This window comes from Mytilus californianus, unplaced genomic scaffold (assembly GCF_021869535.1).
Source record: "Mytilus californianus isolate M0D057914Y unplaced genomic scaffold, xbMytCali1.0.p SCAF_8, whole genome shotgun sequence".
Taxonomy (NCBI): Eukaryota; Metazoa; Mollusca; class Bivalvia; order Mytilida; family Mytilidae; genus Mytilus; species Mytilus californianus.
Genome location: NW_026262734.1, coordinates 47,564,196 through 47,636,284, shown reverse-complemented (window position 1 = coordinate 47,636,284; position 72,089 = coordinate 47,564,196). Strand labels below are relative to the sequence as shown.

Genomic DNA, 72,089 nt, shown 5'->3' with positions numbered 1-72,089 from the left:
ACGCAATCATAGGTTTGAACGTTGTTTTCAATTTAAACTTGTATAAATAAATATATATATATATAAACAAGTCTAAATTGAAAACAACGTTCAAACCTATGATTGTGTTGGATAAAAACCGCAATTTTTATACGTGTGCTTGCAAAACTGATTTCTTGTTAGAGGGGTCTAAATACAGCACAAACAACATTTTCAAAAAGACCAAAAAAGTGAAAAGGTATATTTTAACAAAACGCATTCGACTAACAGGTCGAACAACAAATGTTCTTAAACCCTGCTGACTGCCATTGGCGATTGCCAAATAAACGAATCACCGATGTAATAAATGGATCTTAATTATAAATTTAATACTAAACAGAAAACAATAAACTTGCGGAACAGATGATATACCGCAAGCAAAAGGTGCAAAGGTTTTTGTACACCATATCCGGATTTCGACAATTAATGTCTCTTCAGTGATGTTAGGAATCGAAACGGTATTTGGAAAGCCATACAATTTACCTCTACTTAGGATAGACTCTTGAATTTAAGGGGTCAAAATAGGATGCACGGATCATATGAACCCGAAGGCAAATATAATACAAGCCCAAACGAAAAATATAAACAAGTCTAAATTGAAAACAACGTTCAAACCTATGATTGCGTTGGTTGAAAACCGAAATTTTTATACGTGTGCATGCAAAACTAATTTCTTAATAGAGGGGTCTAAAAACAGCACAAACAACATTTTCCAAAAGACCAAAAAAGTGAAAAAGTATATTTTAACAAAACACATTTGACTAACAGGTCGAACAACAAATGTTCTTAAACCCTGCTGACTGCAGGGTTTAAGAACATTATATTTTAACAAAACGAATTTGACTAACAGGTCGAACAACAAATGTTCTTAAACCCTGCTGACTGCAGGGTTTAAGAACATTATATTTTAACAAAACGAATTTGACTTACAGGTCGAACAACAAATGTTCTTAAACCATGCTGACTGCCATTGGCGATTGCAAAATAAACGGATCACCGATGTAATATAAATGGATCTTAATTATAAATTTTAAATTAATCCTAAACAGAAAACAATAAACTTGCGGAAAAGATGATATACCGCAAACAAAGGATGCAAAGGTTTTTGTACACCATATCCGGATTTCGACAACTAATGTCTCTTCAGTAATGTTAGGAATCGAAACGGTATTTGGAAAGTCATAAAGCGTAGCGGGTTATTTTAAAGTGTGCACAACGTTTTTTATTTATTTCGAATAGACAGAAAAAATATTACAGTCATTTCTTATAATTTAATTTTAAATTCCATTTTAAACCGTAGTAAACCATGAAAAAACGTCGATGACGTCACGGTCACATGACAAAATTATGTCTATGAACTGATAAACAAATCAACGTCAGCCAATCAGAAGACGCGTTAAATCCAAAATTAAATTATTAAAAGATAATAACGGTTTCAATTCATCACTTTTACTTGCGATTTCACTGCTTTCACAGATCTCCAGGTAATGTGAATTGTATACACAAGTGTTATAAAACAATTGATTGACGTTAACAATAGTATGACGTTAACAAATACAAGGGAGACTATTAATGTCATTTTAAAATTGGATTAAAGTCTTTAAAATGTTTCGTAAAAATTAAAATATTATTTATCATTTAATCCCGGGTTGAGAATGTTTATGAATAATTCTTCTTTCTTCTTCCGGAGAAAATCATTTTGACGATTGACCATATACAACGGAAATATTTTAAATCGTCCATTAGAACAACGATGGAAATGGTCGTTAGCCCCGATGATTGTTAAATCTTCATGGTTGGTTTGCTTTTTAAGTACAGTCATTTTAGTCCGCAGTTCCTTTTTGTCTCTCCAATATAAAATACCTTACAATTTGAACATATGAGAGAATAAATGACGTTTGAACTTTTACAAGACATATTTTGTTTAACTGTGAAATGCTTTCCATTTTTGAAATAAATTGAACTTTCTTCAATTAAATCATACATCGTTTATCGGTACATTTTCTAACAATAGGCAAAGTTTCATTAAAGTCGAATTTTGAAGATGTTGAACATGTTAAATATCGTTTTAGACTGTTTGACTGTCTTTTACTGTTGATAATCTTCTTTTTTTTTGTAATACTTTGTCCATTTTTTCACTTTTGTGTAAATTATTCTCAATTTTCAATACATTGACAACTGTTGAAACAGCTATGTCTGCACTATTATTGCAACTTATCGAAAATTAATATTAAAGTTCATGTTCATATAGTATATGCTATTCCAATCTTTTTTTTTTCGTGTAACTTTTGCTAAACAAAATTACCAGATTATTTGAGGAAATACTTTAGGCGCTAGAATTTAAATATAAATTGGTAAAAAAATAGTAATTAATGATATCATATTCCAAATTAATTTCTGTTAAAAATTTATCTGTCTGCTATCATTTGTGTTAAAGGCTACCAAAATACATATAAAATAATCATCAGCTCTGGTTTCTACGAATCTTGATATTTACGTAGACCTCATCATGAATTATTTCATTGTGTCAAAATTTACCATAAATGCCGATTGTTTTGTTTGCGTTCAAATTCGTTACATATTTATGCCTCAAACAAAATTGTACATCCTGACACTCTTTATAGCTTGCTGTTCGGTGTGATCCAATGCTCCGTTTTGAAGGCCGTACTTTGACCTATAATGGTTTACTTTTATAAATTGTAACTTGGATGGAGAGTTGTCTCATTGGCACTCATACCACATCTTCCTATATCTATGTCAGTTTTTCTAGTTATTATTATTATATTATTAATAATATAAAGTTTCCTTTTGTATTCTTGCATACTTAATTTAGATTTGTGCTATCCATATTACATTACTTAAGTTTTCTTTGATAAAAATATTGACAGTGTCATGTTTTTTTTAAAACAGGGAACTAGTGGTTATTGTGTGTTCTTTCAACTAATTCGTATAATAAAGATTGAAATCATGATCTTCTACATACACATAGGTTCCAAGGCGTAAGTAACATTTATCAGAAGAACACATACGACTTTGTTACCATCAAAATAAAAAGAGCATTATATAAAAAAACGTCTAATTGAATATTTTATATTGGCTATTTTCTTCTTCGTTTATAGCTAAAATATGTTTTTGAGTCCTAGAAGATCAAAACATTCATGTCTTACATTTTTCCGATGCATTTCTACCTGGTGCTTTGTTTTACTACTTATCCGATAGGAATTAGGAATCGTTATTTTTTTTTTACTAAAGTTAACATACAATATCGTTTGATATGTTTATATTATGCTCTTTTTATTTTGATGGTAACAAAGTCGTATGTGTTCTTCTGATAGATGTTACTTACGCCTTGGAACCTATGTGTATTCTCAAAAAACCACATTGCTAAATAGCATTCGCAATCTCTCCAGAATGAATTGTCAATTTCGAGATAATGAGATATGTGGTAAATCAAAACAAATTCTTTGCAAAATCATAAATTAAAACATAGATAAAAAGTAAAATAACAAAAATATCGAACTTCAAGGAAATATTAAATCGGACAGTCCCTTATCAAATGGCATAAATCACAAGCTAAAACATATCAAACGACTGGAAAACAACTGTCATGTTCTTGCATAGGTACAGGAATTTCCTTATGTAGAAAATGGTGGATTAAACCGGGTTTATAGCTAGCTAAACCTCTCACTTGTATGACATTATGTAGATGACTGCGCCTGTTTTCTAGATACATCTGTTCCATATTGGAATTGTTTTAAATCATGTTTGACTTTTAATGCACTTTTGACTTTTTCTTATACTTACGTTTTTATGAGAATATAGGCCACACTGGTTTTATACAAATGTTATGATCAATGTTGATTAGCAACAAAATAACTATATGTCAGCAGAATTATTTCATTTAAAATTTGAGTTAATTTTCGTAATTTGTTGCATGTTGTAAGAAAGTAAATTTGAAGATTTTATTGAGAAGATTTACAAGTGTGATGCATTGTCATTTTTCTGTTATCTTTATATATGTCGGCTTTCGTGTTCAATTCTTAAAAACATATACTATTTACAAAAAACATTGGTAATATAATATCCCTTTGGACGTTTATTACAGGGGCGTGTTTTATTGGTCTCTTCTGTACATCTTCAGCATGTCTTCTTCTGAAGTGTCGAAAAAAATTAACCGTGACCTCTTCTGGAGATATTCTGCAGAAGAAGCAATAAAACATAAATTCAATTTGCCGTCGAACAAAGCAGATTTTTTCATGTTTGATTACATAAATGAATTTACGATGATTTATTAGAAAATTTAGTTACGTCAGTTTATTTGGTAGACATGACTACAATAGTGTTCTCTGTTTTGGCATTGATGTAATTATATGATAAGTGTACAAACAAAGAAAGTTGGTTGGAAAAATCATTGTGTTTGTGACATTTTTTCTTTGAGCTTTCCTTCCTTAATCTAGCTAAACAAAACCGGGTTTAAGCTCCGACCATTTGATCTTCAGGAATAATTTTAAACTGTACAAGAATTTGTCAACGTTTGTCTGGTATATGATCGAAAAGGACATCTTGTCTATCAACTTTTTTCAAAGTAACCAAACTGGATTGTTTTTGTATATATATTCGTTTGAATTGTTTCACATTTTTCATGTCGGCGCCTTTTATAGCCGACTTTACAGTATGGATTTTTGTCATTGTTGAAGACCGTAAAGTTGCCTATAACTGCTTAAATCCACTTCATTTGAACTCCAGTGGATAATTGCCTTGTTGGCAATCATACCACATCTCCTTAATTTTATATCAAAAAAATCTTCCTGCCCCTTCCACCCTCCCCAATAAATAAATTGGTCGTCCCCTTACTATTATTGTCCGTGTATGTAAAAAAAGAAGTGGTATGATTGCCAATGAGACAACTCTCCACAAGAGACCAAATGACACAGAAATTAACCACTATAGGTCACCGTACGGCCTTCAACAATGAGCTAAGCCAATACCGTATAGTCAGCTATAAACGGCCCGAAATGACAAATGTAAAACATTTCAAACGTGTAATTTTGATAGTTATCAAGCTTATCGTCCATACAGGGATGTCCTACTAAGGCCGCCATACAAAAAAAAGTTTATCACACAGCTGACATTCTATTAAATCTGCATTAATAAATTTATTACAGTCATTTAGACTAAATTATGTCAAGTTTGTTAAGGAGCTCTGTCGTCTAATCTACCGATTTAAAAGGAAGAGGAAGTACAGAGACACAAGATCTTCCCAATGAAAAAAAAAAAAACAGAAATGAAACTCTTCTAGCTCACTACTGAAGAACAACAAAAGACGCCCCAGGTAAATACTACAGCAACCATATCATTTTATCCGATAATTAGTTGATACACACATGAATGCTGAAAAAATTCAAAGCATAGAACTTTCAGGATATGTGTTAGAGCATAACTATCAGAATCTTTCCAGAACAAAACTGTCTGAATACGTTCTAGGGTGCAACTGTCCAATACTGCAGTAGGGTAGAACTTAGGGTGCTAAAAATGTAGAACTGTCCATAAATGTATATGTAAGAGCTGTCTAAAACCTTTTCAGGGTAGAACGACTTCTATTAAGAACTGTTCTACTGACTACTCCTGTCAGATTATCAGAGAGGTTAGAACTGATCCTAACTGTACAGTTACCCCTTTCTATGCATTGTTAAACACGCGGTGTTTTTTAAATGATCAGATTAATTTTTTGTAACAACGAACAAATATCTGTTAGCGATTGCCAAAGTAACAACATTCGATCAGAGACCACGCAACGTAAATTTGTTTGTCTGTTTTAAAAACAGATCAATAAAAACGGCATCCTCACAAAACATGTGTGGTTATGTCAAAATCGTGCTTTTGTATCACTCTTTGTGTTTTAAAGGACTAACGCAATCCATGACTGCAGAAACTATATTTAGAGTATGTTCTTCCCTTAACTTGTTTTGACGAAAATTGTGTTCCACTACTGTAAAATTTTTATCTGTCGATGAAATTAGATTTTCAATATTTTGCTGATTTTTGTAATAACGTTTTCTTGAAGTGATAAAGGAGTCTGAATAACTAAAACAAACATTTCAATTAATAAAGGCAATTAACAGTTAATCAAATTCAAATGAATTACAAAGTTGGCACGTTTAGTAAATTTAATATGTTTGAAGGTTATCAATAACACCTTAGAGGCGAGAGTAAATGTCAATTTAATATTATGTAGAACGACCACAACAAATGACAAATTATTTTGATATAATTCTTATATGATTTGCATATCAAGGAATACGTTTATATGATTGGTCGAGAGGACTTCCGGTTGTGGCTCTTGACCTTGAAAGACGACGTTGACCTAACTACTTTTTGTAGCCAATGTAAACAAAATAGCGGCAATAATAACACAATCCTCGACGTTAAAAAATTTTTTTTTTACTTCGCGTTAATCGTTAAATTAAATAATGAACACAGAACATTCATGATGATAAGATAAAATATATTTTATTTTTTATCAGATAACAAAGTTCATGGAATACATATTTTTGCGTTAACCGACAAATATTTTCATGTGCCAGGCCAATTCGATGACACAAATATACAATTTACGTGTGATAGAGGTAGATGGTGTGAAAAAAAATAATAAATTCCGGGTAAAATTTTAACGGTGTTCATGCTAAATGACCAGAAAAGGCTAAAATACCTTATAGAAGCAATTTGAGGACTGTAATTTGACACTAACATAATTGTTATATAAAAAAAAAAATAATGTTACATGATTTTTGACATCAAATGTGACCCATTTTCACTGTAAAGGGTATGATTTCAAAAAATAGAATTTCACATGCCTGTCAGTAATAGGTATAAAACCACTAATTCATAGCCCATTGCTTTCTATGTTAAATTCTGCAACTTCAAGCATAAATGGCTACTTTGTCTTAAGTTAAAAAAAAAAGTGGCAGTTATTTCATGTCAAAACTGTACCTTATGCTGACTTGTGTTGAAAAAATCAACATACCTTTAATTGCATATTAGAGCGTACTGGTTCCTGGAAGTTTGATAGTACAAAAACAGGAACGTCTGATCTGAACAACAGGCCAAATGGGCCCTCTTATTAAAATTTCATATACTTCTTTATTCGACAATGGTTCTACAGTGATCCCAAGTCTCCAAACTTTCATTTAATACTAAAACTACTCAAATATTTCCACTATTGACAAAGATTCATCTATGCGTAGGAACTATTTTGTTTAAAATATGTACTACTTTCTTGTATGTTCTTTCCGACCGGGCCTGAATTAGTGGTTCTATACCTTAAAGGAATTTATTGTTGTATAAACTGTACCAAGTCACTCACAAACATATTAAAGATGTCCTTCGGACTTTTATTTGTTTGTGAGAGAATTGGTCGAGTTTATACACCAATAAATTCCTTTAAGAAGGGGTTTAATTCTATAATACATAAACACACAAAATAAATAAATCGTTTCTCAAACGTTGCAACTTGTGAGTTGACACTGCGATAAATCAAGTTAAATTAGACATATCTGTACATAATATACGATCTATTGTTTACTTGTGATTTTTTTTATTTGCAAATGCTTTTGTGAGTTATAAACTTTAATTCCACAGCATCACCATCAATTGTTCTACTTGGCACTGGCTTGCTATACATTCATATTATTGTATGTTCGCCGACATATTTGATTTACATTCATGGTGTGTTTGAGAACAAACAGTTCGATAAGTTCCTGGTGTTAAAAAACATAACCGATGTAAGTGATACTTGTAAACTATTACACCTCTTTCATAAACTTACAATATGTATTGTAGTATATTCATTTAAAACGACGTATGTTGTATTATCCTTTTAATATTTAAACCACACGAAGGGACACTTCCTTGTCTACATAGATAAATACACATGGACTGTAATGGGAACACGTGTGTCCTCACATTAATATTCGACATCAAACAGTACTAGCTGAAGGTAAGACTGTTCGACATAATAAGTCAGAATGCTGTACAAATTATATAGTCTATTGAAGTAGTGTCAGCCTTTGAAAAGAAAGTAAATAAAATTTATTTAAAAAATCACATGGACACTGAACATTTGTACTTTTTATATGAATAGATGGAAATATGTGTTTTACATCAATGCATAAAGACGACATATGTCTATGTTCAATTTTCGTAACTCGACAAATAGCAGACACTTCGATCGAATGAGCCAAAACAAAGGGAATGAGACAGAAAAATAAAGGATATTGTAAGGTTTTAATTTACAGATATATAATGTTAAGAGCATGATGTTTTAAGAGCTATATTTAAAGCTGTAAATAGGTATCAACATCTTCAAGTGTTCATGAATTGATAAAGACTTAAAAACATCCGTCATTCACATTAAAATCCAAAATGGACAAACCGTCAAATACAAAAAGAAAACATCCGGTGGTATTCTCCATTTCTCCAAGCTAGCCTTGTGTGGCACAACTTTTAAGAATTTTGGGTCCCCAATGCTCTTCAACTTTAAGTTTTGTTAATTTATCGCTGCAATGCAGAGACATTATCATATATGCGAGATGATTTTTAATGTAAAACGTCCAGTGGCAAATATTTCATGCATGTTCAGGACAATATACACGGAATGGGAAATCACACTATGACCTGCATGTATTGATATTCGTTTTCGTGTAACATTTACATGTATCACGATGTCGTGCAGTATCAGTCCTTAACCTTTTTACATTTATGTATATCTTTTACTCTATCAAATGATTAACTAATAAACTATTCTTATATTCTATTGAATAACATTTACGTACCTCACAATGAGGTCGGGTGGAGGAGGGTATATAATTATATCCTGATTATCTGTTAAAAAAATGTATTGCTATTCAAAAGAAAATCATTCTGAATATTTCATTCGATTCAATTAAAATTGTTGAAAAAATAGTCACTTTTCCGCCGTAAAATGTCATTACAAATATAAAAAAAAAAAAAAAAAAAAAAAAAAAGAACATAGCACCTCCCTTTTTTCCATAAACTAAGTTGGTACAATAAATTACTTACAAAGTGTCTTGTATTTTTCATACACCGTTATTTTATGGTAACAATTCATTTGTGTCTTATTGTGTATGTATAATAATTTCTAAGGTTTATATCTAGATTAATTAGTGAGTTTTAATTCGCATTCTAAATGAGCCGTAGGACGTATTAAAACCTGAACGCATTAGAAAGGAATATTTCACTTTATTGTGGTCGGTAAAATAGGATGCTAAATTTTGCAAATCTTTATAACAAACAATATCTTTTGACGGTATATAAGTCAGATAATGCATATTTTAAGGGTTTTCTTGTCGTAGAACACACCTCGGAGTGTCAGAATTGCCCAAAGAAAGACCTCCCTACGGTCGGTCTTTCATTTGATCAATCCTGACACCCCTCGGTGTGTTCTACGACAAGAAAAACCTTAAAATATGCATTATCTATAACTTAACTGATTGCAAAAGTATGAATTATTGGAAATACTAAGGATTTTCTTATCCCATCCCGCATTTGGCACAACTGTTTGGAGTTTTAAGTCCTCAATGCTCTTCAACTTAATACTTGTTTGGCTTTCTAACTAATTTGATCAGAGCGTCACTGATGACTCTAATGTAGACGAAACGTGCGTCCGTCGTTTTTAAATTATAAGCCTTGTACCTTTGATCACTATTAACACTAAACGTTCACAGTTTTATCTCAACTAGTGTCTCTAACATGTAATATAACAACAAAGTTCAAAAAAGCTCTTGATGTTATTAAATGTTGAATAATGGACAAAAAAAGCGACAATATTAAAAAAAATACTACATAAAGTTCTGATGAGTACTGTTATGTGCTAATGCTATCATAAGATACTGCTAGTCCGCCAGCTAAAATATCGTCACCCATAAATGGAATGTTAACAAGGGTATCTTAAGAGTTTCGATTAATATAAACACCCAACTTTAAAAAAAAAACCGTCATGCACATTGCAGAACGTTACACTATCTTGGTTTCACTCTTTTTGGAAGCCAAAGACAAACTTCTTTGGTTGATTTAGTTGCACATGTGGGCTATTATGCTGTCCAATAACACTACAAAACGATGTATCCCCTTAAGATATGCGATAATAATAAAACACACAAACAAAGAGTAACACAAACTATATATTGTATTGCAATAATGTTACTTAAATCATGTAAATGGTTTGATTGTTTATGACATATTTCTTGATCATCTTCCTAGAAGTGTAGCCTCATGAAATTGTTTGCCATTCAACATGTTCACGGCTAACTTTATACGTTTTAGATGTATCAACGACCCTCATTTCATACACTCATTTATACATTCAAATAGAGATTGTAACTTTCATGTGGTCAAAACCTAGATTTGTAAGATCTCTTGTTTAGTTTGAATTCAGTTGATAAGTTGTATTCCTGTAATTGTTTTGCTGTCTAGTAATTTCTATTGGTAGCAGATATCGAAGTGTCTTTTACAAAAAGGCATGAGTAAAAAAATATCAAATTCCAAGGTAAAAAAAAACGAGAAAACTTAACGTAAATTGCTTTACTTTGTCTCGAATTACAATCAAATTAGAGCCAATAGAAGTTTACCGATGTGTATTCTCGTAAAACATGTAAAAAACCCACAAATTTAAATAAACAGAAACATAAAACTTCAGAAACTCCAAATGCAGGTTGACTGAGTAACAAGTCAGGATTATCACAACTCAGTCAAAACAAAATCAGGATATAGAAGCAATTGGTATTTGAACAGGTCAGATGACGTTTCGTTATATATCTAGAACCACGATAACATGTCTCTTTTAAGATGACATACAATGTGTAATATACATGTATATATTGCGATGGTGACAGGAAATACGTTTACAGTGTTGAATTCACACGTTTTTTCCTCATTTTCAAAGCATGAGAAATTTCTTGGGTTAGGACCACGTATCTGTTGATGAAAGCAGTATATTGTTGACATGTATGTGAGCCGTGATGAAATAAATGTAATCTCGTTTGAAAATTAAAAGTTTCAAAAATTAGTTTAACATTTATTTTCCGTTTCTTTTTATCAATGGGTTGTTTTGTTGTCCTCTTTATTTGATGAACAATCAGTATCTATTCTGTGTGTTTTGATGAAAAATGAAGATTGTTTTATTGATATCATTTTTAAATCGTTCTTTATATATAGATTTATTCATTCGAACAACTTGGTATTTTACATACACGTTACACAAAATAAACGTGAGCATCACCTTGTTTTAATTATCAAAGTAGATCGCTTGTTTTGGGAATATATTTGTTTTGAATTGGCTTAATGGGTATATAAGTATATGATTACCTTACACCGCATTGTTTCTGTTGTCATAACCTTGAACTATTTGCAATCCTCATTGCAAATATAGTATACAATTATCCTTTGACACATTCTTATTACAAAAGACATTTAAACATTGACAAAAACATATGGCTTATGCCCCAATTCTTTTTAAAAAACATAAAAATGGTCGAATTATTTGCTTCTCTCACATTTTAAATGTGTAACTAGACCAAAACTATTTAGGACATGTCAATCCTATTATTAAATTTCGCACGAATGTTTTTTTCAAACAATAGGCCGATATCACTTCCGAATAATATACGTTTTTCAGTAGAACTATTGAACAATGAAAAGCATATGGAAAAAAAAAACAATTTATAAATGTTGTACTCTGAGCTCTTTTCGGGAGCTACCTTCTTTCGGTCAAAATTAAATAATTTGAAAGCCAGGAATGTGAAATACGGTAACATTTGTTTTATGCCGGAGTTGTATGACAAACAGAGATTCATGTTCTGCTGACCATTATGCATTTGGTTTGAATTCGTGAACAAATTGGCTTAAGTGTTTCTTGTTTCACATTTTTTTTAATATTGATTAGACCGTTGGTTCTGTGTTGAAGGCCTTACTTTGACCTATAATTGTTTACTTTTAACACTTTATGACTTGGATGGATAGTTGTCTCATTGGCACTCATGCCACATCTTATTATATTCATTAAAGATCAAACAAACCTGTTAGAAAACGTATTACGTGAAAAGAAGGTTGGAGATATGTTAGAAGAGTGAATTTGCAAAGATAGTAAGTGAATTGCTGGATTTACGACAAAAGAGATGATTTCAGCTTCCCTTTTATGAACTTTTCATTACTATGTAGCAACATTCCAGCAGCGCCTTCATACGGAGTATATATCTCCCAATTGATACGATATATTCCCGGGCTTGTATTTCCTATCATGATTTCCTTGATAGAGGGTTGCTGCTCACAAGGAAGTTATTAAACCAAGAGTTCCAAATGGTGAAGTTGAAATCATCCCTTCGTAAATTTTACGGACGCCATCACGAGTTGGTTGACCGTTATGGAATAACCGTTTCACAGATGATATCGGATATGTTCCTTATGTCGTAACTACAATCCCCTTCCCTTTTCACGAATGTGACCTACCTAAATAGACTATTTAACGGGTTTGTAATAACATGAGCAACACAACGGGTGCAACCTGTGGAGCAGGATTTGCTTATCCTTCCGGATCACCTGAGATCACCCCCAGTTTTTGGTTGTGTTCGTGTTGCTTTGTCTTAAGTTTTCTATGTTGTGCCTTGTGAACTATTATTTGTCTGTTTGTCTTTTTCTTTGTTAGCCTTGGCGTTGTCAGTTTATTTTCGATCTATGAGTTTGACTGTCCCTCTTGTATCTGTCGACCCTCTTTTACCTAAAATATCCTGTCAGATGCATAGAATATTCTAGAATTGATTTTGGTTTGATATCATGCATCTGGAAAAGTACTAAAATATTCTATTCAATAATATTTTTTACAAGTTTTTAAAGAAATGAAAACAACAACTACCGTTATTAGTTTTTCAAGGTAATGCCAAATGTTTTTAAACTATGCATTTTAAAAGATAATCAACTGACATTGATCTTTCTTTTAAAAAGGAGCATACGGTCTAGATTTGATCCAATGGTGATTTATATTTTTATTGTATAAATACGCCTAATGTATACATAATTCTTTAAAACAATTCATATTATTGATTGTTCATGAGTTTAGAAAACAACATCTGTTGTTGTATACTTTGTGTCATTAAAACTCAAAACCAATTCATTGATAATTCTACATGAAAACATCGTTATGAATAATTGTTAACAAACTAAACCAAAAGCCATTCTATAAAAAAAGGTCCTTGTTTTGTTTCCATGCAAAAGAAATCAGTGGATTAATACATATTAAGCCTATATGGTACATTGGGACGGTCGCACAATAATAATTGCATTACTATTTTCTCCACAACTCAGGCAGTTTAGAATAATAATTTTAATCTCTGTATCTTTCTTTCTTGTCTTTTATCCATAACAAAAAGCATTTAAAATATTAAGTCATCTGATGCTTGTTCTTGTCATAGGATTTCAGAATATTTTTATTCAACACACATTGTAAACTAATTTATAGATAAAGTGACATTTGCCTTTAAATGATGGACATCTGAACCGAAATTAAAAGATATCTTCCTCTTTATATATCAGCAAATATATGTAAGTGTTTATCAATTTGATATAATGTTCTTAGGTTTTCTGTTCAAATCAAAGTTTAGTTTAGTGTCTGTACATGTAACATAAACCTTTAAAGCTGTATCTTAACATCAATGTTGATGCGTCTAGCATCCATCTTAACCATCCATCAGATTGCATCTTCAAAGAGTAATATTTTCAAAGAGTTCACTTTCTTTTGCCTTGACCATGTTGACTGTAATCTTGGACTTAAAATGATGTTGCTAATTTCTCTAATTAGTCTTTGATTCCATGCTGTGATTTTGAAAAATAAAACACAAATTACAAATGCGTCCATCTGTTTTAGATTGTATATAGCCTAAGAATATTTTTTTTCGTGAATTAATCACCACATCTTTAGTATTCATTAAGTAGTTGGTTAATATATTGTTTTATAAATTCATACTAATATAGAATAGCAATGAACACGATGAATGAGTTAATTATTAAAAGTAATCATTTAACCTTGCATACATGTTAAAAATAAATTGTCAATTTGATAGTATGCATACGCATCTGTTAAAAATGCTAAAGGTGAAAATGTTATATTTTTTTTATTATATGGGCTATTGTTAGTGGAACTAGCATATCATAATTTGACTTAATATATGCGGATTTAAAACATAATGTAGTGACAACCAACATTATTGCATGTATGTATTTCATTGAAATTTTATCGATTGCATAGTATAAATCATGTTATGTTTCTTAGCTTGCTAGTTAAAATTATCTTCTTAATTTAAAGACTGATTATCGTTTTTCAAAGATAGACACCTGAGTTCATATAGCCAACCTCCAAATCGCCTCTTACACAAATAGTTCTGCCAGAATGGAAAAGATCCTTTTTAACTTGTTCCTAACCAAACTTGTGAATAAAACATAATATGGAAAAGGTTTCTTCTCAGTTCAACATTTATCGAGTTATCCTTTTTTAGACATATCCTAGGCTCCCAGTACTTCAGAAATAAACGACTTATGTTTTGTTTAACAGAACCTGGTGACTACTGGTCAGCAAAATTAAATCTATAAGCTGGGGTTCTCGAGCCACACAAGCAATTAAACAGGGGTATGGTGACAGAAGCTTATCATTGGGGCTGTATTAAATGAACACACAAACACAACGACAAGGACGTAAACAGTGGTCATCAATGACACACCTTTGAATCTGTCCTCTACCTTCGTTGATCGAGTGTAGGTTTTTATTCGTTTAAGAGAACAGAAGGATCTATCAGCAGTAGCAAGTGTTACCGTCAAACTCTGTAGTACCTTAGGAGCTCATAAAATGTTGGGGGTACAATTCATGGTTTGCATGCTTTAGCGTGTCTATCAGTGTATGTACTTGGCCTGTCAGCAACATTTTGCTATTTGCATTTCCACCTGACATTTTCTGCCGAATACGCAAACTATGTTTTTGTAGATTGACTGCGAATGTCATCATAACCTAAAGTTCTGATCTTGAAGTGAGAGAGTCAAGTTTTGATTTGCAATATAGTCAAGCAATTGGTAATATACTATATCGTCGCCAATACTCTTGGCGCGTATAAGCTGGCATATTAACCAAATGCTGTTTTCTTCTTTCTATTTTTTGTTTGATCGTTATCACATAACCACCCAATTATTCTAAGCAGATAAAAAAACATAATTTTGATAAATACAATTGTACACAATAACTGACTAAGGTCGTTGGTTTAACAAAAGCGTTTGCGTAACGATAGATAACATTAAGCCCCTCCAAGTACCTATTCATGTTATCTTAGAATAAGAACAATAAGGCACACAAAAGAATTAACAAACATCAGATCGGAAAAATTACTTACAATCTAACTATAAAATATAGGCGATATATAAGTAAATGAAACATCGATACAACAGACGTTGTATGCATGTACCGTGACGGTCTTCGAGAGGTCATTGAAAGCAGATCCTAATACTCTATAATCTACTGATATAAACACATTTATATATAAATGTGTTTCTTCTTATATAGACCACTATATTTCCTTTCAAATTGCATTTGAATACTTAAAAAATATAGCAGAGCTTAGAAAACATATTCTCCTAATTAGGTATTTATAATTTCGAAACCAAAAAAAAAAAAGATACAATTGATGATGTTTGGCGAGTTATCCGCTCTAGAAGAAAAACGTCTTGTCAATAAAATAAGTTTGTTTAAGTAGGAATAAACATTTGTTTTAGATTACGTATTTTTTTTATATTCAGTCTTGCATTACGTCTAAAGAAAATTCATTGATGACGAAAAATGGACTTCAAAAGCTTGGTTTGTGTCCTTGCATTATTATTCAACACCAATCTAGTTTTAGCAGAAGGTAAGCTTTCTTAAATTACTAAGCTGCCATAGGAATATTATTTACAATTAACATACCTTTTTACACTCAATTTTTGAAATATTAAAACATTAGTTCTCTCGTTACAGACTTCAAATACGCAAGGAATCTAATCTAAAATATATGCCGAAACAAATTCAGTATTTGACTTAGTATTATAACCTTAGACTTTTCTACACTTTACACATTCAATTATTCCCCATTTCAAACTTAATGACAAATTGAAAAAAAATGCCGAAAAAGCTACATGTACAAATATCTTGTCTTAAGGAGGGATAAATCGTACTTTGTAAAAAAAATTCTGTCTGATTCAAACAAAAAGTTATCTGAAATTTATGTCAATACAATGTATTAAGAAGAACGATTTCTTGATTTCCTACATATTTGTACAGTTTTGAGAGCATGTTTTCAAACAAAAAATCAGTATTCCATGGAAACAAACTGAGCTCCGTTTGCAGCCGACTTGTTTCTTTATTCATGAGGCTACATCCATACAGGAGCTTGGAAGAGTAAACAGAAGCTAGTCTGAACAGCACGATGGCTGCCAGATGTTGATCAGATCTTCTTACCCTGCCGATGGACATGATAGCACCTCCAGTGTTTTAATGGGGGGGGGGGGGGGGGGAGGGGGTCGTCTGCTTTAGTCTTTAATTTTCTATCTCTTTTTTTGTTTTGTATACTGTTGTCTGTCTTTCTGTCGTCTGATTTTTTTGCAATGGCGTTGACAGTTTTTTTGTTGTTTTTTTTTACTTGTGAGTTTGAATATTTTTATAAATAATTGCTAACATTTTTAATGTTGATATTTTAAAACTTTGATCACAGATAAAAACATAAATTTGAAAACATTTTAAAGTTTAAATTTGTAAAGTGTTACACGGAATTTACTATATATTACATGACTTAGGAATGCAGCCATTACTATCAGTATATTATGCCATTTAATGGATATTTACAATCACAAAATGGAAGAAAAATTAAAATTTAATAGATTTTCAAAGGAGCAGTTATATATTAATTGCGTATTCGTTATAACTTCGAACCGTTTTTTTTTGTAAATGAGTCAATAGTCAAACATATGCATACGTTTGGACCGAAGAATATACAAACTATATAAGCATGATAAGTAAACACTAATACGATTCAATGTTTTAATGTGCAGTCATTGTTGATTATACCCCTCTTACGAAAGGACCTTTACACTTTCCTTATTAACTTTCCCGTGAACGAACCACACATCAAAAAAACCTCGGATGAATTTGAAGGGCAACAAGTTCCTTCTACTCTAGTTGATACGCTAATGTTGCTTTTGGACGAAAAAAAAAAAACAAATGATATTGTTGCTTAACACTTAAACAATTAAAGTGAAATCTTAAATTTTACCGCTTATATAAAAAAAGACGTGGTATAATTGCCAAATGAGACAACTCTCCACAAGAGACAAAATGACACAGAAATTAACAATTTATGCCAAAACTTATTTCAGAAGTATCAACATAAGCACCGACACAAATTATACAAGTCCTATATATAGGTAAACATTGTAAGTAATGAACGTCCTATATGCTGCTGTGACTTAAGTTTGCTTAGGAAAAGAGATAATTAAATTGCATGGTAAATATATGAAGCAGATGTAGTTGTATTTGTTGTATCTTTTTTTAAATGATTTTAATAATATATAATTAATCAAATGATTAATAATATAAATAATACATTTTGAATTTATTAGGTCATTTTAGTCTAAAAGCATTGTATACACGTTACAATTTAGATTTGACTAATTGTATAAACCCTAAGTTGTTTATTTTTTTAAACTCTCGTTTAACGATTAGGCACATTGTTTTGTTAAATGTGGGTCCATTCTGTGTATAGCCGAAAACTACATTCTTAATTTTGTATTTTAATTATTGAAATGTATAGAAACTCATCATCAAAATTTTGGTAAGCCAGACGCATGTATTGCCATAAAAAGAAATATCAGTGGCGCTCGAATAAAAAAAGTTTAAATGAAAAAGTATAGTATGACGGTTAAGAGTGTAATTTATGCATTACATATATACATCTGTTATGTTCAAAATCTAATATTGTGCACACTGTGATTTAAACCGAATGTGTTACCAACAATTTAGTAACTACTTTTATATATATATCAACGAAACAAAGACATTTTCTTCCATTTTTCTTATTTCTGGTAGATTTAAGGACTTTATGCAACATTTTTATGATAGTGTGTCAATACAACTCATAATATGAGATTTCATCAGATAAACAATCATGCAAAATAGACCAAATCCCAATTCGAGACTATATCTTATAAGTAAATAAATATCTATGATATAAAGCTGATAAATAGTTGAAAATAAAATGTGTTCCAACAAGTGAAAAAAAAACGGAGGTCTACAAATGATTTAAAAAATAACAACTTGTACATAAAGTATTTTGATTGGATAAATATGTCATTTGAGGTAAAATACTCAACCCATTTTTGTTTTGTAATCAAACAGACCTATGGTGAACATTTGAGATAATTGCTATTTGTATTTCTAAAATTTATTCATTACTAACCCTTTATCCTTTTTTATTTAATTTCCTCATATTTGTATTTTTTAAATATTCACAAGTGATGCAGTAACAAAACTCATAGACTTTTCTTATGTGCAGATCGCAAACTGCTAGCAGCAAGTTCGAAGGAGCTGATATTCATGAATATAGATGGAACAAATCCTGAAGTGATTGTTCAAAGCGATTTGTACAATATTAGAAGTATTGCCTATCACGAGACAAAGAAATACATATATTTCACAGAATATCAATCTGGCAACATTACACGGTCAGTGGAGACATGAATTTATATCTTAAACAGATATCTTAATATTTGGTAATTCAGTTTGATCAATGTTAAAAAACATAATGATGTATGTACTATTTTAAAGCAAACAAAATGTAAACAAAACAAACAAAACAAACTAACTGTGCTCTATCATAATAAAATCAAGAATGGAAATGGGGAATATGAGACAACAACCCGACCAAAGAGCAGAAAACAGCCGAAGGCTAACAATGGGTCTTTAACACAACGAGAAAATCCCGCATCTGGAGGTGGTTTTTAGCTGGCCCCTAAACTAAATTGTGCACTAGTTCAGTGAAAAGGGACTTTTTTCTGTATGGGTCAAGGAAACAGTGTGATATCGGAGAAAATAAACCGTTAACGCATTCTTAATCAAACAGTTGATGAAAGCTTGTTCTGAATCAGTAAATTATGGTTACATAGAATAAATAAATTCTAAGTTGTCAATTATAATATCTTTTTTAATTTTATAAAATAATGCAACATACTAGTGGTCATACGTAGTTTTTATTATCGACCTTTCCAAATTGAACGAAAAAATCAACTTCATCAACAAAATAGGTCTTTGCATCAAAGTTTAAAATCATCTAGTTGAATCCTTTAGTCGTTATCTTTCCCAAAGTACCGTATATGGAAAGTTTTGCAAATTTACAATGCACAGTACCCGAACATAAAACACGATTTATTAACACCATATTGATTTATCTGCCACACAAAAAAGACACACCAAAACGAAACGCACAGAATGTTGCTCCATGCTGCAAGTTTTTATATTTGTTGTGTGTACAATAAAAATGCGGTCAATAATAACAATTTTTAGCAGTAAAGGACATAAAAAGGAACCTTACCAACTGCGTACTGCATCAACCGATATATTTAGAAGTATTATTGAACAGTTGCCACCATTTGGTATGAAATTGATTAAGTATTATCCTCAAATAAATATGTTTTCAATAATAAAAAATAGTATACGATATTTTCTTTTGCATGTAGGTTCCATTTTCCATCTGATGATTATATTATGGAAGTAATTGTTCAACAAAATTCAGGACATGTAGTGTCCAGTATCACAGTTGATTATCTCAACGATTATTTATACTGGTCAAACTCAAGCGATGGCAAAATAATAAGATCAAATCTTGACGGATCAGACATAACGCCTATACTTGATTTCAGTAGTTATGGTTCTCTAGGAATTTTAGAAGTAGATTTAATAAATGGGTAAATTTAACATTTATACTCACATACTCTATATCTAAAATTCTGATACTGATCACTTATTGACTATTTGTATTTGTTATGTATGTCCATCTTACGATATTCTATTCATTTATATTGTAAATTTATAAATTTTTACAATGTTTTTATTGTTTTGAAAATTCAGACATGTAAAAAAAGAACCAACACCTACGTTAGAATTATTAAGTCGTATTTGTCTGCAACTTTTATTAAAATGAAAATAAATCATCGCTCATTTTTGTCAATTATTCAATAATCTCATAAATAGATAAACACATAAAATATATATAGTTACTGTATATATCATAAGCATTTCCTGGATTGAAAATATACATTATTGTTTAAACAAAAGTTTAATTCTTTTTACGTTCTATATTGTTGGTCCCAAGCGTACTTATGAGTACTATACGGTGTCTTTTTGGCTAATATTTGAACGTCGCAGGATTACCTTTAAGTGTTCAAATCCACATCAATTAGTCAATGGATAGTTGTATATGTGTATGTTTTGTATAGCTAAAACATTATGGTGTTCTGTAACATGCTGTCCTGGGTTACAGAGAGGGATCGGCGACAACAAATATGCCTAGACTCACCACATTCAGGGTGTACGTACCTGTCCCTAGTCAGGAGTCTGTAATTCAGTGGTCGCGGCTGTTGCTGTATATTATTTTTGTTTTTCGTTTATTTTTTGTACATAAATCTTTCTTTTTTTAATTTCGAGGCCTTTTATAGATTATGCTGCGGTATATGTTTTCCTCGTAGTTGACGTCCGTACGATGACCTAGTGTTTTCGTGCAAAATGCATATATTTAAAGGAACCTAAAAATGCGTAGTAATTGTAGTACTCCATAGTCAATATATTGATTTTCAATGAAAAATATCCTTACGGAAAGCTGCTATAAAGTATTTATGCATACAAAGGGACATACAATGATTTGCTTTGCTCTCCCTTATCAATTCCAGAGAGAAGAAATAATGAAACAAACCAAACAATCAAACCAATCAACCCAATCACGAGAGCAGGAGATATGAAATGTCATTCGCATATAGCATTGTACATGTTGTAGATTTATCAAACACATATAATCTTAATGATTCAAAATATTGATCAGCAGATATTTCTTTGTATGTATATTTGCAATAATATTAAAAGAATGCTACGTGATTATGATTTGAAAAGATTTTTAACGAATACAATTTATTTTATCCACAAGTTGTTCAGGTAAATCAAGTTTTGATTTTTATGAATAATAAAGTGCTGGTGCATCTCAAATGTCGAAAAATATTCTACCACAACCAGATATATAAGGAATATTTGACACATGGAAAGAAACGTATTGTAATTAAATTTTGAAGTTTGCATTCCTGTTCACCTTTCAGATGGATCTACTTCATTAATGCCTTGAACGGATCAATTTTTAGATGCATGGTAGATGGATCTGACCTACAATTATTTTTTTCAAGTTGGTGGATATATGATATTGCTATTGGTAAGTCAAATGATAACACAATCGGTATCAACCAACGAACAGTAAGATTTATATTTAAAAAACACAATTGATTCTTCCTAATAAGAACGAATGCGTTCGAATAAAATGTTAGTCTAACACGGTACCATATATGAATATAAAATCAAAACAACAAGGACGCATTGACAAGCATAAAGAAAAGGCGATAAGTGTGTAATGTTTCTTCTTAAGGCATTAATGAATTATTATTAACACAGTTATCAGAAGCATGTTATCCTTTTCTACAAGTTAAAGATTTCAAATATTTTCCAAAACTGTTTGAATTTTTTCACGTTATATAATCTTGGTGATGTTTTACAGTTCTTTCTTTTACTTCTGTTTAACTGAATTTTACGGTGCTTATTGGTGTGTGTTTATTTATTCCACATTTGATATAGGTATATAGGGAGTGTTAATATCTCCAAAACATGTTAAATAGCTTGCTGTTCGGTCTGATCCAAGGCTCTGTGTTGAAGGCCGTACTTTGACCTATTATTGTTTACTTTTTACATATTGTGACTTGGATGGATAGTTGTCCCATTGGCACTCATACCACAAATTCTTACTTATATTAACTCTTTTGCATTTTTGCAATTGTCCCAAGGCAAGACGATTATTTTTTTTTTTTTCTTTATTTTGGTTAATTTAATATTTGTTCGGGTTTTTGTCTCATTTAAACATTCCCCGATTCCGTTTTCAATTCCAATTTTGCAGATAACCAAGACCAAAGAATATATTTCAGTTCTTCCCATACAGTTGGATCTACAACTTATGACGGTAATGATTTGAGGACGATACCAATAGAATATCGGTTTTGGAGTGGGCAAAATAGAATAGAACTTTCTGGTGACGTTATTTTCTATTCGGACAATTATTTAATGTATCGAGCCACCAAAAACAATTCTCAAGCAATTTGGTGGTACTTGGATGATACTATATATGCATTTAAAATTTATGAAAAGACGGGTAAGTTGTATACATGTATAACCGTTCAAGTGTGGTTAGAATAACTAAACGCCAGTTTACTACTTAAGAAATGTAATCGTCGTTATTTCCCTAAAACCTTTTACAGGGATTTTATATTTATTTTTATTTGGACGGAATGTAAAAGAGGGGCGAAAGATACCAGAGTGACATACAAGCTCATAAATCGAAAATAAACTGACAACGCCATGGCTAAAAAAAGACAAACAGACAAACAATAGTATACAAAACACAACACAAAAAAATAAAGACTACTCACCAAAAACTGGGGGTGATCTCAGGTGCTCCGGAAGGGTAAGCGGATCCAGCTTCACATGTGGCACCCGTCGTATTTTTAATGTTGGTACAAACCCGGTAATAAGTCTAATTCGGTTGGTCATATTCGTGAAAGGCGACGGGATTGTAGTAACATATCCGCTATCATCTGTGAAAGGGATAATTCATAACGGTCAACCAACTTGTGATAGAGTCCGTAAATTTTACGAAGGGATGATTTCAACTTCACCATTTGGAACTCTTGGTTTAATATCTACACGAACGATGTATTTTTTAGGAATGGGTTCTGCTTTTGACAACCCCGTAAATATGAATTTGACAGTTTGTCGGGTAACTGTGATGAGACTTGTTCTTGGACAGTCTGTATAACAGTTTTTCTGACATTCGAAAGAACAGTTTCTGATAGTGGTTCTACCCTAGAACAATTTTGGACAGTTTTAACTTAGTTAAGACTTTTATAATACGTCCTATGGTAGAACCCTCAAAAGTTGGTTTAGGATAGAACTTTAAGAATATATATTTTTGTATTTGTAATGGATACAAATGTTGTCGTTATTAATGTTTTGGCTAGGGTAGCATTTTATTATAGTAAGGGAATTAGACATTCCTGCATTTATGTCAGGAATGCCTTGTTTTATGGTTCCCAATGTAGTGTTTCATTACGGTTTCTATATATGTTTATGTAAACTCTTTACAAACAAAATATATTTTGAACGGAAGTCATTATTAAATAGTTAATATTGTGTTCTCTGTAATTGTATGTAATATCATGTATGTGCACTTCGGTGAAATATTTTACGTTAAACTGATCATCAAGATAATACTAGATTAACGGACAATATCAATTACTATAAAGGCAAAAACCTTTATTAAATCTATCACACTATAACAATTTTTATGAAACCAAAAATAACACACATTCATATAATATAAAGCACCTAAGCGGTTACCTTTACATCACAGCAATTCTTTTAATATTTAATACAAAACAAATATGGTTTGAATGAAAATAATAAATACTCATCAAATTGTCGAATGCTTCGAAATTTATAGAATACCTTGTTAAAATAATTTTATTTAAACAATTACTTGGTACAATTGGAAAGGTCTAAGGAAAATAAAATCATTGTACCTATGAATTTTTCAAGGAGACTGTAAGAAATACACAGCAATCAAAAATGAAGAAAAAAGATCAAAAGACTATCTCACTGACTTGGCAAATAGTCGATCTACAAGTGATGAATATTTAGACGACAGATGGTACAGAATTTTCAGTGCAAATGGGGATCAAATGCCATCATATCCTCCTGGTATAATGCATTGTGGGACCATCTATCCTATTTGGCTCAATGGTATTTGTCAAACAAGTCATAAATCAATAACGTTTTAAAGTACATTCATATAATTCATTATTTGGTACGTTATAATACAATGTAGTATCTAAAATGTTATTCCACATGTCATAATGTCTACACGTGAAACAATTATTATGTCGGGATGTGGATTTGCGGGAGTCATTTGATAGCGTGGATCAACAAATATATGGAAAGTAATCTTAACGTTCTAGACGTTTGTTGACCCTGTGCACTGACTTAATCTAGAACATTCTTCAAAATAAACAAAATACGTTGCATTTAACGTGTATGCTTTGTTTTGAGCAGCCACAGAAGCTATGCTTATTTGAAGGCGGAATCATCGGACACAATTTTAAAATATAAATTTCTTACAAATAATTTCGACTAATTTTGTTCCACTTGACTGAGAAGAACATGGTAACAATATGTTTTGTCAAAATTAACGGAACAAGGACGAAGATGGATGACCAATGATTGACAGCAAGTGGTTGAAATGACTAATACTGATCATTTTAGCCTTTTGAAGTTGAACAAATAAGACTTATCGACAGAGAGGTAACGCATACATATACATATTATGCGCATCAAAACAACTGTTTGCAGAAAATTGCTTTATCCCACCATATTTATAGTGTTTCAAAACATCCTATATTTAAAATAATTTGTATAGCAAACAGGTTGGTTTGATAAAAAGATTAAAAGGAGAAGAATATGTTCGTGCAACGCTGAATTCACATTTCTAGCTTAGAAGCATCAACCATGATGTATGATTGCCTTTAAGACAACTATGAACCAGAGGTTAAATGGCATAAGGTCACCGCATGATTAATGCACAAATCTTCTGCAATGTTTACGGATAATATAGTTGGTGGAAGTGTAGAAAAATAGCAAAATAATAAGATACGCTCAGCACTACGTTAAGCATGATATCTAAAGTAAATTATGTTCAAACGTCTAGGGAACACACATTTTACCACAATATAACTAACTATTACATAACATGTCAACTTAAAATATATATGTTTTCTGTTTAAACATGTTAAACCGGTCAAAAGAATAATTTAAAGTATTTGTTTATGCTAGGAACTCTACCTAGAGTGGATGATGGTAACATTAGCGGAGAAGCATGCGTTCAAAAAGAGAATGACATTTGTGAACAGTCTATTGCCATAGAAATAAAGAATTGTGGAGTATATTTTATTTATTCTCTCCAGGAAGCGCCACCGAATTCGTCATTTTGCTTCGGTATGAAAGATTTGATGTTGATTATGTGACATGTAATTTTGTCTGTAAAAACTGTAAAATGTTATCAGAAAGAATTATAAACTGATCAGAAGTAATAAGAAATCTTTGTATATTGTATCTAAGTTATAAGTTTTGCTTGAACAGAAGTGTGTTTCATCTTCAGTAAAACATATTTATAAATATAAATATTATCCGAGAGTTTCTTTTTCTGATGGCACGATCAACAAGCTAGGTTGGCCAAAATTAAAACTGTAAAAGGTCTTAGTTTCAAGTTAGTTAATTCTAAATTAAATATGTCGATTTGTTTGATTTTTGTTTATTGTTTTTTTTTTGTTCTTTTGTTACTTTTTCCATTTACCGATTCGTTATAACTGTCAGTTGGTGTATCGAAATCTGCGAATGTTTTTCAGCTTCAAAATGGTTTTAACTAAATATATTATATAGAATATGCACGAAAGATGTCATTTCACGATCCGTTTTATTTGTAAGGTCGCGCATTGGAAGACATTCAAAACAATGGAATACAAAATAAAATGGCAGGTTTGTCAATCAATTCATGCAAGACACCTTATTGTATAGATACAAATCGTGTCATTATTTCTGTAAATAAATAACAAATAGTTCATGCTCAGTTTTATTTATAGGAAGCGGTCCAGTTGTCTGTCCAGTTGGCATGTCATCTGAAACAGGTTTTTATCCTGGGTGTAGCTGTAAGTACAGATGTTTTCCCAGGTCAATAAAATCCGCAAAACATGCCAACGGCATTAGGTGTTGTGTCATTACTGTAGTAAAAAAGAATTTACCAAGTTTTAGGTAAAACATAGAATAAAAATGATTGTATTTGTTGGTATGATCGAATGACTACTTGGTTGACGTTTGATAGCAATAATTTTCATAGAACATAGTAAACGTACAATTTGCTTTAAACATATGCACACATATTTAAAATGGAATGAGGTATTATAACAGACTGTCCAATGGTAAGAGATTTTGAATGAAATTTTAATCGAAATAAAATAGTATATATACATTAGTATATCAGCTGAAGGACGCCTCCGGGTGCGGGAGTTTCTCGCTGCATTTAAGACCCATTGGTGGCCTTCAGCTGTTGTCTGCTCTATGTTCGGGTTGTTGTCTCTTTGACACATTCCCCATTTTTATTCTCAAATTATTGTCATATTTATAGTTATTACTTCTTGCATTCTTTAGAAATAAACAAAATCTTAATCATTTGACAATGAGAGACAATGTGTCTGCATTATTAGATATTATCCAGTTTAAACTTGATTTGTAATGTAGCGATCTACCCAAAGACAGTGGTGTCTGTTGTTGTACAGGCAGAACTTTTGGAAGGTTCCAGCTTCCAAATCCCTGGATACGATCCAACACCAAGTTTATTACCTGTATTTAGATGTAAGTTTCAAGAAGGATCAAATGCAACTTATATATACGACATCTTCTGGTACATAAATGGGAATAAAATCACATCGTATGCCAACATTTCAATAGAAGGTGTAACCACCACTCTTCTTAAACACACAGACTGGATAGATAATTATACGATGAATATGGAGGTAAATATATATTTCTTTTCATGTAGTGTATACTAACTTTAGATGTATCGGCCACATCATTCTACATGTATACCTACATTGTATATCATGTCACAATTCACTATGATTTTACTTATTTTCATATGACGATGTTGATTTTTATTGGATTATTAATTTCTACTACTATATACATTATGTATATCTGTGTAATTGTTGTTTTTATATCAATATATGCAACACATTGTCTTTAACATACGAATGTTCCACCTGACCTATGGTTAACAGTCATATATATATGTCAATAGACTATCGCACATGCCATTTTCAATGTGTACCATGCTTCAATTGTAGGTTCAATGTGCAGTTAGAATGAGATATTTTGTTAACTCTGTGCCTGGGCCATTTTATTACAGTGAAAAGTTCAAAGCTGGACTCTTTGTAAGTTGATATTTTTAAATATGTTGTTAAAATAGTTTAAGAGGTGTATACCCACCATTTTCCATGTCCTGTACCAAGTCCGGAAAAAAATGGTGATTGTTATATTATAGTTCGTTTCTGTGTGTGTTGCATTTTAGTGTTGTGTTTTATTGTGTGTCGTTATGTCGTTGTTCTCCTCTTATATTTGATGTGTTTCCCTCAGTTTTAGTTTGTAACCCGGATTTTTTTTTCTCTATCGATTTATGAATTTCGAATAGAGGTATACTACTGTTGCCTTTATGTATATAAACTCAATTGTTGTTTACACTTGCATTTTACAGAGTTACAATTGCGCAATGTGTTTTCCAGCTGATCTGAAATATATTTTTTGTATACAAGAACAGTGGTTTGATACGTAAACAAGACAGCAAACTAAATACAATTTCATTAAAAAAAATAAAGACATAACTTCTTCAACATTTGACAAGTAGAATGTTTAAATTGGACATAGAAAGGTCAAGCCAAATTTTCAATTTTCATCAACACTCAAATTTGTATATCGTCAAAACTACACTACAATGTGACAGTAAATGACCGAACACATGAGGTACGCAATCTATAATTTATATTAGAGTATTTTTTTACATGGTCTTCAGCATTTTAGTAACGTGTTATTGGACTACTTAAAGCATATACTTTGTTTTTTTCTTTTTCAGTGTTTTTACAATGATTGTAACTAGTAGATTTGTTTACATAAGCTAAAAATTATGATGCAAAATGAAACATTATTTTTCATAAAACGTGCAGAGATACACCTTTTTTTTAAACGCATTGTTCACTTTGTAATTTTTGTTATTGACCAGAATTAGATGAACTGGGATGATTATTACAATGAAAATGAAATAAATACATCGTTAAAATATTTCATTCACATGCACACATGGTACGATTTGTTAAAAAATGTAATTTGCAGTAAAACTAATATACAGAAAAAAATTTTCTAAAACTTTCTCCAAAAGGGTTTAATTTATAATATTATTTAAATGTACAGTTTTGAAACTACAATATTAGGATCACAGTGTAACAGTTCTATATAGATTATATAGGGGGAACTTGTTTGGCAACGAAAACAATAAATATGTACGTTTTATAAAGAAGTATTGTCAGAGGATATTCAGTTGAAACCTGAACTTAGAGATCACCTTTACTGTATTTAATAAAACCTTTAAGAACTTTGGGTCCTCAATGCACTTCAACTTCGAACTGTATTTGGCTTTTTTAAATTGTTTTAATTCGAGCGTCACTGACTAGTCTATTGTAGAATTGTTAACAAAACGCGCGTCTGGCGTACACCATTTTAATCCTGTTATCTGTCATGAGTATATTTCAGGAAAAAACAGTCATTTTCAGTATTGCAAATTGAAAACATACGAAGATGTTTATCTTTTTCTATTAAAAATCAAATTAAATATTAACACTTCTTTCAAATACATCAAATACAAGTATTTCTTTTGACACCCTACACAGTTGATAGTCTTAAATACAAATGTATATATTAAAATGAAATAATTGTTAACAAGATTTCCTAAATATGAATTGATCCAGACGCATTTTTATCAGTTTTGTTTACTATATAACATAACATATACCTACAGTTGTCCATATTTCCAGGATACCATTTAAATCTTAAAAAGTTGTTTGACTAACTGAATAGAACAATTTCATTAAGTTCAATCAAAACTGAGATTCTTATTCTTGAAAGGAGTATATGAGTTTATGCATGTACATTGTCTGAAAATATCAGTCATTTTCATTCAAGTGATTCATAAAACTACAAATATTATTGGTCGTTAATAATACCTTTCTTTATTTAGCCGGAAAAGTATGAATATACAGTAATAGAAGGCGAGTCCATAACCATTTCGTTCAAATCAACAGTTCCTGTAGGTTGTATTGCTTCACATAAAGAACTCATGACTCACTGCGACCAAAATTTTTATGTATTTCAACCTACAAAGAATCAAAACTTCGAATCGTGTTTTAATAATATTGCTATGAAAGATATCATATTTAAAGCGCAATTTTGTGGCATCACATTTGGAGCCAGTGACTGGCAAGACGAAAAGACATTGGAAGTATACGGTATTAGTGATGGTCTATACAATAGTAAATTTAGAGCAGCTTATGTCAGACTTTCAACTTCAACAGTCTCAACATTAAATGAAATGTGGCAAAGTGTTAAAATTCCAGATATTAAGGTTAGTTTTAAGAAAAAAAAATAGTTTTGGTTTTGAAGGCAATATTTTATTACCTTTGTTTGATAATAATTGTCCGAAGATTGACATGAAATTAGCATAATAAAATTAAAATTCAATTTATTAGCAGTGCGGATCCTGAAATTTTTCACGGGGAGTGTCTCCAATTCAAGATAAAAAACAAAGTTATTGTTATCATTGATAATTGAGGTCACGACGGTATTAACACAGCGAATAGTAAAACATGGTTAACACTATTGATTCGAATTTCATTTTGTTTGTTTACCCTGATCAAAAGTGTTAACTAGCTCATCAAAGTCTTAATGTTAATAATAGTGCACGTGCATCAGTGATCATTCATTACGACATTTCTGTCCCTTTTTTAAAGTTAACAAAAATAGGAACTTGATCCCCTTATTTATACGCTGACATTCGCAATTGTGGTAACAATTTTAAGAATGTCAGATGTTTTGAAAGAGAAACTTGTAGTGTTTCTAAATGCTTTCAGCTGTTTACTTTGGTGAGGTTTTTTTTGTATTTTGTCATAAATACGACAACATATTCATTTAAACGATATTCCACTGGCGCTTAAGAAGTCCGAATTATATCAATCAGAAAAGTTTTTTTTTTTGTTTTGATTATAACGTGCGTCGGAGTTTTTGTATCCATCTCCAAGAGAAAAAGCCATAACTTGTAAGATTAACCAATAATCGTTGGATCTTCAGATTAGAACGGATTAATCGATTTTGCCATTAAGAGCCGCCCTAGGGTGTAAAATTTTAAACACGTACATATTATAAAGATTGGAGAAAAAGTTTTTAGCATCACACTATAAACAAATTAATAAATGTGGAATTATACAACAACGTTTAGATATCTAGATAAAAAGAAAATCAATTCAAAAAAGAAAAAAAAGGCTTACTATTGCGAATTGTCTTTATTTCACATATCCATATCAAATGTATCGAATTAGTAATTAACGATCATTGGTAAACACATATCAAGTGTATACTTATGTATTTTAGCCTGAAGGTAAATTTATTGTATACGAAATAGAACTATAATTTATTATACGTGATAAACTCAAAGGTATTATCGACAACACGGACAAAAAATGCCAAATGTAGTATTGCGATTTCATAAAATGGTGCAATCATATTGTACAAGACCTTATGTTGCAGTTTTGCAAAACCTATCTCGCCGCCATTCCGCAAAAGTAAAAAAAACATTGAAGTTTATTTTGAATTACAGTATTTATCTTTTCACTGGTTGATATGACCACGATAGTATTTATAATGTATATGACAAAACTATTGCAATTGTTTTGGTTCCACTTTATATTTGGAAAAAAAATCTTTCAAACCACTTGTTCAAAATTCATTGATTACTTTACACAATAGGCGTGAACATTAGAATAAGCATTTCAATTTTCAATGCAATAAAGGTAAACCCCAGTTCTATTTTTATACTTCCTAGTTTCTTTTTCTGAAACAAGTGTTAATTGAATAGTTCTATTGTTACGAAAAAGAATGGATTTTGACACAGGGTGTGACTAGCGGGATTTCTGGAAACCCCTGCTTCTACATCTCGAAAGCACAGTCAATTGTTATTCATAACAATAGAAATTGTTTATTTTAATAGCATGAAAAAAAAGAGATTACTATTATTGATCACTACAAGTCGTTTCAAAACATATTTAAAAAAAACATATTTTAGGACATTCCAATAGCGGAAAAAAAAATATTTAGAATCTTTTTTGAATTCAAAAAATCATTTAAATACTGCTATGCTTGAATATACAATTTTAATCTCATATTACAATGTCTTGAAGAACATACATGTCAAGAACTTTATTTGGATTATACATTAAAAAACATATAGCTTTCAATTGAACTAATTCTTAATCATAAAATTAATATTATTGTTTGGATTGTTGAACACTAATGACGACACCCAGGGGCGGATCAAGATATTCTTAAAAGGGGCACCAACCTAGGATAAAGGGATCACCATTCAATAGGTTTGATCGTGAAAAAGGGTGTTCCACCCCACCACCCCTTGGATTGATCTGCAAACGAGGGTTCCTACATATATGCAATCTGTATTTTTATATGCTAAGCGTGTCCGGTCTTCGAGTTTCTAATCCAGACAGACCTATTCCTCAGTATGTTCGAAGATAGTGTGTGTTTAATGTTGAGAGGAAGGAAGGGGCTTGTTTTGATAAAACTATAACATTTAAAATACATTTATGATAATCTTCATTAAACTGATACATGTAAGTACTTTGAGTTATAGAAATTGTGTAACTTTAGTCTCTTCTGCCAAATCCATGCCTGACTCAAAATGTCGTCCGTCTTAAACCCGTCTATATTGACAACTGCATGCAAGGAACCTGATGTTTATATTTGTAATAAGAATGCACAATACGGCCATATTTACCTGTTGATCCATATAGCACATGGATTTAACAGAATTATGCAAAACAGCAACTTTGACATTAATTTGTAGAATCTACTCACTTTTCAAAGTTTGAATAAAGATCGTCAAAGTAAGGTTACTAGTGGGGTTTAATAAAACAATATTCTGAATAATCATTGTTGATATTTTCAATAAAAATGCTATTTGATATTCAAAGTAAAAAAATATAGGGTTTAGCTATAGCATCGGGTGAAAGTTAGTTTTACACTTCGGGATATGGCTGTCTAGACAAGAAACCCATCCCGCCTTTGGCCGTCAGGGTTTCTTATCCAGACTCACATATCCATCAGTGTATGACTATTACTTAAACTGTAGGAAAGACGGAAACAGGAATAAACAAAATAAGGACTTATTGACTATCGAAACATAATCTTATTAACAGTAAGATCAGATATGTGACCAATATTAAGCATGTTCTCACTTTTACCAGGTAACCGTCATCGATAAGGATATAACTTTGGCAAACAGGCTTTGTCAATCTCATAATGATCCCCATATCAGAACTTTCGATGGAATCCATTACGACATGATGGAAGTTGGTGAATTTGTTCTGTATAGAAATGACAACGGACCCTATTGGGTAGGATTGTAGATATATTATATAACACAGTTAACATATTTACCAGAGGATAAGTTTTTAACCAGAAATATGCAACATTACATTATGAGCCTATCCTCTGCGCATGAGACTTTCTTACATCTATGTCCTCTATCACATATTATTGACATGGTGAGAAGTGTAAACTGTATTAATGATATTTAGAACATTAGCATATAGTTAGTTTTATAACAATCTGAATCCTGTCTATACCAGAATGGATATCTTGACTATATATTTACTGATATCGGATGACCGAAAAAAAATAGAAACATTAGCTGATATTTGGCTCAACTTTTATTTTAAAGAATTTATTTACACGGACACGATAATTTTGAAGCATGAAAAAAATATAATTAATAGGTTCAGTTTACATTGCAAGGTTGTTATGTTTTAGTTTACCACAAGTTTGTAAACAGTGCATAGTATGAACAAATGTAGTTTTGAAGAAAAAAACATGTTAATACATTCAATGTAATAAACGTAAACTGCAGAAAATATAAATCCAGAACATAGTCTAAAATAACATGGTTTAATGTATCCTTTTAAACAGGTTCATGCATTGTTTACGAACTGTGGTTGGACTAGTGCATCGTGTAATTGTGGAATAGCAGTAAGAAGTCGTAGCTCCTTATTTGTTATAAGGACATGCGCAGTTGTGTCAAGAACGAAACAAGAATTATTGAAGACACCAATTACCAAATTGATAAGTTGTAATGAAAACGACTTACTGATAAACTATAACCAGCGAAGAAACGAGTACACGGTAAATAATCATTTAAAAAAATAGTCTTCAGTTGTTGATTGTACCTACAGATCTGAATTGTTAAAAGGTCGATTAATTCGTTCATCATCAGATGATGTGTGTCCCAAACTGCATTTTATACAGTGTTAATTTGTATTGTTATTATTACCAAACATAAAGCTTTAAGTCACTTTAAAAAATCAATTAATAGATTGCATCTAAAAGTTGATTCACAAGCATTATTTAGTTAAATATTAGAACTACAGAAAAAAAGTAATGCGTTACAATTATCAAAATAAATACAATCACAATTGAAATTCTACTGCTTTAAACAGTATTTTATCAAACATACCGATCTTGCAGATAAATTAAAGAAGAGGAAATCCATAAAAAATGACAAAACCAAAGGTTTGACTAAATCAAGAACAGAACTGAGTTTTTAATGGTCAAAATCAAAAAAATATAATATCAATGTACGCTTTTAACTTGAATGACCAGTCCGTGTTATCATACAGAATAAATTTTAACTCTTAACTATATTTCTTGTTTTACAAGTATACTTCAAACATGTTAAATTGTAATTAGTTTTTATCATGAGCACATGTGCATCGTATAACAACAAAGCTATTTGCTTCTGGGTGTTGATAAATAAATTTATTACATTAAGATAACCTTACCTACTGGAACAGAAATCAATGTTCATATTTCCTGGAGATTCATTCGGTCAGTGTCAATAAAACCTTCAAGTTATGATATAAATGAGGCTAAAGGACTTTGTGGTGTTCCTAGTATCACAAAAGATCCATCTGATGATTATACTGATCGTAAAAAAAGACCAGTGAGCAGCAGTCAAGAATTTGCAAAATCTTGGAGGTAATTTGATTTTAAGCTTATTTTTTTACAGCTACAGAACAATAGAATAGTTTAAAATCTGTACCATTGATTTTTTTCGGTAAGCAGTTTATTCAGCTTCTATAGAAAAACCAAAAGAAGCTAGTAATATCCTTTATCTTTACTTTCAACTATATAGATAATGTCCTCTCACTAAAAAATTCATAGTTTAAGTTTAAGGTAGAGCCGAAAATTAAGTCCCTGAAATTTTCTCTCCAGAAAGGGGATCGAACCAGGAACCTTTGTGTTTGTAGTCAGATGCGCTAACTAATACACCACGGCTCTCCTACAAAGTTTGGTGACTTTGTTGGACGCATCTATCCCATCGCACTTTAAAAAAGGATACAACAGATACAGTTAATTCTGCCTCATATATTGACTTGCATCTAGATGTTGCCAATGAGGATCGATTGAGAACAACATTTTACAACAAAAGAGATATTTCAGATTTCTAATTGTGAACTTTCTATTTTTATGTACCAACATTCCCGCATATGGAGTATATATCGCCCAGTTGTTACGATATTCCTGGGCTTGTATTTCCTATCATGATTTCTTTGATAAAAGGTTGCTGCTCGCAAGAAAGCTATCAAACCTAAAATTCCAAGTGGTGAACTTATAATCATCCCTTCTAAAATTCGAAGCCATCAAGAGCTAGTTGACCGTTTTGGAATATCTGTTTCGCAGATGACGACGGATATGTTTCAATATTTGTTTTAGACTTTCGAATCTGCTTGCCTCGAGGACCAGAGTTATTTCTTCAAATGTTCAGAAACCATCTACAACTTGGTATAAGAACTGAAGATGAACGTATGCCAACCTTATAAAAAAAATAAAAATATATCAAACTGTACACCAATATAATTGTTCTTTCAATATTGGTATGGTTATTTTAAGGCACAGCATAGACGATATCAAGTATTTTTTGTGCAAACTAAGGCGCAGTTAAATCGTTGATTTTGATTGTAACATATAAATGTACACATGTCAGATACAGTAGCTTGTCATTGTGTATATATGTGAATGACAACGACCAGAATCAGAATGAACCAAGATGCAGTTGCGGCGACGAGGTAGTTACATATTCATCTACCTTCGTTATAACCTTTCTGAAAAAGTAAAACAACAAAAATACAAAACTCCATGGAAAATTCAAAACGGAGAGTCCTTTAACAATTGGCAAAATCAAAAGCTCAAACACATCAAACGAATGGAAAACAACTGGCTTATTCATGAGGCCTGGTTTTCGAAAGTATCCTAAGATATGTCATCAGATATATCTCAGGACAAATTTTAGGACCATCTTATGACTATCATATGATATGATATAATGTAAATCAAAGCTGGCCTAATATAGTCATACCTATGATGTTCATACGACTGTCATAAGTGAACATTTTTTATTTTATTTTAAATAATAATTTTAAAAAATAAAAAAATAAAAATAAGATTAATAAGTATAAACATAATAATTACCATTCTCATTATTTACGAACATTTATTTTTTTTTATTTTTTCATTATAATGAATATGAAATTACATGTATATATGAAAAGAAATTAAAATCTGAGTTGATAATTTGTTAAACTTTAGTGTGTATATATAAAATATCATGAACTTTGCGTTCATGTATTATCATGTATACATGAAGTTTTATTTGATTTTGAATACTTTTAAGATGCAGTACATTGAGTACCCGCTTACTATAATGCACATGCAAATACATTAAAAAAGGTACTATATAAGGACAGAAATAATGTGTATATTTATTAAACAAAATCATGAGTAAGAAAAGGTTCCAAATTTTACGCAGTAGGAGAATTTGACAAAGTAGATAAGAATAAATCTTTACTATTTTGCCGACTGAGTAACACCTATATAGTAAATTTATTATCTTTATTGTAATAAACATGAAATTATACATGATAAACAGTAATAAAAGAATTAAGTTGATAGTCATAAGACCTTCATAAGTCATGTCGCAAGGAGTCTTAACTGTACGACAACAGTTATGACATATCGTAACTTGGGACACTTTCGAAAACATATCTTACGACTACGGCATGTCATAAGACCATCGTAAGACATGTTTAAGTCATAAGATACTTCAAAAAACCAGTCCCCGACTTGATACAGGCATTTGCTTATGTAGAAAATGGTGGATTAAACCTGGTTTTAAAGCTAGCCAAACCTCTGAAGCAGTTTTTAGTCAAACGTATACATGGTATAACTCTATAATTTAAATTATTAATATCAGGTAGGCGTTACCTGTGAAAGGGGACGAAGTCCGTATAGATTATTGTTTTAATTAAAACATATTTTTATTTTAAAATCTGTTAAGAAAGAAACGGATATACCGTAACGTTTACGATGTTGTTTTGAAAATTTTAGTTATGACGTCATTTTCAATGTTCGTCCTTCCGTCCGTTCGTTCGATCGTCAGTCCGTCTGTCCCGCTTCAGGTTAAAGTTTTTGGTCAAGGTAGTTTTTGATGAAGTTGAAGTCCAATCAACTTTAAACTTAGTACACAGTTCCCTATGATATGTTCATTCTACTTTTAATGGTAAACTAGAGTGTTTACCCAAATTTAACGGTCCGCTGAACATAGAAAGTGATAGTGCGTGTGGGGCATCAGTGTACTATTGACACATTCTTGTTTTTCATATCAAAGAATCATTTAAGGTAGTTCAGGGTATAGAAAACAAAAAAAAATGAGAATGGAAATTGTGAATATGCCAAAGAGACAACAACAGACGAAGGCCACCAATGGGTCTTCAACGCAGCGAGAAAATCCCGCACCCGGAGGTTATCCTCAGCTGACCCCTAAATGAAATTGTGTACTAGTTCGGTGAAAATGGACGTCACCCTTAACTTTAAAACATATAAATGAACTAAAATTTAAAAACAGACAGAACTAACAAAAGCCAGAGGCTCCTGACTTGGGACAGGCGCAAAAGTGCGGCGGGGTTAAACATGTTTTTTGAGATCTCAACACTCCCCCTATACCTCTAGCCAATGTAGATAAAGAATTATCGTATACTTTGCCAACATGAAGATTTTACTATGGTTTTTTTTTTAAAATGATAAGAAGTATGGGTCACATGTCGTTCAAAATTGCCAAAATTACTAAGATTCTTCACGAAAAAACACATGCTTGTGCATAAAAAGAAATCTATAAGACAGAATTTTGAAATAAAATATGAGAAGATAATTTTTATGATATAAAATATATATTTATATTAATAATTGAAATTAAAATTAAAATAAAAAATGGTGTCACGGAACTTGTTTTCTTGCTACAAGTAAATAATTGAAAATTTCCCTATATGTCTAGTATAAATTTTGTACTAAAGAGTTATCTTCCCTTAAATGGCTTATTTGAAAAATTAATTCTAAAAGCAAACATATTTGGTATTTGTTAAAACATTTTCGATAATGCAATGAATAACTAAGTTTTCTTTATTTTTAAAATAAACAGTGTAACCTATTAATTGCAAATCTGTCTCCAAATTTGCAGATTTGGACAAAGAACTAGACCGATTGTTTACTGAGATTGTACAATTCAAGATGGCGGTATACCCCAGAACTACCTTAAATGAAATTGTTATTATGCGTCTTCGTATATTTTACTTAACTGCTAAATATATACAAACGAAACCGGAAGAAAGAAGGAGATTTCTGCACAAATGCTAGAAGATATAAAAAGTAATCAAATTTTAGTTCATTAGAAGATTGATTGATTTGTTTGATTTTTCTACTTTTATTACCGACTTCATCCCCATATAATGAGAACATATGTTGTCCTTTTGGATCAACCGAGAAATGCTGTTTACTTTGTTTATTGTGCAATTCCAATCATACATGCTATTATTTTTCCAGAATAACTTCAGCAATGGAAAATGAACAGTTGTTTGTACAAGAACCTGGTTTTATCAATGATGAATTAAATGTTGACCTTGAGAAAATTCCCTCAAACACAAACATCTCGACTGCGACGACATTTTGCTCATGTGAGGATCAGGCCAGTAACACGGAATCACTCAACGATTTCAACATCATACAATGTAATTTGACTGAAAGTACGGAATTTTGCTCGAGTTCATTACAGTCTGGAAACAAGATACATTCATATTCTACTTCTTGTAAAATCTCTAAACGCAAACGCCGTTCAGGAAGTCACCGTAGTTTATCTCGACGAAGTACAGCTGATACTGAAGACAGTGATGATATGACGGATTTTGAACCTGTTGTTTATGATGAAGACCTCAACAGTACAGATGTGGTATTGTTCCTTACTATCTACTTAAAGCAAAAATCTGAAATAGCATACTAATATAAATGCTTCAAAAGTTTAATAATTTTGCACTTTTACAACTTATTTGTATTCTTAAATTGTTGTTTTCGTCACTTGTATTGACATTTAAAAATGCAGATTGAAATGGTTAGACATAAATTGCATCGTTACCATACAATGAATCACTTCATTTCTCATGAAGTGAAATATTTTTTGTTTAAATTAAGCAAGTTTGAGTAACCAAATTGATTTAAGAGGATATCCCGTGTTTTGATACATTATTTTCAATTATATTGTTCATTTTCTGCAATATTTTCTGCGTCTTAAAACGAAATGTAAACATACAGCTTACTGTATGAATATGAAATTAAAGTAAACTAGTGCTCAGTTATGGCAGTGTCCCTGTATAAGATATTAAACAGCGATGAAACTAAGCACGTCCATTCTTTAGAATGTAATTGAGTTTCATGACGTATATACTAGTACTAGAGTAGGAGCAAGGATGTCAATAAAATAAAAAAACAAACAAACAAACAAACAAACAAAATAGCGTTGTAGTCGCGCCATTTGAAACAGTTGTTCCCTTTTCTCTTATAAATGTTTTAACAATAAACATGGACCAGAACCCTGTAAGATAAAGTACATGTAATAGTTCTTATTAATCTCGTTCATGTAGTGATTGTTATTACAAATAACAGTATTATTTTACATATCATCAAATCCCGGCGCAATTGTGGGACATTTTCTGTTGTCTATTGTGTAGGTCCAACTTTTGGGTATATGGTAATAATGCATGTTGTTAATATACTGTGGATTCATTTATTTTCGTGGGTACCAATTTTCGTGGATTGAGGAAAACTTGCTTTTTCGTGGATATTAAATTTCGTGGCTTTTGGCAAAGTCTGCATACATTCCTTTAGAAAATTTGTAATTCGTTGAGCATTTAAATTCGTGGTTCCCCTGTTCCCACGAAATCCACGAAAATTGGTATCCAACGAATATTAATGAATCAACAGTAATCTATTTCTGTTACAAAAATATTTTCAAACCGATTTTCTGTTGAAGAGACAGGAAACTTACACTCGCTGGCTTAACTTGGTATAATTCATACGTAAAGGGGAAAAAATTGATATGGTGTATAAATTTGTCGCACTTATTATAAAAAAAGAAGATGTGGTATAATGGCCATTGAGACATCTCTTCACAAGAGACCAAATGACACAGAAATTAACAACTATAGATCACCGTAAGGCCTTAAAGAATGAGCAAAGCCCATACCGCATTGTCAGCTATAAAAGGCTCCCAAATGACAAATGTAAAACAATTCAAACGAGAAAAATAAAAGCAGAATTTGTTTACAAAAAAATGAACGAAAAACAAATATGTAACATAGTTAATTTGAAGAGATCCATTAGTCAAATATACATCGAAAAGTAATTTAAATAGTGCACATTAAAATAACATTGTTTTATAATTGTTGGCAAATAACACAACAGTTGCTATAATTCAAACAGCTTTTCGCATGTTTATACCGTTTTAAAGAATCAACATCGGACTAAGTATCATCCGTATTATATAAGGATTTCAATTCTATCTTAATATACTTTTTTTTTATTTTTCAGTCAATTTAGACTTTGAATAGTTTATACTTTTAAATCTAACGTGTATTGTATAATTGGATGCATGCATGGTGACATAGGGAGAAGTGTATCATGCTACGAGTGATTGTGTATGTCGCAACTTGGATCTTTGTGTGTATTATGAGAAATGGGGAAAAGGTTCTTTTTTTCTTTTTTATTTTTTTCGTTCTGTAAAATGTTTCACAGAGGAAAGGGGATGGTGCAAAGGTGGGAAAAAACGTATGGTGTAATGCAGAATGGGATATGGTGTCAAAGAAGTGGTATAAGAGGGATAGATACATATTTTTGGTAAGAAAATTTTTTTAAGTACATGTAGCAATTAAATGAATAATATGACTATAATTGTCAATTCTGTAGATTTCAAAGACCTTTCGAAACGGCTGGACTGCAGATATAGCTTACCAAACATGTCAAGAAGCATTAACGACGGCAATTCCATCTGAGGTTTACAGCAATTTTGTTGAGGTGGATGTGGAGAATTTTATACAGTCTTGCGTATCGGATATTGAGGTAGGATAGGTGACATATTTACTGAAATCAAATAAATCGAAAAGACGTTTACACGTCTTTTAATCTCACATAAACAAAATGAACGATTATATGTTATCCAATAAGCAATCAACAGGACACCAGACAAACACTATCATCAATCATACACGACAAATTTGCACGATAATTTGTTTTTTTTTTTTTTTTAAATTGACTGAAAGAAGTGTTAATGTGGAAAATTGTCATTTCTAGTACTCAAAGATCTGTACTTAATGTCTTGTTGTTGTTATAGATGAAGGATGGATATATACCCTGCCACGTCCTGTCTGTGTTTTTGCATGATGTTTTTCTTTGTATCGATCTGATGAGTTCAGTCTTTTTCAACTGTTTTTTAAGTGTTTTTCTTATTTTGTGCTGCTATAACACTGTTCCAGGTTTAGAGGAGTTGAGCGCTCACAAACCTTTTTAACCTCGCAACATTCTGCATGTGTCTGTCATTAATCAAGAGCCTGTTGTTCAGTAGTTGTCGTTGGTTCACGTCTGTCATATTTGTTTTTCGTAAATACTTTTGTTATGAATTAGGCCGTTAGTTTTCTCAATTGAAATGTTTTTATATTTTTCATGTCAGGGCCATTTTTAGCCGACTACATGGTATGGGTTTTTTTCTCGTTTGCACTCATACAACACCTGCTAATTTTTATATTATACTATTTGCAACCAATTAATGTTTGAAGTTTTTCAAATGTTTTATATCAGCGATAGAATATCTTTTGGAATATAATGTCGGATCTCGTGAGTCTTATCATTGTTTGAAAAATAAGGAAATGCGGTATGATCACAAATGAGACAACTATACACATGATCCAAAAGGACCTTCAACAGTGAGCAAAACTAGCAAAGTATAAGCTCGAGTATATTAAAAAGTTTGCAACCCTCTTTTTACAAATGTAAAAATGAATACTTGAAATCACATGATATTTGCTTACATTTAATGAATATATGTTTTGTCTAGCTATTGTCATATGTTCTGTATTTTATCATCATATTATCTACCTAATATTGTTTTAAGCATAAAATACTTCATTAAACTTGTTACTGTTTGTTACAGTGTTTGGCCCTTCTTGCAAAGCAAAGGCAGTTTGAATGGCCTCTGAATTTGGCAATGTTAGCGGAGATATATGTGATGGTGTACGAAGTAGGTCGGGGCCATTGATGTCAAACCCCTTTGTAAAATCTATTCTATAAGTCTTACTTCTAGGTTTGAATGAAGAACAGAAGTGTCAGCGATGGCATGCCTTCTTGGGGTTGAATAGATTGGTTTAAAAAAGAACTCCAAATTAACAACTAGGCTTGGTCTTTTTCATTTTGATCAACTTTATACTTTTGTATCATTTAATAAGAACATAGTCAAAATAAATAAAGATCACCCTGCGATATAATTTTCCCATAAAGATGTCTATTAAACTTTAAAATAAAAGTCGTATTTACAGTTTATTTTTTTTAAAACATTTTTTTAAAACTTTTTAACAGAAATTCATTTTTTTGGAGAAATGTTCTATTCTATATCCTCTACAATGCATCTTCGTTTTTTATTTTATTTTTATAATTGTAATAATCCTTTCCATATTACATGTACCTATCTGTATTTCAATCAAATTTAAATTGACAAAACACCTTAAACCAACGTCTATTGTTCTTTATTTGTAGAAATAGAAGGAATATGCATTTATAAAATGTATGAATAGCAGGAAGACACCCTGTGTCCCACGGGCAATCATTTGTTACTCATACGATACTCTTTCGTCTGAATTTTGCTGGATGATTACTAATTTATATTCCAGTCTGTTAAATACAGTTTATTAGTTAGTGTTATTTGCATTTCAACTAGCTTTCTGAAATTCCTATTTCTCTCAGATCGGCAATTTTTTTTTATTTTGTTGTTGTTACTAGTTTTGTTGTGCTTCGTTCTACATTTTATAGCTTGTTTTATGTTTTCCTGTTTCACCACTGTCCTAGCAAATGGGATTGTGGAGCGTTTACAGACATATGAACTCTAGTCATTAAAACGACTTTTTCGAAAAATATAAACATACGCAATTCTTACGACAGTAAATATGGTAGACATATTTGTCTTGATATTAAGACCTTTTTAGCCGTGTGTTATTTTGGGGGATTAAATTTAAACGACGTTTTACACCTCTGTCACCGCACAATATGTTGACTAATATCATATCATTTTTATTTCGTTTTGCTCATGTGTTTGTAACAATTCCTATTACAATGCTTAAAGGTTTTAAGGACCATAAATAGTGTCTACATTATTGTGTTATTTACTATTTTTCATGAATATGATAAAATAAATAAATACAACTATGCCGATTTTTAAAATGTATTGTTTCTCAGTGATATAAGAGGAAACAAACATAACTTAACAGTACAAAAAAAAGACAAGAATATATATTTCTTTTGATAATTTGCAACATTTTGTACTGTTAGTACATTAAAATTAAAAGATATTTCATTTATATTTACCTGAAGTTAATTAGCTTCATGTTTTTACAATCTAATCTGCCTTAATCCCATGTTTGTACAAGCATTCCTCCTATTCCTACCTGGATTTCTTACATTTTACAAACCGGATTATCAAATGTAGGAATAGCAGGAATAAACCGGACACAGATATATCCAATTATAGACAACAGCAATGATTGTTCAAAACCATATATCTATTCTTAGGCAGTTAACTGTAAAAAAAACCCAATATTTTAGTATTTAAAGAAACCTTATACTCACATTGAAAATTGGTTCCAAATTAATTTCTTAATACGCCAGAACTTGCCAATATTTTCTAATGAGGATCTAAACTTAGACGAATGCCTTACATTATGTCCTGTTATATGATTTGCTAAGTACATTCTCCTTAAGAAATTAACTTTACTATATCTGTTATTATTTCTATTTTCATTATCATTAATATTACTTTAAGCATGTTTATTATTACTACATTATCTATTACCTTTTTAGTTATCTTCGTTTATCATGTTTATTGGTGGGGGCATTTATATTTTACCTTAACAGGCTCTATATATTTCACATTTTGTAAACCGTTTGGTGTATTCTCATATCCAACACATGCTTTATATCTAAACAGGACGTGTATGTAAATAAACTATCATGATCTCGGAGTTTTATTTTTTGTCTTTGTTTTTGTTTGTTTGTTTTTGTTTTGTTTTTTTTGGCAAACGTGAGGTTATATTTAACTCATTAATTTGCGACTAAAACACTTTTTTCAAATCATTTTCTAGATAACTGGGGATACGTCATTTTTAACGGATACTATCAGTGCCATGGCAACAACTATCTTGATGGAAGTTTCAAGAAATGAATCACTTTTTATTATGAACACAACTGATGGTTCACAGACATTACTTAGGCAAATTACAAGCAAATTGTGTATAAACAACTGTAGTCATAACGGCATCTGTATTTCAGGTACATTAGAAAAAACAATTTGTTGTTTAACGGAGTCTAAACTTTGTAGTATAATATATTTTTCTGAATAAAAAGGATGGTATAGACTGGTCCCTTTTCAGATGTATTCTTTAAATATCATTGTGATAGCATGAAATGGTTGAAAATATGTTTTTTCTATTCAATATGATCAGCAAACGTACGAAAAAAAATCATATTGTATTAGTATTGCTGATTTACTTATGGGATGATCCTAAAATCAGACAAAGTAAACAGTTTTGGTGGTTCTTGCAGTTGTCTTACATTCAAGTAGTGTAAGGCACAATTTCAAATACAGTATTACTAGTAAAAATGTATCATAAATAGCTGAAGGATGTTTTCAGAATGTGTTTAACAAGTTACAATATCTTTTTAATTTTTAAAATCACTTTAATTTTGCAAATCACAATTCAAAAGTTTTGTCATCATATCATCCATTTTGTGTCTTTATTTCAAGAAGTATGAGGCACAATTTCAAAAACGGTATGAAATATGTATCATGGACATCTGAATGATGTTTTCAAAATATGTTATTTTTCTTTGTGATTTTTAAAATCATAATCTAAAAATGATAATATCATCCAACCTTGTATATTCTGTTGTTGAATCGCTTCATCTTGTATTAACTGTAGGGGGTTGCGAATGTTCAAATGGATATATTGGAGATGACTGTTCTAAAGATGTTTCACAACCACCTGTTAACATAAGTCTGCCATCTGATGGTTTATGTACCACATCAACTCGTGCATGCAAGAAGACTAACATCTATGGGGATTTTCTTTCAACCGAAATATGGTACAAGATCAGATATTTTAAGGTACTAACTAAGTAAAACTGATTTTCACAAACGAATTTTCCGGTCGGGAAAAGTATGAATCGTCTAGGAATTAGAGAAAGGAGTTTATAAAACAAAAGAGGTGGCGGGATTGCCAATGAGACAAATCTCAACAAAAAACCAAATGACACAGAAATTAACAACTATAGGTCACCGTACGGCCTTAAACAATGAGTATAGTCAGCTATAAAAGGTCATGAAATGATAAATGTAAAACAATTCAAACGAGAAAACTAGCGGCCTTATTTATGTACAAAATAATGAACCAAAAACAAATATGTATCATAACAACAAGAGACAACCACTGAATTACAGGCTCCTGACTTGGGACAGGCACATACAGAATGTGACGGGGTTAAAAATGTTAGTATATATAACGATTTATAATTTTCCCGACTGTAAAATTTGTTTGTGATTATTAGTTTTTACTTATAAGTAGATTTCAATACCGCATTGAACGAAATTCAATTAAAAAGATTTAAAAAGGTCAAATCCTTTGTTACGTATACTTTTCAGTTTTAGAATAATTTAAATGTGCAATGTAAAGCAGGAAAAATGTACTATAGCGGAGTGGCGAATGTTGAAAAAGACGCTTAAATACCTCATGGAATATAAATGTCTATCGATTATTCAACTTCCAATAAATATTTGTCGTTAATATCAAATGTTTGTGCAAGTGACATTAAAAATTACCTTAACTGACGTTACCCAACTGTCTAGGAAAACCGAACTGCTCTTTCGATAGACTTATCTCGTTATTAACCCTTTTTTAAACAAGATTTGAGAACTAAATTGGTTAATGTGGTAACTCTTTAACGTCATACATTATAAGGGCATCTATATTAAGTGTTATATGTAAAGCACAAATTATTTGAAAATAGAGGAAAAAACACCAATTTTATTTTTACCTAGCATTATTACGTATAACTCGTGCAATTAATGTGTATGGTAAGGTGCAACCAAAAAGCCGTCGTATAATACTTCAATCGACCCGATTTACTTTTTGAAGAATATTATTAATAAGCAATATAATAGGTAAAACATCTGCATTTTATCAAAACTTCAATTTCGGATAGTTGTCACACATGAACCGACACTCTTTGGTTTCTAGTTATATGCCCAAAGTGTGTTCGCTCTGTTGGATATTCAAGTAAAAAGAAAATTACACTAGTGCGTTGAAACTGGCTCTGTCTGGTGCCTAGAAAAGGTGTTCTTATGTTTAAGTTAGGAAATACATTACCTACAATTTGTATTTGCTCAAGTTTTAAGAATAGTAGCAGAATCTAGATGTCTGGTGAATATTGCAACAGTGAGACCTGATGATTTACGTATTTATTTTAATGAACTATGTAACGATACGTAAAATAATTCAACCAAATTTAGGTTTCACAGGTCTTGTTTTTAAAGCTACACAAGTTACATTTGTAACAGAATGTTAAATCAGTAGCAGGGCAGAGAAGTAAGCACCAGATATGAAGCAAGTTTTTCCAATTCTTTGTTGGTTGAAAATAATGTTGACTCGGCCAATCAAAATATTTAAGTGTATAATGTGCAAGAAAATGTCTCTAAGAAAGTGAAAACATTACATACTGTGCTGGAATATTTGCAGGCAATGCTCGTATGATATACTAAATAAAGCATGAGAATTTGCTCAAAACACAGTTTATCAATCTGGATGGTTGACCGTTTACTTGGCATAAAGACCAAATTACACAAAGAGTAGTTAAAATTATTGACAAAGACCTTATCCGTGACAAAAAGACTCTATGTGTTATTTTATCAATGCTGATACCAGTATTTCTTACTAAATAGTATTAGAAAGACCTACTGCAATTACTCTAAACTCAAGGCTAAACTTAAGAGGCACTGATTGGATGACATAGTATTTTTTTCTAAACAAGGATAAGATAAATTTGAAAACGTCATTTTTATTGGCGTCGCCTTTAAAGCCGCGAAAAAACATCAAAGCAAAATCGAAAATTGTTTAAAAGCCGACAACAGTAATGTTATTAGCTGTCCGACTTCACATTGTAACCATGAAGAAGCAGGTACCACAATGATATTTTATGCTTTTCATGCTGATACGATGTATGATAGAAAAATGGTGCGGATATAATTTTTATCAAATCAGATTATACTGTGTTCTTGTTCTGGCTGTCCATTTGTACCTGATGCTAAAAATTACAAAATTACGACGTATGTGTTCACACTGGTTCAAATTACAGCTTGAAGGATAACAGACGATTTATCCAAGATCACGCGACTGCTTCGCTTTTTGACCCACTTGTTACCGAAATTCTGCCGATCATTCGTGTTTTGAGTGGATTTATTTCCACTTCAAGTTTTTGTGAAATCAGTAAAAAGTCGGTATGCAACCTTCTTGAAATGAAAGCAAGCATCTTCAGTAATCTTGTAACATTAGCACAAGGTGATGTTGATAGTGCTATAAATAATGATAGGGTGTTTGTTACTGCATTATACGACTTAGCATACAAGTTCAATAAATCGCACAACAATTTGAGTTTGCTATATATATAAAGATAAAAGTGTAATAAAGCTTCCGCCATGTGATTTCATGTTTAGGCAATATACATGTGTAAGGACACTATGGCAAAGCAAAGTTTGGGTGTAGACAAATGTTGCCAGGCCAAATAATGCCACGCCATGTGAGTTTGGTTGGACATTTTCCTTGAACGACAACGACATCATACTCTCTACAAGACCTTGTTTGTTAGTATAAGGGGAAAGCATGTGCAGACAGCATGCGTTATTAAGGAGCAGCGACTCATTTTTTAAACAATATTACGAGAAAAAATTCTCGTAGTTCATGAACATTTCAGTATAACTTACGATCAATTTTAGTCAAAAGATTTCTTGGTAAAAGGGTCGTAAGTGGCCTGTTGCAAGGCACATTTTGTTCCTATAGAATATACCCTCATATTCCAGTGGCAGTCCAAATTTCCTCGACCGTCATCGCGGTCGTCCTCTGTTACATGACCTACCTATTGTGTTTAGTTTTAATGTTGTTTTTTTTTCGTCCTAAACATGCATGACATATTTGATACTGGACGTTAAGAAAGCAACAAGTAATCAATCTATCTTTCTTGCACGAATTTGTGTTTTGTCAAAATGTAGGTAGTTGTAACAATGTCCAGGCCGTATCAGTGATGACACAGATGACATATCGTGAACATTTTTATTGGAACTATTTTTGAAATAAATTGGGGTGTCCCTCGTTCATATCGTATTTGAATCTTAACTTTCTATAATGTTTTCGACGTTTTATTTTGTATATGAAAGCGGTCATGTCTTACTAATTGAATTTTTAATAAACCAATTTGCATTCATTACAGTACCTTCGAATGCAAGTTAATCATAGTTATCATTTCAATAATTCGTGCTTCTTATATCATCTGAAAATTTATCGTGTATTGAGATTATTTAACAGTGTGTATTGTTTTCAAGAAGCTGTGTGACATGTCGAATCCTGGAAAACTGAGACAAAATCTAACCTGCAAATGTTGTTGGATTTTATCAACAATGTATTTCGGAGACTCTTTTGATACCTAAAACATTGTATACTAAAATGTATGTATATCTTGTCTAGAAATGCTATTATTCGAGGTCAAAGATCAAGGTCATTTTGTTGCAGTTATGTATTATGCTTGGAGGAAATTTCCATCAAACGTGTTACCTTTGAAAAAGTTGGATAAAACGTTATTCTTAAGTCATGTCTAATAATGAAACACATCTTAGTCGGAACTTAAGGATGTACTTAGGTGATCAATCATGAGGTTTTGGAATTTGTGTCATATTTTAAGACTCCTTGGTTTTTTTCCTACGATACAGGGTAAAATATTTTGCCCCATAACAGACATTTGTTCTTTTCATATAAAACTTCAATAGCTCATAAAAGGTCATACCAAAATTTAAGCAGATTCTAGATTTATTTTCTTTCGATTTGAGACCCAAATAAAACCAATGCAAATATAAGGTAAAAGTCCGAGTCAGACTTTTCCCGCCATTTTTCAAAACTCAAATATCTCAAAAAGGAGCTCCATAACCTATCAATAATTTTAGCTTATTTTGTTCCTTAACTAATACTCTTCCGACTTATAATATCAATTTTAAATTCTTTTTGATTTTTTAAATTTCATCTAAGGACATCCTTAAGCATTGGTTAATAATACTACTTGTATAAATTATTCAATGAATACTAGTAATCGATTTTAAAAAAATCTGCAGTTTGCTTCTCTAGAAGAAAATAGGATTTTTTTTTAGTTATGGCTTTTGACCATGATGGCACCACCTTTTATATTTACGATACATATTTTCAAAAAGTACACGATTTAAGCTTTCCTATGAGCTATTATAATGCCATGAGTTGTGTAGGTAATTTAAATTTCTAAAATTGTCCTCTCAGCCGCTTCGCTTCTAATAAAATTGAAAAAAAGTTATATCAATTTCCAAAAATAGAATACAGTATGAAACGAGTAATTGTTCTGTACATTTGTCATAATCTAAGTTTCTTGTATGTAACGAAATTTTGTTCCGGGTAGATCCACCCACTAGTTCGAATTCATTATTTTGTTTTGCCAAAAGTCTTTTTCAATCGTATGTTCTTTGTTAGAGGAAAACATATCCTGTTTTAATTGACTGTATTGATCTAGTTTTTGCCAATAACACATGATTTATATTAAAGACAACCTTCATACTGCATTTTAAGCTAAGATAAGGATGAATTATTCAGTCATCTTCTGTAACTTCTTTATAGATCACTTTAGAGTGCTCATGCATTTTAATCAAAAAGACGAATAAGTTTGCGTTAAACCTCGCATCTGATACCTTTCCAGTACCTTTTAAGATGGCGGACAGCAGTAAAAAACGCTGTTCCTTTCCTATTTGACAATTAACTAGTATGCAATGAAACGTTATTCCTATATCATTCACTCAGCACTACTTCTGTTTTTTTCATATTGTAGCTATTTCTTAATTGATTTGACCTTTACATTGTTTTGTTTCGAGCTTTATGTAGACGACAGGTGCGTGTGGCATAATAAAATCTAAGCCTGGTAATGTTGATGAGTTTCATATAAGGATGTGGTTGTAATGAATGTATGTTCTTAATTTTAGGTAGTTGATAATTCTAAATCGTATTCATCGAATTGGGAAGTTAACAAGGCTGAGTATAGGAATATGTTTATGGTTACCGTTGAACTCAATGTTGCAAGAAAAACTCGTGCATCCTCAGGAAATAAGATGGCAGAAGGGTATGAGATCACACTCTCGAACGACGGAACCAATTTTGGGGATGAAGTTACCATCCTTATTTATGACGACGGATGCTTTTCATGCAATCTATCTATGACTTGTGTTTCATTGGTAACTTTTTAATTTTTCGTATACATGTACATTTTTTTGTATGTAAAACCAAGACAAATGTCGCATATTAAAGGAAAAATATCAAACAAATGATGAGAACACCCTGCAAAAATTTTCAACTCAATCATTAACAATGATTATAATGTATAATCGCTGTTTAACAGACTGTCCAATGTGCTTTTATCGAGTTTTAATACTCATCAGTATTTTATTTGCCGGATTTTTTTTCTTTTTTTATACCCGTTCTGTAATGTTCATTACAATTTTGATGTATACATATCCAATTAGTTTTAATTTAAATAGAGCAGCTTGTATACATAGATATAGGAAGATGTGGTATGCATATAATTCTAATATGACGTGCTTATGTCGCTTTGTAAACAACACCGTGATAAAATTCTCGATATATCTATACTTAGCGCAGACTCAGAGATATACATAATAATGGATGTTACAATATACCTCCCTCATAAATCCACATGTATTGGAACCTATTTGCAAACGCTATTCCGATTTTATTGTTTTAAAAATTGCAATTGAAAAAAGACTACAGAACTAACGCTAACGCTCAGGATAAAATTCGAATATCCCGGCCCAGGCCATGTGTAAATTTCCAACAAATCTATGGCTTTCATGAATTATTTCTTAAATGAAAATGGGCCTAACGAATGATTTCAAAACTTAGTGTGATATATAATGAATATTTGATATGATTAATACATTTTATATGAAAAATTGTATTGCAGGAAGTCTGCGAATCGTCCATAGAGAATCAAGAAAATAACAAAGGTAACATATACATTTAAAAAAGTCATGCATGTTATTGTGACTCAAAGAAGGTGTGGGTCATAAGTCAATGAGGCAGCATCGAAACGACGAACATACAGAACATGAAATCTAGCGATCGACATTAGGAATTCAGCAATATATAGATGTGTATGCAATATGTAAGCTGTTTATTTTCCAAAATAATGCACTCAATGAATTTACCAGGGTCTATGAAAAAACTGCCATAAATACCGAAAGGTATAAACACATTTTTAAAAGATATAACTAAACAACTCTACTGATTATTGATTCTAAATAATACCAATAACTTTTATTTTACATTTTTATCTTCCTAAGATAGTAACAAGACCATTATAGCACTAGCTTTATCTTTTGGTGTGATTGGTGTGGTTGCTTGCTTGTTAGCTTTACTATTCTACTTGAAGCACAAAAACAGTGATGAAAAGTAAGTATGTTTTTAAATATTTTTCTCACTTACAATTGGACTTTGCACTGACATTTCGTACGTTTGTTATGGTTTGTTTTCATTACACTTTATTCCAGTAACAAGTAAGGAGATGTGGTATGAATGCTAATGAGACAACTGTCTAAACAGAGTCCAAAAAGCGGGGATATCAGTAATGTTAGACCACCCTACGACTTTCAACAATGAGTAAAACCCATATCGTATAGTCTGTTTATAGTTTGTAATAACCCCCACTAACCCCCTTCATTAATATATGTAAAACAATTAAAAAAAACCTGATCATGATTTATGTCAAAATATTAAACGACAAACAGATGTAATAGACAGCAACCAAGACAACCACTGAATAACAGGCTTCTGACTTGGGGCAGGCCAATGAAGAATGTGGCGAGGTAATTAAACATTTTTGTGAGCGCTTAACCCTCCCATATCCCGGGACAATGATGTAACACTAGTACAACATAAGAAACTAGTGTGAAAACCAGTTGAAAATTGCTTGCATAATCAAAACGTCCCGAGGCACAAAGAATCGACTAACCTAAAGACAACATATACAAAGTACCGATATAAGAGTACATTGAAAGCTAGGTCAAAGCCTCTTTTCTCCCACTTCTGATCATTCATGTTATTGATGTTGATGTCGTTACAAACTGTCGTATTTTTTTAATGTATGTGTTGTTTTTTTCCCTATTATTCATAACTATTTAGCATGTGTCTCCTCTTTAACTGAAGCGAATAGTATGGGTTTATAGAATAAAAAGCATAGGGTAAAACTTGTTTATTGTATTGTGAAGCGACGATTAGTTTATTTTTGAAATTTATAATTCTGTTATAATGTTAAAACAACAATATTGTACGTTGTTCCGTGATATTCACATAACTGACCGTGAGTATTTATTATTTGTACAGGACAAAAGTTGGTGTGTACTCTGGCTGCCAACAAGACAGTGGTAAAGATGTGGACAATGGCATGTTGTCCAATCGGACCAAAACATTTAGAGAAAATACCATAAGCGATCTTAATGTTTACATTGAAGACGGCGGAGAAGCATCAATTGGCAATTTCGGGAAACAGCTACCACCACAAAACCATTTCAAGAACAATTCATAATTTAGCAAAAAAAAAACACCAATTTGACTTAATGTCAATGACATGTTGATTTTTTTTTATGATATATTTTTCTTTTGAAACGTTGAAACGTTGACACCAGTAATTAGAATCTTTTTCTGTTCTATAAACATAATCGTGGTTATTAATAAGTAAATTTCTTTTCATATTTCGCTTATATATGCTGCCCTCGATTGAAAACTTGTTTTTTTGTAATTGCGAACAGTTATTTGGAGCTTATTAAATTCTCCCTCGCCTGCTAGTCAGAATTTAAAGTATGTAAATTCCTTCGTATAAATAAGGCAAAACTCTACTATAGGTTTGGTTGCTCGCAGTAACTTGTTCTTTTCTCTTGCAAACAATGTTTAATAACATAATAATCTAATATAATTTAATAACAATTTGACATTTGCATACAACAAAATTGATCAACACTCATTATATGTAATGAACTTAAACTCTATATGATCCGTTTTCCTAAATATGACAATAAACGGTAAACTGTACGTTGTAGTTACTGTGAGCACCTTCGATGAACTGACAGCTCAACAATTTCTTTACATAATATAACGGAACCCTTCCTTTAAACCGCCAAAGGATTTAACGTGCATATATAACCAATATATCTAAATTCAAAATAACAATAACCCGTTTTACAACTTCTCTAACAGTTTTGAATATATCTATCTATATTTAATGCAGGGGAAATCCCTAAAGTAAAACGAAAAAAAAAACACTTTTCGTTACAATTAGTGCATTACCGGTGCAATGTATACAAGTAAAATAAATATTGTCATATTACGTTATATATAAAAATAAGGAGACAACTATCCACCAAAGTTCAAATGAAGTGCATGTAAGCAATTATAGGCAACCGATACGGCCTTCAACAATGAGAAAACCCCATATCATATAGTCGGTTATAAAAGGCTCCGACATGAAAAATATGAAACAATTGAATTGGGAGAACTAACGGCCTTATTATTTATAACAAAACTATTTGCGAAAAAAAAACAAATATAATGACGGACATGAACTACAGTACGGAAACGTATTAGCGCCACACAACTTTTTTTTTATACTTCTTCCTACGTTTGCGTTATAACGCAAACCTTTGCGAAATAACGCAAACCTTTTGCGTTATAACGCAAACATTTGCGAAATAACGCAAACCTTTGCGATATAACGCAAACATTTGTTTTATCTTATATCTTATTTAAGATTCAAAGGAAGGAGCAGTTATTATTGGAGGAGGCTGCATATATTAAAATTTATCTTCTTTGTACTCATTGCAAAGTAAAATGCTTTACTATTTAACTAATAATGAGCAGGATAATAGATATAAGAAGATGTTGTATGAGTGCCGATGAGAAAACTCTCCATCTAAGTTATAATTGGTAAAAGTAAACCATTATAGGTCAAAGTACGGTCTTCAACACGGAGCATTGACTCACACCGAACATCAAGCTATAAAGTGCCCCCAAAAATGATATACATGATAATACATGTACATATATTACAATGAAAATTGAGTAAATTAAAGTTATACCGAAGAAAAAAAACAACCCTGCTAATATAGCTATAGCCGATTATAAATATACTTCCAAAGTAAGCTCTCGTTTGAGGAATGTGTAAGGTTGGTTAACTACCCTTTTGCAATAAATGAATAAAATGAAGATGTTTTATTAATAAAATTATGTTCTCTTCATTTAAATTGCTACCAAGTTACCACACTAGATTGAAAATTTCATGACTTTTTATCAAAGAATCTTTATCATATTCTGAGATTTTAAAAAACGATTTCTTACATCAGAATTAAAAAAGAAAAAAATCTTTCTTAATAATTCATTTTACAGCAGAAAGACCATTTTGCCTATTTGACTTGACAGTTTTACAATTGTATGACATTATTTTTGCTCGTACTTATCTACTTAATCAATTTTTTTAAAATGTTGGCCTTTCAAATAAAATATGCCTATAACATTTCTATTTTCTTGTTAAATTATATACTTTTCTGATTCCTATGCATGTTTATTATAATGACTTTGCCTTGTATTTATGGTTCTTTTCCTAACTAAATCACAACAGAAATTTAATGACAGACGGACATATATACAAAACTTAAAGAAGAATTGAAATCAAAAGATGTTTGCGTTATAACGCAAAGGTTTGCGTTATTTCGCAAAAGTTTGCGTTATATCGCAAAGGTTTGCGTTATATCGCAAAGATAGGAAGAAAATTATAAAAAAAATAATTGTGTGGCGCTTATACGCTTCTGTATATTTCAACGCATCTTGATAATTCCTCAGAGCACATCAAGAATTCTTTTCTTTTGTCAAAATTTACAACAAAATGCCGCCCGACTAAAATGTATTGTTTTGATTGCGTGCATGTTCATTAAATATAGCAATGCTGCAAACAATAATTTACAAGCGCAACGTTTCCTGACATGTCTGTGTTTTTTTTTTTTTTGGTTTTTTTAGTTGTGTTATTATATTATTGATACCATAGTTTTATATTTTGGTTACATTGTAAATCTTACAGTTGTCATGTTGCAGTGATGTTTATTTAATATGAATTTGTCCTCTCAGTATTTCAATATTAATATGTTTTATTTGATAACAATATTGACGATATCATGTTTTCTTGAATACATGTGAATAGTGATTTTGTGTGTTCTTTCAATTAATCCGTATATACAAAAAACATTGATAACTGTTTTACTAACATGAACCAGTACAGACACAGAGGTTACAAGCTGTATCATCTATTACAGAACACATGAGACTTTGATAACGTCAAAATAAAAAGAGCATATTTTTGTAAATTTCGCAAGGCGAAGTCGCGGTCTTAGCGATGATACAATGCAAATATATATATACGATAACTGCACTTGAATTTTTACTAGATAACATTTTTGTTCGCTACGGAGATTCCGTATATCGTCAAATTATCGGAATTCCAATGGGGACTAACTGTGCACCACTTATTACGGACCTGTTTATGACTAAAATTAGCAAAGACCAATCGAAACAATATCTGAAACAAAAATTTAATAACACTTTTAGATATTTTGATGATATATTGGCTCTCAATAATGACGACTTCAGTATGTACACTAAAGAGATTTATCCTGCTGAACTGACTTTAAATAAAGCTAATACTAACAATGAGCACTGCCCTTTCCTGTATCTTGGTATCTATTATATCTTTAACGGGAAGCTTAATACTAAAATTTACGATAAAAGAGATGATTTTTCAATTCCTATTGTTAATTATCCATTTTGAGATGGTGACGTTCCCTTGTCACCATCTTATAGTGTTTATATATCTCAACTTGTTCGATTCGCTCGTGTATGTAACAACGTATTTGATTTTAACAAAAGAAATCTCTGTATTACTGAAAAAAGTATTACACCAGGGTTTTCGATATCACAAACTTGTCAAAACTTTTACTAAATTTTATCATCGGTACAAGGACATCATTCGTAAATATAAATCAACGTGCAGACATCTTATACGTTCAAGTATTTCACATCCAGTCTGTTATGGTAATATTCTATACAAAGCACAAAAATGTCGTCATTCACCTCAAAAGCTAACCAAACCTTTAAACAGACTTATTCAGAAGGGATATAGTTACGATACTGTTGTCGGGTCATTAAAGATGGCATTTTTTTGGAATTAATATTGATTCACTCATAGGGTCTTTGCATCAGAAATAAACACATTTATTCCATAACCGGTTCTTGGCATGATACGGGTTATGTTCTTCTCATATATTTTATGATGGTATGATACTAAACACTTAACGGGAGGGATTGCGCTTGATTTTCATATGATGAAGACATAATCTTTCAATCAGTTTAATTGAGGTATGGAGCTGGTTGTCAGTAACTGGCAGTAGTCCTTTGTTAGTTTATGTATCATTGTCATTTTGCTTAGTTTCTTCTGTTACCTATATTGATATCGGACTCTGACGTCTTTAAAACTGCGTTTTACTGTGCGTATTGCTGTGTGTTTGTTTATTCTACATTGGCTAGAGGTATAGGGGGGAGGTTGAGATCTCACAAAACATGTTTAACCCCGCCGCATTTTTACGCCTGTCCCAAGTCAGGAGCCTCTGGTCTTTGTTAGTCTTGTAGGTTTTTTTTTAAATTTTGATTCATTTATATGTTGCGGAGTTTAGTGTGACGTCCATTTGCGCTGAACTAGTACACATTTTTGTTTTCCTCCGAACTCGGGATTTTCTCGCTGTGTTGAAGACCCATTGGTGGCCTTGGACTGTTTCCTGCTCTATGGTCGGGTTGTTGTCTCTTTGACACATTCCCCGCTTCCATTCTCAATTTTATCTTTTTTTTAAGTAACAGCTTTTAACTGATTATCGAATCTGGAAATATTACTGATTTATATAGGCTTTATTTCTTCTTCGTTTACCTTAATCAGGCATGTCTTTTGCGGCTGAGAAACAAAAAAATATTCATTTCTAAGGGTTTTATGATGCATTTCTAACTGGTGTTTAGATTAATCGTTCGGGCATCATTTGCATTGTTTACTACTAAACTGAGAGGAATTTGAAATCTTATTTCACAAATTTGAACATAATTATTCTCAAAAACCACATTGCTTAATGGGAGTCAAGATTGGGTCGTCAATTTTAAGATATTGAGATATGTGGTAAATAAAGATAAGTTCATTGAAGAATTATAAAATAAAACATAGATAACCCAGCTTGATTTCAAGAAAAAATCTGTTCAATAATTGTAATGTTTTTAATCTTGGTTGATTTTTATTGAACCTATGACATTTTCTTAAACTGGCGTTTTAATGAAAATATTAGCCACAGTTGTTTTACGTATACAAGAGCTATGATCAACTATATGTTAGCAGAATTATTTCATTTAAAATTGAATGTTTGTACTTTATTACAAAAAAAGTCAAATCGTGAATGGGGAATTTGTAGATCTTTATTGAGCAGATTAACTAGTGTAAGATATTGTCATTTTTCTAGCATTTTTATATTAGTCGACCTCGTGCTGAATTTTAGAATATAAACAATGAACCTAAAACGTATGATTTACCGTACTTATTAAAAAAAAAGCGTTAAAAACTGGTTCCTGAAAGTGTGCCGTCTCATATTTTTCAGGAAAATCACATTCCAAAGTTCGGTGATGAAAAGTGCATCTCCTGCTAAATTCCAATCTCAGATCGACAATATTCAGGCAAAAATGAATATTTCGTCCAGTTTCATAAAAAATCGACAAACTTTCTTTTGAATTTGATTTGATTTGTAATCCTGCGGTTTCATAAAATTTCCGATTTGAAGTCTTGTTTCAAAATTCCGTCATTACGAAGTTATCATAACAAAACCAGTAAATCGTACAGTTGAACGTTTATTATCGCATTATGTTTCTCTCTCACTGTTAATGACGTCTTTATACCAAATCTATTAGATGTTGGGTGTGTACTGATTGCTATTTTAGTCTTAGATATTTTGTTTGTCCCTTTTGCTTTTAACTGTTAAACTCAGTTCTAAGTTAGAAGTGTCAGAATCAGTTTGAGCGTAAAATTGTCAAAAACTGCTCTTAGACCTGTCAGTTCTACGACAGAAAAGTCCAAATCTGTTACAGGGTAGAACTGTCAGAATATGTTCTAGAGTAGAACGCTCCTAATTGACGTTATTTATAGTAGCCCTCTGGTCGTATTTGGAAACGGGACAATGCGCTTGATTTTTCCTGAAAGCAATATTTTTTTTTTCAAAATGATTAAATTATAATAATATTTACGGTCTACAGGTGCGGATCCAGGATTTTAAGTTAGGGGGCGCAAACTTAAATTTTCGCCGAGCGGAGCGAGGGCAAATTTTTTTTTTTGAGGTAAAATTATCGAAATATTCTTTATTAAGCTGAGGACAACCCATGCTTTGCAAATTTTAGGAGGGGAGCACGCCCGCCACGCCCCCTCCTGAATCCGCCCCTGGGCTAGGAAGTATGTCAATACTGTATTTCTCATCAACACTATTTCTATTATTTCCGCAATAATTATAAAAAATACTAGTTTTATCATTAGAATAAACACGTTTATACAGGTCGTTGGTCAATGTGGGGACGTTTATTACAGGTAAAATATTACAGCGACAATATCCATTTTATCGGATAATGATGGGATACAAACATTATGATGTTTTGCAATGTTTAGTATCATTATTATGTATATTTGTGCATGCGCTAGTTCATCTAAATACTAAATATTTAATCGTCAAAAGTAATAACGATTCCACACAATTTTTTGTTTGAAATTATATAGATTTTTTTTTTAATCCAAATAAGACAAATTAATATAGGAAAACTTATAAAACAAATCAAATAAGATACATAACTATATAGAGCTGCCTAAAGCAATTTAAGGATTAGAAACTGTCAGGATATGTTCTGGAGTATTACTGTCAGAATCTTTTCCAGAACAGACCAGTTTGAATAAGATCTAGGGTGGAACTGTCCAACACTATTCTTGGGTAGAAGTGTCCAATACTATTCTAGGGAAGAACTGTCAAACACTTGTTTCAGGGTGCATACACTATCGAACTGTCCAAAAATGTCTATATTAGAACTGTCCAAAAATGACTATGTTAGAACTGTCCAAAAATGTCTATGTTAGAACCGTCCAAAAATGTCTATGTTAGAACTGTCCAAAATGTCTATGTTAGAACCGTTCAAAAATGTCTATGTTAGAACTGTCCAAAAACGTCTATGTTAGAACCGTCCAAAAATGTCTATGTTAGAACTGTCCAAAAATGTCTATGTAAGAACTGTCCAAAAATGTCTATGTTAGAACCGTCCAAAAATGTCTATGTTAGAACTGTCCGAAAATGTCTATGTTAGAACTGTCCAAAACTTGTTTCAGGGTACATACAATATCGAACTGTCCAAAAATGTCTATGTTAGAACTGTCCAAAAATGTCTATGTTAGAACTGTCCAAAAATCTCTATGTTAGAACCGTCCAAAAATGTCTATGTTAGAACCGTCCAAAAATGTCTATGTTAGAACCGTCCAAAAATGTCTTTGCTAGAACTGTCCAAAAATGTCTATGTTAGAACTGTCCAAAAATTTCTATGTTAGAACTGTCTAATACTTTTCTAGTGTACAACCACTTCTGTCAAGAACTGTTCTACACACTGTTCCTTTTAAGGATGTTTACTCCTCTGTTTCAAAATAACAAGCTATTTAAAATACCATTATAAATTGATAGTTTATAAGTAACGGTATTTAAAAAGCAGAAAAAATTATAAGTCTGTGTCTTTGTATTTAAGATATAATCATTTGAAAATTTGGCGGGAAATGATTCTCTCTAGACTTTTCATACATTTATCATTGGCTCCTTTTTTCTCTAAAAAAAATGAAAAAAAAACATGGAATTTTATAAGATTTTCAAAAATGGCCTTTAAAAACTATATGTTAAAAATTTATAAAAAGAAAAGTAGAGGGTTAGCGGGGAAAATTTGTATTGGCACTAGATGGATAAAACAAGAGGATTCCGAATATCTGACAAAAAGTCTTAAACAAGAGTAGCGAACATCCTTAAGAGAGGTTAGAACTGATCATGATCCTAAGTGTATTGTTACCCCTTTCTATTTATTTTGAAAAACTACATATTCCTTAAATGATCAGGTTAATGTTTTGTTACAACGAATATATTTCTGTTATGTATCATTTTAAAGATATTAAGAAAATGTGTAATGATTGCCAATGAGACAACCTTCCATCAGAGACCACATCACGTAAAAGTGTTTGTCTATTTTAAAAACAGATCAATAAAAACGTCATTCTCTGCACAACATATTGGCTATATCAAAGTTGTGTCCTTGTATCATTCTCGATGTTTCATTAGACTTAACACAATGTAAGACTGTAGAAAATTCAGTTCAAGTATGTTCTTCCCTTAACTTGTTTTGACGATGACTGTTCCACTACTGTACCGATCTTTATCTGTTGATGAAGTTAGATTTTCTATATTTTGCTATTTTTTGTATTAACGTTTTCTTGAAGTGATAAAGGAGTCTGAATGATTAAAATGTCTCAATAAATGGAGGGAAAAAGTGTCTAGGCATTAACGAATGGCTACTGATATACAATAATCCGTCTTTTTCAAAATTAAAAACTAAATTCAATTCAAATGAATTACAAAGCTGGCTGGCACAATGAATAATTTGAATATTTCTGAATGTTAAATTAGTGGTGAGGGTATATGTCAATATAAAACTAATAGTATGTTGGACGACGACAACACATGACAAAAAACACTCTTTATGATCATTTTCATTGAAATTTACACACAAAATATATAAATGAATCACCACAAACCTCACTTTAACCGTGTAGATATACTGCATTGCTTTTTGAAGGGTAAACAATGAATGTTATGTAAGTTGTTTTTATTATGTGTTCGTACCAAGTAAAGATCCTGCGATAAACTGCGAGCTAGGAAAGAAAGACGGAATTGTAACTATGTTAGTTAGAAATATATTGTTTGTCATCTGTTGTAGCAAATTAGTTAACACTGCGTGAATGCTATTACATTTTTGAAGAGACGACTTTCCATTAAATACCTAGGCTTAGTAGCAAAACTTATCGGTGTTCCCACTGTCTGTATCACTCTGTTCAGCTCTTCATAAAACTGCATATCACGGCTTTGTGACGTCAGATACGTTGACCTGGTCTTAATAACTTTGACACGGACAAATCATCGACGTCATGAATAATGAATTAACTGACGTTGATAAGTTTGATCCGAACTTATCACGTCATCTGCTGGTTTGCTGGTGAAACAAAGAAAAAAACACGTGTTTCTATCATGCAAATACACAACTGTATATGCTTTGGGAGCAAACAAAACGAGATCAATTCAAGACTCATGAATTATTCTTTTAACACACAATTCACTTGCGATATTTTAACTGACCATACCAGCTAGGCCTTCATGCTTATAAAATTCCGTAGAAAATTTAAGTTAATGGTAAGAATTATTTCAAACGATTATTTAATGATGCATAAGAGAAGATGTATTTTTAGGACGCTGCATTTTTAAACAAACTTAAAAGAAATAAAAGAAAAGGAACAAGTCATTTATTGCTGTCCTTTATCTCCAATTCATTATGATGCCTTTAATTTGAATAATAAGCCACTTATTAGTTATGATCGGTAGTGATCCATTAGCTTTCTCCGCAACATTTTCTGGACATTAATCTCGAATTTGACAACAACAGTCATCTCAGTACCAGAATCTATGACAGACGAGACGATTTCAATTTTGAAATGATAAAATTTAATTCTCCGCACCTTAGCAATGACAAATCGCCCCACTGGCAAATCGCCCCACTTTTTCAACAACTCGCCCCACTTCCAAAAAAATAGCCCCACTTTTGTTTACCAACTCGTCCCACTTATGAAAAGGGTAAAATCCCATTGAAAATAGGTTGGATAACTTGTCCCACTCATGAAAAGGGTTAAAATCCCGCTGAAATAAGGTCTGCCAACTCGCCCCACTCATGACAAATAGATAAACCACGATGAATTTAGTAATGCCAACTCGCCCCACTTATGGAAAAATATGGTATTCCGTTGTATATGTTCCTGCCATTTATAAATAAAATCAATAGCTATGAAAACCTTAGATAAACATCTTTTGTAATTCTTTTCTTTTTGTTTAAATAAAGCAGTAAGAAGTGAGTACAGTATTTCGGTGACGTAAATGTCAATTCGCCCCACTTGTGAAAAAATAGAAAAATCCTGATGAATTGAATCATAAAAAGAAGTACTAGATGAAATGTCAACGCTAGAAACAAGAACATGAATACATGAATACATCGTCATTAGAAAGTTCAGTAGCTGTCTGCTTCCTCGACTGGACCGTTGACACGACCACACTGGCGTAAGAGTCTGGTTGTAGATATGCTGCCTGCAATATACTGCTCCCACATTTAAGTGGGGCGAGTTGGCAGACATGAAAATTATATATTCATCTAGATATTACCGATTTTCATTAAGTGGGGCGAGTTGGCAAGAGTAATATTAACGGAATTTAACCCTTTTCGTAAGTGGGGCGATTTTTTAAAAAGTGGGGCGAGTTGGTAAACCAGTTTGGGACGATTTTTTTAAAAGTGGGGCGAGTTGGTGAAAAAGTGGGGCGATTAGGTGTGGGGCGATTTGCCAGTGGGGCGATTTGTCCTGCTTCCGCAGCAATATGCCAACTTCATCCGCGTATGGAGTATACATTTCTAAACTCATACGATATGCAAGAGCTTGCAGCTGCTACTCATACTTTGTAAAACAAAAAATGAAACAGCCACGGTTTTGTCAAAGAACTTCTCGTCCTTTTTCTCAAAAAGTTCATCGTACAATACCAAGACCTAATAGATAAGTATTCACCTTTCAAGTAATACAAGATGGTCTTGAGTAATAGATTCTATGTGCTGAAGCTATGTATATTTTTTTTTTACTTTAGTTTCCCCGTTATTTGTTTTCGTGCTATTGCGTTTTTAGACGTACAATGTAGTTCAGTGGTTGTCGTTGGTTCATGTCTGTCATATTTGTTTTTCGTAAATTGTTTTGTTATAAATAAGGCCGTTAGTTTTCTCAATTGAATTGTTTCATATTTTTGATGTCGGAGCTTTTTATTAGCCGACCATACGGTATGGTTTTTTCTCATTGTTGAAGGTCGTACGGTTGCCTATAATTGCTTACATCCACTTCATGTGAACTTTGGTGGATAGTTGCCTCATTAGCAATCATACCACATCTCCATATTTTTATAATGTATGACTTTTGACGTGACTCGGTATTTGTGCATTTTGCCCTCGGCTTTTTAACTTTTTAGCTCTGGACATTCTTGGTGCAGGTGTGTCCTGATGTGAGATTCGGACACAAAAGGTTTTTACAGTGTTGTTTCTTTTTTGTTTAATCTTGTATTCATATTTACTTGACTTTAACTTTATCGTGAAAGTGTATCATATACCATGTATACGGAATGTACTATCAACGACACAAACTTTTTTTGTTGACTTAATTGTCAAATTTACACCCTTTTTGTTGGCGTCTTTGTTCGTTAAATTTGTATATTTTTTTGAATTTTTTAGTCAATTGTGTTGTATGTTTAAACAGTTTTGGCTGCTGGATCCCAATTATAAGTTTCATTAACCTATTTTGTCTGTTTTGGTTGCTCACCCAATTTTGTCAATATAACGAAACTATAAACAATTGTCATACAAGTGGGGGATTAAGCTAGCCATTTTTAGCCCACCATTTTCTTCGGAAAATGCCTGTACCAAGTCAGGATTTTGGCAGTTGTTTTTCACTTGTTCCGTTGTATCATAGCGTTTGATTTTGTTAGTTTTTTTTATACTACTTTGCATAATCATATATTGGAATAGGTCCAAAATAGTAAAAATATGCAGGTGTAAATATAAGCCATGCTATTCATTGGGGACCGCATGTAGATAGAATTACAAAACTTGAGTTGTTTTTTTCGTAGAAAATTTATAAAACTGCCAACGTAAGGACAAAATTCTGACGTATACATCACTTGAATGTCCAGTCGTCGAATACTCTTCCCCAGTTTGGGATCTGTAGAGGTGAGCAGATACAGACACAGACAGCTAGATATGTCTTTAATGGTTATAAGGACAGAACACAAAGTGTAATTTCAAACATGATTATTCCCTTTAATTGGACAACTTGAAAACTAAAGAAAGTCTAATTATGCAATAAACATATAACTGGGGGTTAGTAGACGTTCCAAAAGACAATTTAAATCAATAAGATAGGCGCAATCGGGACAAACATAAATTTAGACAAATTATAACTTATAAATACTTTTATAAATAATGGTCACCGAAGAAAATTTTTTAAATACGTCAGGGTTTTGTCTTAGAACGTCTCGTACTTTTTCTCAAAATGTTCATCAGAAAGTACCAAGACCTAATAAAAAATATTCAGTGTATATTTCACAACTAATTACACCTTATGTAAGAATCCTGGGTTTTGATTGGTTGATAGCAAGTGTATTTTTCACCAATTTACTTTTATCAAATGAATATCGTCCATTTTTAACAGCGCCGGGGTATATGCAAAAATGATATGCCTTTCTTACCCTCTCTGTCGTGGTTTTTGCCAAAAAAATACTCTATCCGACTGAACGCTTGTAATGTCACGATCATCAATGCGTTTTGTACGTTAACATTCGGTGTAATTAAACAGATATAGCATGTTCTTGAGGGGTATTTGCAAAAAATACCAGTCTTGAGAATGAATTTCCATCGACTTACGGCTCGCGAAATTTAACATTCTCTCGACTGGTATTTTTCGCAAATACCCCTCATTAACATGATATATCTGTCCATTATACCTGATGGTCTTGAGTTATTAATTCTAGGTGCTGAATTTGTTTGTCATAATAGTTACTTCAATATTTTTTGTTTTTTGTTTTTTGTTTTGTATTATTATGTTCTTTTTTGGTCTTATGACTCTTGACCTGGCTCGTTATTTGTACATCCAGCTTTGGGGTTTTAGACTTTGGGTGTTCCTGACACAGGTGGGTCAGACGTACAATTCGGACGCATGTAGTTTTTATTGTGTTTGACGGTTGTTTTTTTTTTTTTTTCATATATATCTTAAGGGGGTACCCAACACTTTGACTTAAATAGATTAGGCTCGTTGAATCTTCATAAAATTTTGACAAAATATTTAATTTTACCTGTTGACAAAAATATAAACAAATCAAGAAATTTGAACCACACAATTTCTGACAGGAATAATTTCGTTGGATATATAGCAGTTTGACCCACACTAAGTATGATCATTGAGAAGCTTGATTTCTCTTTAATGATATTATTTGATTAAAACGTTCAGCTGATCTTTAAAGAGTTATTTCCTTATGTGTTCTAGCTGTAACCCCTTATTTGTACTTTGCATGTATTAGTATTATGGAATTATGTTATACTATTATACTGTATGTAAAAAAAGAAATTGTTGGCGTCTTTGTCAGATTAAGTATCAACTACAACAATTAAAATACAAATACAAGTCTTTCTCAGATTTATTTGGATGTTTATTTGATTTATTTAGTCCGTTGTGATGTATGTTTTCACAGTTTTGATTGCTGGATCACAATTATTGTCACATTGACCAATTATGTTTATTTGGGTTGCTCACCCAATTTTGTTTTTTGCTTTTTTTTGTTTTTTTTTGTTTTTTTTTTGTTTTTTTGTTTTTGTTTTTTTTTTTTCATGAATTTACAGGTATCAACATATATTTATCTTGTGGTACAATAATCAAGCAAGTGAAATAAATAAGCATGATAAGCATTCTATGGACTAACACTATGAAATCTATGGATGAAGTATAGTAATAATTTGGTTAATATGAATAAAAATATGCCATTAATCTTGAATTTTATACAAACTTTTTAGAACTTTAAATTGACACAAGATAGTATACAAATTATACATTTTATATACATTGTATAAACACTTCTAAACTAATATCAGCAACTTCGAAATGTGTTGATAAATCCAGAGACATATATACACATGTGTATATATGTCTCTGATAAATCAAAACCAATCTAATTCAAATTCAGATATAGTGTAACTCACTTACTCGTCGAAGATCTGACACTCACGTAACAATTGACCTCCCACAGAATTTATATCGACCAATAAGAATCGTCCTAGCTAACGGCCTACATAAGACTTGGACATCGGTGATAAATCCATAGTTTGCTGTCCTGTGGTATCGTTGTTTGAAGACCAATCAGACTACAACATGGAACTGGAACCAGTTGTATAAGTCTTACTATGAAAAATCCTTGATCTAACACAGGAAATGATCAAGTTATAAATTTTCTCTAGTAGTGTCAGTAACAGGGACGGATCAGGGATTTTTTAATAGGGCGTAATTCCTGAAAACTATATAATATATAGACGAGCCGAGCGAGTCGAATGTATATTTGGATGATTTTAACAAGAAAATTATATCTTAATTGAAATGGGCTTTGGATAGGTACTGAATAGTAATAATAAAAATTGATCTTGGCCATGCTTTGTACTTCATGTTTCTAATTACTTTTCTCTTGGACATTGTACAGATTTTATAATGAAGTAGGCAATGTTCTGAAAATTATTTTAATATCTAAATTGACATTCCAGGTGCTTAGTCTGTTGATATTCTTTCCTTGTCTACAGAAGCAGATTTTGATGTGTAGGAAGAAACCAGACGCAGAAAATTTGGAAATTGAAAAAATGGGTGAAAAGGCACTAGTGTGAATTTTAAATGTTGTTAAAAGACGCAGACCTTGCAGTAGACCAATAGTTCCTGTTTTATAATTGATTAAGTAAACGCGGACCTCGAAGAAGACACCCATTGACTTGCCCGTTTGAAACAATATCAAATATAAACAAAAAACGTTATTTAATCATAATAATCTATCATTGTTTCTTACAACACTTCATCGAACGCAAGTCATCTCATGAATATTATTGACGGCTCATAAATATTATTGACGGCTCATGAATATTATTGAAGGCTGGCCTCATGAATATTAACGCCGACTGTTATCGACGGCTAGCTTCACACAAGTTTCTTGACTCACCTTGGGCATCTTTATCAACCACCTGGCAACAACACCAACAACATTTTCAGAATAAATGTATATGGATTGATTTACTCTTAATCAAATGTGTTATTCAAGTTCTCAAATCACTAAATCCTACCAATCGACTTGTAAAGTTATCAAAGCAAATTCACAGTATAAAACACAAGTTATTTTTTTACTGCATTTTCCCTTTTTTGATTAGATTGTAAAATATGAGTTTGGTCATCAAATAAATAAATATGCAATGAAATGATACATATTATTTATATCAAAAACCAACAGATACTCTGAAATGTTTGGTTGCCAGCGGCGAACTCAGGTGGGGCGTAGAGGTCAGCCCTTGTTTTTAAATCCCGATAAAGACACATTTAATCAATCTAGTTTCCATGAGATGTTTACAAGTTAAGGTCTACATGATGATCTTATGTTTCCGTATCAATGACGGAAATGGGAAAATAGGGCTTTAATATTCAAAGTAATGTAAAGGAGTGTATTAAACTGAAGTTGGACTTTCCACTCCTCTGCACATTTTAGATCACAAAGAATAAAGCTGTTGTATTTTTGACGAAAAATTGCTGCTCATCAGTTATATGTTGAACGTGCCATAAGGCAACAATAAGTTAGTCAAAGAGTTTCCCAGTCGTTATTTGAACCAGAAAACCAGGCGAATGGAACGGTTTTTTTCACAACTCTTCAGTAACAGCTCATTTTGGAAAGATGTCACTGTGGTGTAAGAGCCTAAATAAATAAATTGTAGTTTATGTTGAAAATCTCCTATATTGTGTACATGCATATGTGAATATCTCCTATATTGTGTACATGTGAATATCTCCTATACTGTGTACATGTGAATATCTCCTATATTGTGTACATGTTAATATCTCCTATATTGTGTACATGTGAACATCTCCTATATTTTGTACCTGTGAACATCTCCTATATTGTGTACAATGTGAACATCTCCTATATTTTGTACCTGTGAATATCTCCTATATTGTGTACAATGTGAACATCTCCTATATTTTGTACCTGTGAACATCTCCTATATTGTGTACATGTGAACATCTCCTATATTTTGTACCTGTGAATATCTCCTATATTGTGTACATGTTAATATCTCATATATTGTATACATGTGAATATCTCCTATATTTTGTACCTGTGAACATCTCCTATATTGTGTACATGTGAACATCTCCTATATTTTGTACCTGTGAATATCTCCTATATTGTGTACATGTGAACATCTCCTATATTTTGTACCTGTGAATATCTCCTATATTGTGTACATGTGAACATCTCCTATATTTTGTACCTGTGAATATCTCCTATATTGTGTACAATGTGAACATCTCCTATATTTTGTACCTGTGAATATCTCCTATATTGTGTACATGTTAATATCTCATATATTGTATACATGTGAATATCTCCTATATTTTGTACCTGTGAATATCTCCTATATTCTGTACATGTATGTATATGCAGACAGTTAAAATGGCAATATAATCTTTTATATATGAACAGAAGCACCATATTTACAATATTTGCTCACACCACAAACAATTGTACTTGATTTACCAAAACAATATACAAATGTAACTTAAAACTACATTCACATTTAAAGTATTTTTTAGCCGACCGGATCCTATGGGTTAAGTGAGCTGTTACCATCACTTGCCGCATGTTATATTCACTATTCTGATATCTTGAGATCTGAGACCAAGAAAAATCTCTCATAAGTTGAGACACATACATCATATCAGTTAACCAATGTGTTACATGTATCATAGTACGTGTGATCATAACAAAGTAGTACAAAATTGCCCACACATGAGGAACAATATAAAAAAGAAGATGTGGTATGATTGCCAATGAGACAACTCTCCACAAGAGACCAAATGACACAGAATTTAACAACTATAGGTCACCATACGGCCTTCAACAATGAGCAAAGCCCATACCGCACAGTCAGCTATAAAAGGCCCCGAAATGAAAATGTAAAACAATTCAAACGAGAAAACTAACGGCCTAATTTATGTACAAAAAAATGAACGGAAAACAAATATGTAACACATAAACAAACGACAACCACTGAATTACAGGCTCCTGACTTGGGACAGGCACATACATACAGAATGTGGCGGGGTTAAACATGTTAGCGTGATCACAGCCCCCCCGCCCCCCCCCCCCCCCCCCCCCCTAAGTTTGTCTCTTGAACTGCAATGAATCAATTGTCAAGCAGAGAAATGACACACTTTGTCTTCCTTGTTCATTTTTGTCTCTCCTACAGATTGTGAGACATAGGGATTACTATCTGGCGGCGACAGCGTAAACTATGTGTATAAAACTTTAAAAAATGTTAAGTTTTTTTTTTCACTCATATATATATATATATAGATAAAAACCGCAATTTTTATACGTGTGCATGCAAAACAAATTTCTTTGTAAAGGGGTCTAAATACAGCACAAACAACATTTTCCAAAAGACCAAAAAAGTGAAAAAGTATATTTTAACAAAACGCATTTGACTAGCAGGTCGAACAACGGATGTTCTTAAACCCTGCTGACTGCCATGGCGATTGCCAAATAAACGGATCACAGATGTAACACAATGGATCTTAATTATATTAATTTAATACCAAACAGAAAACAATAAACTTGCGGAAAAGATGGTATACCGCAAACATGAGGTGCAAAAATTTGTACACCATATCCGGATTTCGACAAGTAATGTCTCTTCAGTGATGTTAGGAATCGAAACGGTATTTGGAAGACCATATAATTTACCTCAATTTGGGATTGACTCTTGAATTTTGAAGAGTCGAAATAGGATGAACGGATCATATAAACCCAAAGGCAAATATAATACAAGCCCAAACGAAAAAATATAAACAAGTCTAAATTGAAAACAACGTTCAAACCTATGATTGCGTTGGATAAAAACCGCAATTTTTATACGTGTGCATGCAAAACAAATTTCTTTGTAGAGGGGTCTAAATACAGCACAAACAACATTTTCCAAAAGACCAAAAAAGTGAAAAAGTATATTTTAACAAAACGCATTTGACTAGCAGGTCGAACAACGGATGTTCTTAAACCCTGCTGACTGCCATGGCGATTGCCAAATAAACGGATCACAGATGTAACACAATGGATCTTAATTATATTAATTTAATACCAAACAGAAAACAATAAACTTGCGGAAAAGATGGTATACCGCAAACATGAGGTGCAAAAATTTGTACACCATATCCGGATTTCGACAAGTAATGTCTCTTCAGTGATGTTAGGAATCGAAACGGTATTTGGAAGGCCATATTAATTTAATAATATATATATAGGTTTGAACGTTGTTTTCAATTTAGACTTGTTTATATATACATATGTAAGCCTCAAATCTATGTCCAGCCTCAAATCTATGTCTTTTCCGCAAATCTATGTCCTTTTTAATATTGCGTCATATACGTTCCAAATTTATGTCCTGTATTGTCTCAAATCTATGTCTTTTATTGTCTCAAATCTATGTCCTTTATTAACTCAAATCTATGGCCATTTTTGTCACAAATCTATGTCCTTTATCGAAATGTGGTGACGTAAGACATAGCAAGACGTAATCAAGTAAAAAAATATGTGTAGTTTCATTCTTGAAGGCACATTAATAAAATAACATATATGCTCGTTATGCGAATAATTTGTACACAGAATTATGTTGTGGATGTTGAATGTTGATGTCATGGTACACAATGGATTTTTAAAAAATACATAGATTCGAAACCGGAATAGTTTCACCAGAAAAAAACCTTTTTTAATAAGATAGTGGCACAAAATGTCGTTGTTAAACCGGCAATAAATTATACCCTAAACATTTTTATGTGGTACCTATACATTGAAACATTGAACAAATAGGTGTATGTGTTTACGGATTACGATACAGAATAGGTTCAATTCATTGTTGAAGGCCATACATGTATCTTTAGTTGCTTGTATACAGATGTCATTTTGTCTCAGGTTGTTTATTAACTTATATTTCGTATTTGTTATCAAGACGTAATGAGTAAAGGGAAGTAACGATAATTACTACAGAACAATTAAACAAGGGATAAGGAAAGCAAACAATTTGAAAATGTTGTAGTTTTACAATAAAATGTAAATCATACAATAATTACACACGCATGTAAATTTTTTAAGCACACACATGGAGAACACATCCCAACTTAACATTGAATTATGGGAAATGACTTAATAAAACAAAAATCCTTTAAGGCCGTACTTATTAGACTGGCATAAATTTGCGCATGGCGAAACAAACTGGAAAAAGATTTAAGAAAAGAACACAGATTTGAGGCCGTATCTTTTAAACGAACATGTTTCAGAAAAAGGGTGAAGGTTTGGTACCATTAAACGTTTAAACCCGCTGCATTTGTTTGCACCTGTCCTAAGTCAGGAATCTGATGTTCAGTAGTTGTCGTTTGTTGATGTGGTTCATAAGTGTTTCTCGTTTCTCGTTTTTTATATAGATTAGACCGTTGGTTTTCCCGTTTGAATGGT

At 31.8% G+C, this 72,089-nt stretch overlaps 1 protein-coding gene and 1 long non-coding RNA gene across 3 annotated transcripts; both read left to right on the top strand.

Moving 5' to 3' along the window:
* The first annotated feature begins 15,893 nt into the window (after positions 1–15,893).
* Positions 15,894–53,924, top strand: LOC127712586 (von Willebrand factor D and EGF domain-containing protein-like). 2 transcript variants are annotated; one of them, XM_052219099.1, is made up of 22 exons: positions 15,894–15,971; positions 18,648–18,816; positions 19,828–20,055; positions 21,454–21,563; positions 22,296–22,547; positions 23,990–24,193; positions 25,280–25,441; positions 26,086–26,151; positions 26,741–27,015; positions 27,346–27,432; positions 29,286–29,669; positions 32,575–32,724; positions 33,296–33,508; positions 34,155–34,360; positions 38,258–38,660; positions 40,670–40,822; positions 44,107–44,293; positions 44,944–45,128; positions 50,280–50,528; positions 51,275–51,317; positions 51,654–51,762; positions 52,693–53,924. In XM_052219099.1, the coding sequence occupies exons 1-22, from the start codon at positions 15,905–15,907 to the stop codon at positions 52,892–52,894; spliced, it is 4,104 nt and encodes a 1,367-aa protein (XP_052075059.1). In that variant the 5' UTR covers positions 15,894–15,904; the 3' UTR covers positions 52,895–53,924. The 2 variants fall into 2 exon arrangements, with proteins under 2 accessions (XP_052075059.1, XP_052075060.1); XM_052219100.1 differs by lacking the exons at positions 15,894–15,971; positions 18,648–18,816; positions 19,828–20,055; ... (3 more) ...; positions 25,280–25,441; positions 26,086–26,151 and having other exon boundaries at positions 26,718–27,015.
* Positions 53,925–53,932: 8 nt separating this feature from the next.
* Positions 53,933–55,558, top strand: LOC127712589 (uncharacterized). The gene is made up of 2 exons (XR_007987174.1): positions 53,933–55,058; positions 55,099–55,558. It is a non-coding gene; the product is annotated as an uncharacterized LOC127712589 (long non-coding RNA).
* Positions 55,559–72,089: the final 16,531 nt, after the last annotated feature.

Excerpts from the sequence above, each read along its gene's own strand:
- LOC127712586 (XM_052219099.1), top strand. The coding sequence starts at position 15,905 with ATGGACTTCAAAAGCTTGGTTTGTGTCCTTGCATTATTATTCAACACC. Across the intron at positions 20,056-21,453 it reads GAAGTAGATTTAATAAATGG|ATGGATCTACTTCATTAATG; the intron begins GTAAATTTAACA and ends TTCACCTTTCAG. Across the intron at positions 44,294-44,943 it reads TAACGGCATCTGTATTTCAG|GGGGTTGCGAATGTTCAAAT; the intron begins GTACATTAGAAA and ends TATTAACTGTAG.